Genomic DNA, 71,093 nt, shown 5'->3' with positions numbered 1-71,093 from the left:
GTGACTGAAAGGGCTGAGGATGAGGAGGAAATCAATGCTGAGCTGACAGCCAAGAAGAGAAAACTGGAGGATGAATGTTCAGAGCTGAAGAAAGATATTGATGACCTTGAGCTAACACTGGCCAAGGTGGAGAAGGAAAAGCACGCCACTGAAAACAAGGTATGAGGCAGAAAATCTCACCCACGCTCCAGAAAAGAGCCCCGTGCTCTTCCAGGACTTCTGTATCTACTTCCTCGATTTACACTTGCTCCCTTCTTCCTAAAGGTGAAAAACCTCACAGAGGAGATGGCAGCCCTGGACGAGACCATCGCCAAGCTGACAAAAGAGAAGAAAGCCCTCCAAGAGGCCCATCAGCAGACCCTGGATGACCTGCAGGCAGAGGAGGACAAAGTCAATACACTGACCAAAGCCAAGACCAAGCTGGAGCAGCAAGTGGACGATGTAAGCCCACGGACACACAGCAGGAACAGACAGGTATGGAGTTTGAGCTGGCTGGTGGAGCACTGACGGCCTTGTTCTGTGTAGCTGGAAGGGTCCCTGGAGCAAGAGAAGAAACTGCGCATGGACCTGGAGAGAGCCAAGAGGAAACTGGAAGGAGACCTGAAGCTGGCCCAGGACAGCATCATGGATCTGGAGAATGATAAGCAGCAGCTGGATGAGAAACTGAAGAAGTGAGTGTGGCCCTGGGGCACCTCAGTGCTGGGCTGCAGCTCTTGTCTTCTTCCTTTGAGCTGTAACCCACTTTGCTTTGCCCAAAGGAAAGACTTTGAAATCAGCCAGATCCAGAGCAAAACCGAGGATGAACAAGCCCTGGGCATGCAACTACAGAAGAAGATCAAGGAGCTGCAGGCAAGCGTCTGCCCTTCCCCTGCCTGCCCCAGGCTCGGCTCAGGGAGGAGGAGGGCACGGGTGTGAAGGGTCCCTCGTGTTCTCCAGGCCCGTATTGAGGAACTGGAGGAGGAAATCGAGGCCGAGCGAACCTCTCGCGCTAAAGCAGAGAAGCATCGGGCTGACCTGTCCAGGGAGCTGGAGGAGATCAGCGAGCGCCTGGAAGAAGCAGGAGGGGCGACGGCAGCTCAGGTGGAGATGAACAAGAAGCGGGAGGCAGAATTCCAGAAGATGCGCCGGGACCTCGAAGAGGCCACGCTGCAGCACGAAGCCACGGCTGCCGCCCTGCGCAAGAAGCACGCGGACAGCACAGCTGAGCTGGGGGAGCAGATCGACAACCTGCAGCGCGTCAAGCAGAAGCTGGAGAAGGAGAAGAGCGAGCTCAAGATGGAGATTGATGACTTGGCCAGTAACATGGAGTCTGTCTCCAAAGCCAAGGTATGGAAAAATAGACTGAAAACCACTTGGAAATTAATTCCATTGAAATACGTCTTTTCAAATTATGGCCTGGTTACCATCTAACTCCCTGTCTCTCTATGGAGCTGTGTTTCTTACCTTCTAACACCAAGGAACAGTCCAGAGCTTGCAAGTCTGTTCATGTTTTTCTGCTTAGAGTCCTGCTCTTCCGAAGAAGAAGGCGTCTAGATCCTAATCTTCTTTCATTCTCTGTGACCTCCACAGGCAAACCTGGAGAAGATGTGCCGCACCCTGGAAGACCAGCTGAGTGAGATTAAGACAAAGGAGGAAGAGCATCAGCGCATGATCAATGACCTCAATGCTCAAAGAGCTCGTCTGCAGACAGAGTCAGGTGATAGAGACTCCCCTGTGTGTGGTGGGACTCCTAAAACAGCTTGTTTGAGTCACAAATAACGATCAGAGTGCCTCCTTTTCATGTGCTTTCCCAGGTGAATATTCACGCCAGGTGGAGGAGAAAGATGCTCTGATTTCTCAGCTGTCAAGAGGCAAACAGGCTTTCACCCAACAGATTGAGGAACTCAAGAGACACTTAGAGGAAGAAATTAAGGTAATTTCTGATTTCCTATAGCTGGCCACTGAAAACACTCATAACGTCACACTGCCTAGCGGGGGCAGGATATGCTTAGCACAAGCCATACTGGGGGAATATTTTCATTTCTGCAGCGAGTGTAATTAGTGGATTTAGTCCTCCAGGCTTCCATCTGCCCTTCATTGCAAACACTCTTTGAGCATTCTTGTTTGCAGTGTGAAATTAATTCATCGGAAGAGATTTCCCAGGATATTGCCATTAGGTCCCTCCTCTCTAAAAGGTGCTTCAGATACTTAAATCACTACTGAGCTATCATGATGAGACAGGGGAAAAAAACGTTTAGGTAATTTAGTGCTTCTCTTCTCATGTTAGCTTCTCCCTAGAATTTATCCATTATTCTCTTTGTCAGTCCCAGCTTCTTTCCCCATTGTCATTTTGCACAGAAGAATAATACAGTGTCCAATTAATACTCAGTCCGATTTCCCAGGATATTTCTGGTCCGTGACTCAATACTCTTGTTGCTGCAGGCCAAGAACGCCCTGGCCCACGCCCTGCAGTCCGCTCGCCACGACTGTGACTTGCTCCGGGAACAATATGAGGAGGAGCAGGAAGCCAAGGGGGAGCTGCAGCGCGCCCTGTCCAAGGCCAACAGCGAAGTGGCCCAGTGGAGAACCAAATACGAGACGGACGCGATTCAGCGCACGGAGGAGCTCGAGGAGGCCAAGTACGTGGGGAGTGGGATGAGAAATGACTGCAGAAGACTGAGAGCGGTCAAGGGAAATGGGAGTCTCTGAGTGGGCTGAGACAGGGCTGGGATGAAGGCAGGGATATACTGTCTTTGTGTGCAAAGCAGATAGAGGGTAGGAGGAAAAAAGTGTATATTGGAAGGGAAAGCATAGGCTTTAGGGCTAGAAGTGCTAAGACAGGCCTAATGCACCCAGAAAGGACATAGGATCTGTGAAAAGTGCTCAGCTCAAACCCCCCAAAGTGGCCAACTGCCCTCTCATGGCAGTGCAGAACTGACTCCCTTCTAAGCTCTAAGCTGCCACTGTGCTCATCTCCTCCCAGGAAGAAGCTGGCACAGCGCCTGCAGGATGCAGAGGAACACGTCGAAGCTGTCAATGCCAAATGTGCCTCCCTGGAAAAGACAAAGCAGAGGCTGCAGAATGAAGTGGAGGACCTGATGATTGATGTGGAGCGATCCAATGCTGCCTGCGCTGCTCTGGACAAGAAGCAGAAGAACTTTGACAAGGTCTTTTGGGCTCCAGCCCTGGGACTCCTGGGCAGAGCCTCCCCCCGGGATGGCCACATCCCTACTCACGCCCCGTTTCTCTTCAGATCCTGGCAGAATGGAAGCAGAAGTATGAGGAAACGCAGGCTGAGCTGGAGGCCTCCCAGAAGGAGTCTCGCTCCCTCAGCACGGAGCTGTTTAAGATGAAGAATGCCTATGAGGAGTCCTTGGACCACCTGGAAACAATGAAGCGGGAGAACAAGAACTTGCAGCGTAAGTCCCTGGCCCTCTGCTCCGGGATGGGCTTTCTCACCAGCTGAGCATTGCTGCGGGGTCCGTGCCTGCAGCTCTGCAAAGATGCCTGTCACCCTGGTGGCACAGGGCCCTTCCCATTCTGCTCTGGGCCTGAGCAAGCCTTTTTTCTTTGTTCCCACAGAGGAGATTTCCGACCTCACGGAGCAGATTGCGGAGGGAGGAAAGGCAATTCATGAGCTGGAGAAAGTCAAGAAGCAAGTTGAGCAGGAAAAATCTGAAATCCAGGCTGCTCTGGAGGAAGCTGAGGTACCTGGCCAGAATCGTTGCTGTCTGCACTAAATGTGTGAGCAAGGCAGAAACAATGCTAAAAAGGCCTTGCTTCTGCTCTCTTCTGGCTGCGGAGGGCAGCCAGCTGAGATTTCCTGGAATATTCTCTAATTCCCTAGAAAGCAAGCAGTAGGTTTATCAGTGTTCCCCATGTTTGTGTCCACTTGTCCAGGCCTCTCTGGAACATGAAGAGGGGAAGATCCTGCGCCTGCAGCTGGAGCTCAACCAGGTGAAGTCTGAGATTGACAGGAAGATAGCAGAGAAAGATGAGGAGATTGACCAGCTGAAGAGGAACCACCTCCGAGTCGTGGAGTCCATGCAAAGCACCCTGGATGCTGAGATCAGGAGCAGGAATGAAGCCCTGAGGCTGAAGAAGAAGATGGAGGGAGACCTGAATGAAATGGAGATCCAGCTCAGCCATGCCAACCGTGTGGCTGCAGAGGCACAAAAGAACCTGCGAAACACACAGGCTGTGCTCAAGGTATGTTAAGCTAAGGATGTGCATATAGGAATCTCATAGAATCATTGATTTATCAAATGGTTTGGGTTGAAGGAGACCCACAATGTTCATCTAGTCCAGCCCCTCTGCCGTGGGCAAGAACACCTTGTACTAGATCAGACAGCTCAAAGTCCCATCCAATCTGACCTTGAACACTTCCAGTGGTGGCACATCCACAACATGCTGTCACTGGATATCAGGGAGAAGAGATCAGCACCTCTCTCTGTTCTGCCCCACTTCAGAAAGCTGTAGAGCAATGAGGTCACCTCTCAGCAGCCTTCTTTGCAAACCAGACAACCCTCATGTCCTCAGCCCCTCCTCAGATAACATGCCTTCCAGCGCTTTCTCTTGCTTTGCTGCCTTCCTCTAAATGCATTTATGTCTCATAATATATTTCCTTAATTGCAGGGCCCAGAATTGCCCACAGTACTCAATGGGAGTAACTCAACTTTAAAAAACAGGAATTCAGATCAAACTGTGCCTTGGCTCTTGTAAGCCTGTCCCCACACATCCAGGCAGCATCTCTATAGTCTTCTCAGGATATATGTCCCTGGTTCTACTGCCTATGCTTTTCCTTCTTACACTGGAGTTTGTTCTGGAGCTCCTTGCTCAGCCACTCTGTTCTACTGCCTTCCTTGCCTGACTGCTTCCAAGTGGCAATTTAGAGCTCTTGCACTCTAAGAAAAATGTTCTTAACTCTTTTCTGCTTCTTTATTCTTGAGGGCAGTTTCTCAACAGGGTTCCACCCCATAATTCCTTAAACAACAGAAAGTCCACTCTCCTAAAATTCAGGGTCTTGACCTTACTCTTCAACTGGCCCAGATCCCTCAAAATCATGAATACCACCAGGGGTTGATCACTACAGCCAAGTTTGTCACCAGTTGTGACATCTCTAATTGGTTCATTTGTGTCGGTAAGTAACAGGCCCAGTATCAGTTCTTCAGTGGGGCAGCCTATCCCCTGGATGAAGATATTATCCTTCATACACTCCAGGAATCTCCTGGACTGCTTACAGCTTACCGTGCTGCTTTTCCAGCAGATGTCAAAGTGATTCAAGTCTCCTAGCAGGACTGGGTCATGGAAACACGATGCTTCCAATAGTCGAAGTTATGATAGTTGGTTACAAGTCTCCCCTAGGTCAGGATCCTCATAGTAATCACCAGCCATAAGGTTTCCTTTGTTGGCTTGGCCTCTAATTTTTGCTCATAAGCTATCAACCTGACAAATCACTGTTTTTGAAAGACAGCTAGCTCTGTGCAAACAATCCATAGACACCACCTTCTCACCCCTTCTTCCTTGCCCCTTCCTTGTACCTTCATTGTCCCTTCTGAACATTTTATAGCCATTGATGCAGCACTCCAGCCATGTGATTCGTCCCACCAGGCTCCAGTGACAGCAATTAGATCAGAGTTTTCTAGATGTACAGGGGCTTCTAACTCCTCCTATTTGTTACCCATGCTACATGCATTGGTATAGGGGCACCTCAGTTATCACTTTTTTAGAGGAATGAACCCTAAATCCTTTGGAACATTTCCCTGTTGCTTCCTAATGCATCAACAGGCCCTGGCTCTTCTCCCTAATGCAAAACTCCATTCTCTTCTCCTACTAAGTCTAGTTTAAAGCTCTAGCTAGATTACTGGTGAACACCTTCCTACCCTACTTGCTCAGGTGAATCTCATCAGCTCCCAACAGAGAGAGTTTCTCAAAGGTATACCCATGATCATAGAAGCCAAAACCTTGATTATGGCATCAGCTACACAGCCAGATAAACACCCATTCACCTTTTCAGTCATTCTTCTCCTTCTTAAACCCTTTCCTCTGACTGGAGGAAAGTACTCTGCCACCTGTACTTCGTATCCTTTGCTCTGAGGGCCATCTTTTGATGGTTATAAGTTGCCTTATTGCAGTATCATTAAAGCCTACACGGAATAGTAGGATCCTGTCACTCACGTGCTCTTCGTTTTTCAACCCCGGAGCATAGTATCTGTTACATAGCAGCACTTCAGAGGATGAAGGAAAGTTCTTTCTGCTGCCCCAAGCAGGAACAAAGGTCCAGTTTCCTTTATCTTGGAAGTATTGTCAGTCAGAGTTTGAATTCAAGCTTGCCTTCCCTTTGCACAGCCTAAAATTTAGGCAGGGCTGTCACTCAGCCTGGGACAGAGCACAATACCATGAATCAACTTCCTGCTCACATTCTTCAATACTGTGCATTTACTGACAACAATGCCTCATATAAATATTTAATTATATATATTGTACTACCATAGTAATTACTGGCCTGGTGGCAATTGCAACAGTGCTGTGATGCCTTTTAAATTCTCTTTCCTCTCTTACAGGACACCCAGATCCATTTGGATGACGCTCTCAGGACCCAGGATGACCTGAAGGAGCAGGTGGCCATGGTGGAGCGCAGAGCAAACCTGCTGCAGGCTGAAATTGAGGAGCTACGGGCAGCCCTGGAGCAGACGGAGCGGTCGAGGAAAGTGGCCGAGCAGGAACTGATGGATGCCAGTGAGAGAGTTCAGCTCCTCCACACTCAGGTTAGACCCATGAGATTCAAAAACCCATGAGCCTTTTTTTCCTTTACAGATATTCAGCTGTGCAAATTCTTAAATCAACAGTTGTGATAAAAAAACTTCACCTTAACCAGAATTAGTAAACTTTTATGAAGAAATGGATTATAGGTAAATGAGTAGGATTGCATCAGAAGTCAGAAAGGCTTCTTCAAATTTTAAGAACTCTCTGCTATCTAGCTGTGTATGACCTCACAAGATGCAACAGGAGAATCTTAATATTAAATATGTAGAAGATAACGTTACATTGAAACAATACATTCCTAAAATAAGTGTTCTCTTTTGGAACTAACTGGACAAAATATTTATTGTTCAACAGAACACCAGCTTGATCAACACCAAGAAGAAGCTGGAGACAGACATTTCTCAGATTCAGAGCGAAATGGAGGATACGATCCAGGAGGCCCGCAATGCTGAAGAGAAGGCCAAGAAGGCCATCACAGATGTGAGTCGGGGCTCCTTTCATTGCTGATGGGGGATGTATTCTCCCCAAAATGTCTCCAGCCCCGCAAGGGCTTTGACCTTTTGCTCTGCTCAGGCGGCCATGATGGCAGAAGAGCTGAAGAAGGAGCAGGACACCAGTGCCCACCTGGAGAGGATGAAGAAGAACCTGGACCAGACGGTGAAGGACCTGCAGCTTCGTCTGGAAGAGGCCGAGCAGTTGGCCCTGAAGGGAGGCAAGAAGCAAATCCAGAAGCTGGAGGCCAGGGTGAGTAGGGCTGTGTTGGTGCATGAGTGACCCCGTCCCTTGGAGAGACACCCCCAGGGAAGCTGCAGGGATGGGCTTCTCATTGCAGGTGCGGGAGCTGGAAGGGGAGGTTGATGCTGAGCAGAAGCGCAGCGCTGAAGCCGTGAAGGGTGTGCGCAAGTACGAGAGGAGGGTGAAGGAACTCACCTACCAGGTAAGGCTGGAGGCCTCCTTGGGCTTGGACAGAGTTTTCTCACAGCAAGTCTCATTTTGCACACACCATCCCCAAGGGGATTTCTTAACCCTGTGTGATGCAGGACCAGGAATTCATTCTCCTTCCTCCTTACCATCTCCTCTAGTCTGAGGAAGACAGGAAGAATGTTCTCAGGCTGCAGGATCTGGTGGACAAGCTGCAAATGAAGGTGAAATCCTACAAGAGACAGGCTGAGGAAGCTGTAAGTATTGCTGGAAGAATGGGCAAGGGCCACCTTCCATTGGGGCAGCACAGGCATTGAATGAGGCTGAACACCAGGAAAGGGGCTTGAAAGAAACTCCCAAGACACAACAGCCTTGGCCTCGCTGTTTTGCTGTCATGTCATGAAGCCTTGGTGAGCTCTGGGCACTTTGCAGTCAGGGATGAACTGAGGCAAGTTCTACAGCCTGTTTCATATGGGAGGTCAGAGCAAACAAACCCAGGGGCCACATCCACTCACTGAGAAGTTCCTGAATCTCTGCTAATAGTCAGCAGCAGAACGCTTCAGGATCTTTCTCAGCCTGATAAGTGACACTGATAATCAGGCAGCAGGTAGTGGGAGAACAAGAGCACAAGTGACAAATCCAAGTGACAAAGCTTCTCCTCACGTATGACACAGTCCTGGTGATGCTTTTCCCAGAGGGGTCCTGGGAAGGGGAGGATGAGGAGGTTGGGGTGAGCTGACACGTGAGCAGTGGTGGGAGGGGGACGGAGGTTTGTGCCTCCCCCCAGGGAAGAGCTGCAGCCCCACAAGGCCGAGGTGCAGGAGGAGTGAAATCCCTGCCCTGGGCTCCTCACCACCAACTCCCTCTCCCCACACAGGAGGAGCTCTCCAATGTCAACCTCTCCAAGTTCCGCAAGATCCAGCACGAGCTGGAGGAAGCCGAGGAACGGGCTGACATTGCAGAGTCCCAGGTCAACAAGCTCCGAGCCAAGAGTCGGGAGTTTCATGGGAAGAAGATAGGAGAGGAAGAGTGAGAATGTCATGAGGCAGCAAAGTGACCTGAGGGCTGCACAAAATGTGAACCCTCTGTCATTTCCTTCTGCAAGAAGTGTTTATCACCATGTCAATATGTAGAGAATAAAAAATATATATTCCTTTGCATACACAGCAGAATCAATGCTTTTGATTGTTTCAATTCAATCCTCCAGTTACATAAGTTCGGGGGATTTTCAAATTAAATATTTTGTTTCACTTTAACCTTTGGGTAGCAGCAGAGCTTTACTTATCCCATCTCCAGTATTTCTCCACTGTGTCTTTATACATTACCAAGGAGGGAATAAGACTCATTTAATTTTCATACTGGGAGAGAACCAGGACAAAGGCAGGACAAGTACTTTTTCTGTCTTGGCACAGCAAAAATGTTTTTGCCTCTTTCTGACTGCAGTACTCAGAGGTTCTCATTGCCGGTCCCATTACCACTTGGGCAAGTGGTATTCAGAGGTAAGTTGCCCCATAAGAAAAACATTTGTAGCCCCAGAAGTACCTGGATGTCTCTGAGTCCTTGTGGAGGAACTTAATGCAAAGATTGAGGTGCTGTCCCCTTTGAACAAGGCAGGTGATGGCCAGGAACTCTAGAGAGTGGCTTGTTACTGAGAAGATTTAAAGGTCAGGCAGCCTTGTTAGTAGCTTCATGCAGAAGTTGTTAACAATCAATTCCAAAACAAAACTAATAATGTATTATTTCGGTAAGAGGACATTGCAGTTTCTTACTTTCTCTGTTAGAATAGGCAATATTAATGCAGAATGTTCTTTTGTAAATGAAATTGAGATTATTGAACAGATTGGTAGAAGTGTGAACAAAAGGATAAACCCCAACCAACGTAACATATAGAGCCACCAGAATGAGCTGGGAACTGCTTCAGTACGGTATAATGTTTTCCAGTATTGAAATATATAAGCTTTTGTGCTAAGGAACAATTAAGAGTTACGTATAGATACAAAAAGCTAAAGGAACTGGTTTTGATCATGCAAGTGGGAATAATACTGAGAACATTATCACTTTAAAGATACCACAAAACCTAACACTTTACAGAGGAAAAACCACATAGATAATAATGCCAAACTGTGTCCTACCTGTCTGACTCCTGCAGCAATGGTAAGTGGAATGTAGACACTGACTACATTAGGGCTGGACAGAGAAGAAACAAGTCATCTATACAATGTGTGCTGCTCTGAAGTCTTAAACAAGAGGCTATTTCCTGCAAGGTAAGAAGCAGGACTTAAAACAGGGAACTGCTGTTGTGGCAGCACTGGACCCAGGCATATCACAGAGCTGCCAAGGGCAGGTTCTACATGCAGATATCATTTCCCATTTTACCATTGTACAGAGACTTGGCTCTCTCACACTACAGGGACACTTATGAGTCCCTCAAGGTTCCTGGACAGCTCTACACTGCTACATTTCCAGGGAATACTTCAAGGAGACGTGAAACTGCTGGGGAAGGGAGCTGGAGCTGTTGGAGGGGAGGTGGGAAGGAGACAGAAGGAAGGAAGCCTTTTGCACTGACCACAGTGTTTTTGCAGCAACAGCATTCAGGACTGAGAGGTCCTCCTCCTCCCAGACGCGCTGAGGTATTCACACAAGGAATCCACCAATGTTATAACTAAATATGGAAGCAGTTTGCTGGGCAGCAACTAAATATATTTAGGAAAAGGTGATGCCCTGTGTTGACTCCTGTGTCACTGTAAGTGATGCTCCTCAGATATAGCATCTCTATGTGTGAAGCTGTGAAAACTGTATCCGTGACAGTGAGATCTGGGCACCAAAAAAGGGAAATCACTGCTCTCCTTTTCCCTTCCCACATATGGTCCCAAGAAATAAAAGTGGAATTCTTTCTTTCCAGACAAATCCTTCCTAAGAAGATTTCGTTTGTCCTAAAGCACGTATTTGTTTAAAAAAACAAATCAACAAACAACCAAAAATCTTTATTCAAAAATCAGCATATAGCAACTGTGGCTCAGTGAAAACATGGAGAAGCATTTCCAGCTCCATCATTACCTTTTTAAACCTGCTGACTGATTAGTAAATATCACAACAACTTTGGGAACCATAAGTTGATGCCAAAAATCCCTGCTCCCTTTGGACAATGTTATAATGACCCTCCAAAATGAACAGCCTGGTCTGACTGTGGGAAAATCATGAGGCACTTGGAGCGCTTGAAACTGTTGGGGCTCATCTCTCACCTGATGGCCCGAGGATTTATTCCTAAATGCTCAACTGATGAAAGGTAACATTGCAGGTTCCTTAAATGACAACACCTTGGGCCAATTATCTGCTTCAAACGGCATGTGTGGGAAAGGCTGAGAAGTCCCACACGTTGCACTGGGCTGACCTGGCCTTGCCACCAGCCATCCTGGAAAGCTTGGCTAAGGACTTTTTGGAATCAGAGTGGAATATTAAAGGGAGGGTTAAGGAAAACCAGTTTCTCCTCACTTTGTGATTTGCTGCCTTAGCTGGAGAACAGGAGTCATTTTGCATCAACACACTATTTCTGGAGTCAGACTGCTTGTGCCCTGAAATGTGCTGATGCACAGGTAACTGATCTTGGGAAAAACATGGGCCCATTGCAGGCATAAAGGAACATCTCTAAGAGAAGGTTTAAAACAGATGCAGCTGATGAGCTCCACTAAAGCTGCTGCCTCATGTGGACTATGGAGTTCTCTGACCTTAAACAGCTTGGCCATGAAAGATAGGAGGCATCAGTCTTAGAAGAGGCACTAAAATGTGCCTCTGACCTTAAGAAAGAAGTTCCTTACAATAATCACAGAATATTCTGAGTTGGAAGGGACCTGCAAGGATCATTGAGTCCAACTCTTAAATGAATGGCCCAGACAGGGATCAAACCCACAACTGGGCATTAACCATCACCATGCTCTCACTAACTGAGCTGATAATGCCAGATCCAGCTTTCCAGTTCTCCAGGTACTCGCTGTCCGTGCCCTCAGGCCACAGGAACAGTGCCTTGACCAGAAAGGGCTTTCCTCCCCAGTGACAGAAAAGGAGGGGACCAGAGAGCAAAAGAGGGAAAGGAATAGAGACACAAAGGAGGGAGAGGGAGGAGAGAAGAGGATGAGGGGGGTCAGGAGCAACTGAGAGAAAGAAATTGAGAAAGAGAATGAAATGCAGAAAAAGACAGAGAAAAGAGGGGAAGGGAGGAAGAGATTGAGAAAGATTAAAAAGAAAGCAAGACTGGGAAAGAAAAATTGAGGTGGGGAACAAGGAACTGGATGAAGGAGAGGGGAGAAAGAGTGGAGATGGAAGGAAGGAAAAAAGAAAAAGGGAAAGGAAGAGAGCAATCAATTTAACATCGTTTGGCTGTTGGTACCTGACCCTGGACTTCAACTCTGCTGCTTTTGATCATCTGAGAAAGTGTTTGCAAGTTACAACATCAGCCCTCTTCAAGTATCTGGGTCACAGCGTGAGTAGCTGCTGTTCCCAGGGGCTGAACTGTGGCTGCATTGGCCAGAGGTGTGATAAGAAGAACAAAGGGATGCAGGGAGAGACTGTAGCAGCTGTACCTACAGTCTGCAGAAGGGGAATCCTCCCTGCTCTTGTGAACCCATTGTCCACTCACCCATTTCATGCCCATTGCCCTACAATGGCTGTCTTGATGGGTCACAGAGTGCCTCAAGAAACAGATCTGTTCTCTGAATCTCTGCTTTGTCCTGGCACCGAAGGAGGGGCAGGCAGGTTGTGTCTGGTGCATCCTCACACCCCCAAGTCCTTGTGAGCAGTGGTGTTGAAAGAAACAGCTTAAAACACTGAACTAGGGGCACCTTGGGATAGCAGAAGTGCTGGTGGGGACTGGAAGGGCAGGTAGAGTGTGGGACACTCCTTGGAGACCAAAGAGAGTAAAAGCATAGCAAGCTCTTCATGAGATGTTATTTTACAAGCAGTTAACTCTTTGACATACATCCTGAAGTACAGAGCAGTGAGGTCACAGTCCTTCTCCTTCTCCTCACAGCTCCAACCTGTGCACAGCACTTGCATAAGTGTCCTGCAGAGCAATGACATTATATTCCAACATACAAACGAAAATCTCTGTGGGACCTAACAAAGAATCAAAATTCTTATTTTAATGAAGGAAGATATGATCCTGGACTACATCCATAAGGTATTACTAGCACAGTTAAAGAAGTGATTATCCCACTCTCTCAGCAGTTGTCAGGCCTCTTGTGCATTACTGTGTCCTGTTACGATCTCCGTAGTTCAAGAAAGACATGGACAGAGGAGTGGGTCTAAAGGAGACCACAAAGATTAAGTACTGGAGAACCTGCCTTATGAGGAAAGAATGAAGGAGTTAGTTCTTTTCTCCCTGGAGAAGAAATAGCTCAGGGCATACCCTCATCACAGTTTTCCAGTACTTAAAGGGTGTGTCAATGAGGGCAGAAGCTCTGAGCCACATGGCAAGGACAAAGGGTAGTGGGTGCAAGTTACACTGGGAGAGGTTTATTCTTGATTTATGAAAGAAACTATTACAGTCAGAAAAAACATTCATTGGAACAATCTTCTTAGAGAAATAGATGGCCTAAGGCCAGTCTCCATCACTGGAGGTTTCCATAAGGTGACTGAACAGGTGCTAGATAATCTCACTTAAATTCCCTTTCCCATGAAAGTCTGGGCCAGATGATGTCCCTTGAGGGATGAGGTCCCTTCCAACCTGAGTTGTTCTACAATTCTATGATTTTTTGAGATTTTTCATACAGAAGGTTGTTGCAAAAGTGATGCAATGTCTGTCTAACATCCTTTTATAGCCTCAAAAGAGTCAGGCTTGAAAATTAAGCTAATATACTTCCATCCAAAGATATTTGAATTTCTATTATACATGAATCATACCTCATAATCTGGTTGTCTTCTCTTTCTAATACTAAACTTCGAACACTGATTTCTGTCATTTCTGCTTTGCTTTCCGACATCACAGACATTTCCAGGCATTATTCTTCTTCCCACTGGCTTCTCAGTCTTTCCACCCTACTAATCTTCTATGTCACAGGAGCTCCAGTGTGTGGTGAAAAAAGTATCCTCTATATCACCCTCATCTTTTTTTAAAACAATGCTCAGGTGTTATCCTCTCATGTTTGCTGTTCTGGTAGGAGGAGGATGATTAGACAACTGTGATGCACTTTCCAGAACTGTTTATCCCAACATCCCAGCTCACAGTTTCTACCTTCCTCTGCTCAGTGAAATGACACCTTCCCCTTAACTGCAGATTACCTGTCACTGTAGCTTTTCAGGAAGCCATTTGGAATCCCTGTTGGAAAAGAACAGCATCACCTTTACAAAAACGTAACTTCCAACACTCCATACCAGGAGAGGTAACTGCTTTGATTTCCGTGAATTGAAGCAAGGTCACAACCATAGCAACCACTAAGAACAGAGGGACAGGACTTAAAGAGAGAAAAGCCACACATTCACACAAAAAAACCCTAAAAACCCAAAACAAAACAAAAAGAAAACACATAAACAAATAAAACCCAAAACAAACAAAAAACCCCTGCCCCTCAAATTTCACCAACAGCACTATCCTGGGGCTTGTGTTCTAGGTCCGTGGATTTGGGGTTTTAGCTCACATCTCTCATAGCCCATGCAATGAACATCCTGAGCTGCTTTTCATCCCAGAGGATGCATTCAAGGCCCTCATTAATGATTATTAGTAACTTTCTTCCAGATTTCAGTTCCTGTTTCCCACTACTTCTTTTTCCTGGGCCAGCATAGATTTCTCCATTAGGCATGTCTAATAGATCTCCAAAACACATTCCTTTGCCAGGCAACACATGTCAACCACAGTATGACACACAAACAGCCTGCAAGAAATACACTTTACTTCAGTCTGATCTGATTCTTATTGATTTTTATAAGCAAAGTATGTCCTTACCATTGCCATGGTCGAGTACCCAGCTATGTCTTAACAGAAGGGTAAGGACGAGAAGTTTTGCTCTAGCAGATTAGAACATCAGCATTTCTTTTCAGCATGTGCTAACACTCCTGGGAGCTCTCGTTTTACACAGAGGGCAGCAGAAATGCTGCTGCCACAGAGCCTGAATATTCCACGTCAGGCAGTTAATTGGAGTTCACAGGGTGCACTGATGCCTCCAGCATGCCCTGCTCATGCTGAGAGTGTGGCTGAGAGGAACTGAGAGGAAGATACTGAGAGGAACAACAACACTGCCAAGCTGCAAATCCCAGGGGGAATGTTTTTTAACAAAATATCTGATGTATCAGACAATTCAAAGAACTACAAAACTCAAATGGAAATATTGCTATGTTTGCGCTGCCTGTGAACTCTTTGATGCAGCTTGTTGCACAGCAGATACATTATCTGCTCGTTTGAGTGTTCAGCACAAATATTTCTGACAGCTTCAATATTAACCTTGAAAATGACAAAAAATATCACTGAAGAGTGATCCTATTAGCTGCCTCATTGGAATTAATCTGTTGCAGTGTGAGAAAAGGTTCTAAAAGATGTCTTGTCTCAAGCACCGATATATGTCTGTATATATGTCTATATATATGTCTATATACTACTGGAACCAGTTGCCCAAGGTGGCTGTGGATGCCCCCACCTTGTCAGTGTTCAAGGCCAGCTTGGGTAAGGCCTTGAGCAACCTGATCTAGTGAAAAGTGTCGCTGCCCATGGCAGCATGGATTTGGGACTAGATGATCTTTAAAACCCTTTAAGATCCTTAAGACCCTTAACATTCTATGATTCTGTAATTCTGTGATTTATATGTCCGTTATAAGCATTCTGTGAGCAGAAGGCCTGTGTGAGAGAAACACTAACAACTGAAGTATGAAAATAGCACTAGAGGAAAATAAGCAGAAATTCTAAATAATTTGTGCTGGTTTCTACTTCAGAAGGGAGGAAGTTTCCAGAAAGAACATCTATTAATAGAGAAAAATGCATGGAACTCTCCTAACTTAAGTTCTTCACTGGATACTTCAGATTGTAGGAGAAAATATTGAACAGTAACACATCTGTCGCATCAAATTTTATATACAGAGAAACATGATTTTTTTTTTTTTTTAATTTTTATAGAAGTGACCTGTTATTTAAATCATGTTTAGTAGCAACAAAATAAAATGTTGTACCTGTGTTACTGAACTTCTGAAACTCTTCTGATTGTGGGGAAGTAGATCCATCTGTCTGATGTCTGTGTAAGACAAACTGGTAGAAACCAGAATAAGACCAGAATTTGAAAGTGAAAGCCATGTCTCACAACGCATTTGACTACAAAAGAACGCACAGGGACATGGAAAAGAATGGCCCAGTCAATACAGTATGATGAGATTTTGGAAAGCATACAGATGCTTCTTCATAGCATGGATAAAAGTTGCCAGTTGACTGGAAAGAAATATTTACCTTTTAAATGAAAAGACATGACGTGAATTATGGAAATAAATGCCTAGATGAGGTGAGAAACCACTAGCAGAATCCCACAGACATTTGGGTTAGGACCTGTGTAGTTCAACATACCTGGGAAAAAAGGACTTAAGAAAATGACAAAATCATGGCAAGACTTGCATGTGACACAAAAATTGCAAGGAATGTCATGATACAGAATAATTGGATGATTGTCTAACAGGTCAGCTGAAATTTAGGCTAGTGGTATTTAAGATTTATAAGTTAATAATTTCTCTACATCCCAAAACTGTTGTTTTTCCATGAAGAAGATCTCCGTATATTTATAAAGGTTTTCTGAATTGACAGTTCAAAAAGCAGATTGACAATACAGATGGAAATACAGGATTTTTATGGAAATCACTGATGAAATATCAGAATATGTGATGGTATAATTCCTTCATGTGCCCAAAGCTTGAACAATGAATTTAGTTTTGTTAATCAGACTACTAAAGGGTGCAGAGAAAGGTCTCAAGTAATATCAGAAACAGAGAACTGCCCTCACACAAGTACCTCTTCAGATGGAAGAAGAGATGACTGAGGGAGGGTGTGATAGACATCTATAAAATCAACAGCTGTGCAGAGAAGGAAAAGATAAATAGGTTGTGTCACATAGATAGAAAGCAACCAGCAGCCAATAAACTTCTTACAATGTTAGTAACACCATCATGCTTTTCTGCATTTCTTTGACAGCTGCTACACCAGGGAACAGCACATAAATTTTCCCGTGCCATGTGTTACATATAAAACTGCTCCCTGTGTGACAGTTCAGAGTGTTTAACTGCAGTGCCTCTGGGAGACAAAACGGGATGTCTGTGCCAGCCTGTGGCCCAACTCTGCACCCAGGAGACTCTCCTGCCAAGAACCTCTGCAGCCTCTGCAATTGCCAAGGGCCACGGTGTGTGTGGTGACAGCACACATCCCCTCCTTCCCAGAGTCACATGGAGTTACCAAAACTGGCATCACCCTTTCAGCAAGACAGGACAGGCCAAGGTTGCACATTCCTTTTGTGAGAAGGTCCTAGTGAGTTCTTACCAACCCTGCTGGCTTGTGGCACTTAGGTCATCAGGTGAGGTACTGAAGAAAGATATTAAACAGTGGGACATGATACTCCAGGTATGGTTTGACACTTGTACTGTTTGACACTTCCTACCCCTTCTACTAATGGTCTTGACTCCAAGGATGGGAGACAATTGATAATGCAGAGTATGCAAATACATGGCTCAGGCAAGAACAAACCTTAGACTACAAAGAACAGTGCACTGGAGGTGTGCTACTGAGAAGTGCTTACCCTGCCCAGGGTATCCTTAAACATTCTTCTTCCTTCAGGACACATCCACATTAAACACCTTAACGTTTCCACCAGGCAAGATATCAGCTCCTAACTCATACATGCATGCATGGTTCCTTCTCTAGCAAGACAAAGCATCTGCTTCCCATCAAAACAGAACATTACTGCCCACCAAATCCTGACAACCTTTAAGATTAATCACATTCTACTCTGTGGAGTTTTCTCTGGGCTGGGAGTTACATTTAGGAAGTCCAAGGCTCAGGTACATGTAGTGAAAACCCTCTATCAAAAATATAAGTAAACTTTCATGACAACAAAGGCAATTTCTTTCTATAGTAGTGTCTACTTGTAGGCAAAAGAGTCAAAGTTTCCCTACATCCCCTATTCTGCCTGAACCACATTCTTGTTCAAATGTGGACTGACTAAATGATCCAGAATGGCAAGAAATTCTCAGTGAGGCTGGAGAAGATTCTCACACCATCACTGAAGTCATTCCAGCCTTCGATGCCTCTGTGAATCCCAAGATTTCAGTGCGCTGCCTATTGAAAACTCCCTTTCCTGGAGTGTCTCTGATGCAGTGCTCCTGTTGTGGCCATTACAGTGACCAGGCCAGAGTTCAACATTCGGTGGGGCCAAATGACAAGCTGGGGAGAACTTCTGTTCTAGTAGGACCATACTTTGAGGTGATACTTGCTCAGTCCCCCTTCAGGAACGATTTAAAGAGTTGCCTTCATACACCACAAGCGCATATCATGTATGGACTGGAGGAAGACCTGGGAATGGCAAAGTCTGGGGAAGGAATGACTGTCCAGAGGGTTGGGAAACACACCGTGACATTCAGCAAGAGCTAACACTGCAACAGAATCCACACTATAAGGAAAAGTGAATGAAAGGCAGTTTGTCAAAGGCAGGCCAAAATATCTTTTTCAGATAAGACTGTCCAGGCAAAGGAGCTGTGGCATTCCTGATCTAGCTGAACCAGAACAGCCAGGATCTGGAACAAATCCAGCAGAGAAACGGCTGTTAAGGTGGAAAACAGTCAGGTATTGAGCACTGGGAGGTGGGGAAAGAAGTGCTTCCCACCCAACAGCCAGCCAGCCTGCCAGCTCAAAATATTCTGGCAGTGTCTGGACAACAAGTGAGTGACAAGCACATTTGGCAAGTTCCTCTGGCTGACCTGGCTGGGAAGGCACCACATCCCTATTTCTTTCCCATATGAGCCATATGTGCTACTTACTCAGTGCTGACAGGGTGGAAGCTTGATGAAAAGCAAATAGGTCAAAATAAAAGAGAGAGAAACAAACCAGAACAGTGGGTTTGTAATCAAAGTGTCCAGCCCAATATGTCATCAGAAGACTATTGGCACAGGGGAGACAGATTTGTTCATTTGCAACATTTCTCGGGTCCAGATGAAGAGAACAGGTAGTCAAAGTGAAAACCACTGTAAAGTGTACTTTTCTGAGTGAAATTAAGATGTGTTTGCACACACTGTCAGGTGTCAGTGCAGGTAGCAGAAGAGATGGGAGGGCATTTGGTTCAAGGCAGTAGCTGGTGTAGAAGGTGTGTGCAGGCACTGCTATACATTGACACAGGGCCTGGAGCCCAGGGGCTCCTGCTCTAGAGCCAGGACACCCTTTGTTTGCACTGGCAGCAGCCGAGCACAGGCAGTGCCAGTCCCAGCCACTGCTTGTGGCTCTGGGCAGAGGGCACACCTGGCAGGCAAAGTATTCTGTGCATTCATGGAGTGGTTGGAAAGCCACTGGAGCCAGGGCTGGCTGGGGCCTCTCCTTGTCTGGGCAAAGCAGCACAGGTTGGGCTCGGTGATACTGGTTCCAGGTAATGCTGGCGCCAGGTAATGCTGGCTCCAGCTGAGAGTTGCTTCAGACTGACATTGGTTTTGAATTTGGCAAGTGATCCATGTGATGTGCCTGAGACAGAGCCTGGGGAGGCAACACTCCATTGGATGGATTTGCAGGGGTCTGTTCCACCTAAAAGCAAGTGTGTGGCTCACCAGTGTCCCTTGGGTGCTGGCCAAGGCCAGAAGCGAGGAGCAGATCTGGAGGAAGTACATTAGGCTGGCACATCATGGAGAGGGGAGATGAATGGCTGGGACTGATGGCAGGCCTGAAACACGTTCCACTGCCTTTGGGGGTTCTGAGGGGCCAGCAAAGCATCCTATCAGAGGCAGGAGCAAGCAGGGTGGCACAAATGTGTGGCAGACATAGTGACTCTCAGGTCTGAAGTAGAGCAGAGGTTTGGCGAGCAGCTCCTATATCAGGTCACTTGAGGCCGAAGAATGTCTTGTCCCTCCAGTAGATTTGGCTGAGATCGTACAGAGTATTTCTGAGGAGGTGTCATCAGGGTCTTATACTGTGCCAGTACCATGTCAGCTCATGCACTCAGCATCATCTTGCCTCTTGGTGAAGGTTACAGCACTCCTGTGACTTCCTCTGATGCCCTGAACTCTCTCTCTCAGACCTTGCTGCTAACGAGTTCTTATCTTACTTCAGAATTTATATAGGAGAGTAGTATTTACTCATCACACAGGTCATATGGATCAAGTCATCATCTCCACTCTCATTTTAGCCTTCAGTAGACACGTATTTCAGGAAAATCAGAATTTTGCTTCTAGGAAGTGATTTGTGCCTTATTTATGCCAGAATGCTCTTCAGGCATGGTGATTGCAACGTCTCAGTTCCTCAAAATAGAAAAAAATGCCTACTTTCTTACCCAGAGATTGCAGTCAAATTAACACCAAATTAACACACAGTTTTTACATGTCCTCATTTCAAGATGGAGAAAATATGCCCCCACCTGGGAGGTTCCATTTCTTAACATTAACTTGTTCCAGCTTTTTTTGCAAATACATTCTCAGTATTGAATTCTCTGAATCTATCATGATTATATTTATGACCAATCCCATGCATTTTTGCCCTAACATAATTACTACTTTTCATCTCATCTGTAATCTTATTCTTTATGTTTTCTTTCTGTCATTAAGAGTAGGAAGCTTAGTTGTGGCTCTCCAACAGTAACACCTGCCCTCTTTTTTTCTTCTTTATTTTTCTTTTTTTTTATTTGAGACATGTCTGTAGACTTCAGACTTGCAGAAATAACTTTGTGAACTGGGTTTAAGCAAGTGTAGAGACAATTCCATTACATGACTTCTGAGGTACTATTGATCAGACCTCCAGTTCCAGGGGTGGCTGAAGACCTTGTGTGCATTGCCCCATCATTGTCCCTGTAGAGGCAGAGCCTTTTTAAAGTGTCAAGAACCACTGGCTCTTCTGGGAGATTTAGAAAAATAAAGACACTACGTATAGCCCTATGTCTACATCTCAGTCAAATCTCCATGTCCTTTACTGTTTTCTATTTTTAACCAGGTCACAAAACAGAACTTTTGCTATGGAATATAGTAGGTTTTGCACCAAAGTGATGTACATGTTCCTCTGGTATACAACTATCCAGTGCTAGGAAATCGACAAATTCATAGTATAAAAATTGGGTTTAGACGTAAAAATAGAGATACTGTCACAGACTCAGAAAATCTCTTAGCAACACATCAGAGAGGCTGTGGGAATGTTCTCAGCAAGATCTCTACATACTTATTTTCACATATTCTAACTGAGAATCTCTTCTTGGCAAGTGTTAGGGACAAGATTCTAGGCTAGGAAGATCTTGATACAGCTATTCTTACGTTTCTTCACTGGGGAAACTTCCCTGTCCAACCCTCCAGGAGCTCCTCTGTCAGTCACACTCTACCACCTGAGCTGGGTCCAAGGCCCCTGTGCAGCTGCTCCCCCCCCACGCACAGAGTCAGACCTCACCGGCTCCACCCCAGATTTCCCAGAGCAGAATCTCACACATCCTGATCCTCAATTTAATCATGGTGCAATAACAAAATAACAGCTTGAGCTGCTGCCTCTGAGGAGGGACCCCAAACAAAGAAACCCCTGGGTTTTTATGCCCTCACAGTCTAAGCATGGGAAAGTCTGGGGGTTGTTGACTCCTGCTGTGCCTCTGAGGGTCCCTCACCTGGCTGGGCCACAGCTCCCTGGCCCTTTAGTCAGCAGTTTGTTGGCAGTTCACATCCTCTTGATTCAGGCTCCTTCTCCCCAGAGCCGAACCTGCAATTCCACTGCAGCTGCATGCTGAGAAACCTGCACCAAATGTATTCCTCATCACACTCCTATAGTATGAACAACCACTAGGACTCCAGTGTGCCAAGGGGAATGTCAAGGGATCAGAGACAAGCACTCTTGAGACATTTCCACTTCCTTGCACAATTCAATCTGCACTAAAATATGGCCTCTTACTCTCAGGCTCTTTTCAATAATCACAGAACATGGGTGAGAAGCAGTTGGATTACAAGCTGTGGGAGAAGGTGAAGCAGCTGCCTGATCTGGCTCCGGGTGTCAACTAGCTCTAGGTGGCCCTGCTCATGGAGAGGGCTTGGATCAGGTTCTGTCATTCTGCGATCTTCTCATGAAGGACCTGTTTTCAGGATACCTGAGTTCCCTTTCCCCCACGGGGAATATCAGCACTCCAGTGCTTTGCCCAAGCTGCATTTCTGAGCATAACAGTCTGTTTCCATGCATGTCTTTCATTTTACCTCTTCTCTTTCAGTTGGGCTGTGTTTTTCTTCCAGCCCTATAGAGATATATGGAAACAGGAATGGCAGAAAAATAAAGAGGAGGAAGGTCTGGGAATGGTAAAGTCTGCCATTTGACAGGAACCAGTTATTTTTCTTTTCGCTTCGAAGTTTGTGTTATTAGATATTTTTCATAAGAAAGGACTGACACACTCTTTAAGCACCTTTTTCCCAGGTGCATTTTATAAACATGGTAATTCAGTGCTGCCCCAATAGTATTCCACTGTACACAACTCAATTATGCAAGTGTGGAAACATGAAAAAACAGTGGTAGCTACATTTCTGTGTATAACAGTGCAGATCCTCCCAAACATTTCACAGAATTTAACTCCACTTAACAGAACTGCAAGATGAAAGGAAACATTGCTCAAATTAACGAATCAGTTTCAAGTGATAAATGTTACGCCTTTCTTCTTTTTCAGCAGGTTTAGGAAAAAATCCTAAATGCTTGCTGTGTCAGTGTCACAAATTAACCTGATTTGACCTTTCAACCTCTCTGACTCCAGCTGAACCCAAAGAAACACTTCCTCAAGATGAGGCATGCCAAAATGGCAAATTGTATCTGCGTACAGTGGGACACCTCACTTCTCTCCAACTCCTCCCTTTTCAGGACTGAATGAAAATGAAGAGCAGGGGGAAAAATAGGGAGAACAAAATCTCCTTTTTTCATCAGACATAACCTGTTGCACTTTCTCAGTAGATTGTCACAGTTATCTTACTAATACCTAAGTTTATCCAATGGGGAGTGTGCTGGTTTTCGTGGGGATTAATTTTCCTCGCAGTGGATGAAATGAGGCTGTGTTTTGGGTTTATGCTGAACACAGGGTCGATAATACAGGGATATTTTTGTTATCACTGAGCAGAACTTACACAGAGCCAAGGTCTTTTCTGCTTTTTGTACTGCCACGCTGGAGAGGGGCTGAGGGTGCGTGGGAGACTGAGACGGGACACAACCAGGACACGTGACTCCAACTGACCAAAGGGATATTCCAGACCATATGACATCATACTCAGAATATAAAGCTGGGAAAAAAAGAGGGGAACATTTGGAGTGATGGCATTTGTCCTCCAGAGTAATTGTTACATGTGATAGGGCCCTGCACTCCTGGAAATGACTGAATGTCTGCTGCCCATGGGAAGCAGTGAATTAATTATTTGGTTTGCTTTGTTTGCATGCACAGCTTTTTCTTTCCCTATTAAACCGTCTTTATATGCACAATTTTTCTACCTTTTTCCCTTCCCCGATCCCACTGGGGGTGAGTGTGTGAGCAGCTGCGCAGGGTTTGGTTGATGGTTGGGGTTAAACCATGACAGGGACATAAACAGTGACTGACAGGGACAGACAGCAGCTATGGCAGCTCTATGCTCATCAATCTGACTGAATCTTCCCAGGAAAAGATGAGAAAGCCACAGTCACTTTTTCAAGCACAACTAACAGAAGTCCTTCACATATGAGGCCTTTGGGATTCCTGAACTTCTGCAAAATGCCAGAGAAAAGACAGGAACCTGACCTGGCATAGCATGTAGTACCAGGGAAGAATGAAATGAAATACTAGAGTTACACTTTATGAAGAAATGATATGTTTCAGGTACAGAGAATTCCTTGGGCTTGACACTGCAAGACAAAGCAGAAAAATGGGTTATGGGGCTCATCTAACCAAAATGGTGTCAACCATAATATTCTGAGGGGGGAAAAGAGGTTGTAAAGCAGGAAAGCTTAAGGCAAAACTATTCCTATGTAGAGTGAATAAATGATCAGGGTGTGATACAGGGGGTAAATGCTGATGGCAGCATATACCATTGGTAGGTGAAAGGGTGCATTCAACATGCAGCAGAAGGCCCTCGGTGAGATGATTACTCCCCTGGAAATATTTCTACTTTCTCCGTAGCTTTCAAGGCGACACCTAAAGGATTTCCCTTTGCTTGGAAAGCAGCAATTCCAGACAGCTCGAACTTCAGAACACTAGTGATAGTAACCCATCTTATCCATACTGCTTCATAGAATCCTGAAGTTTGGAAAAGATCTTCAAGATGACCAAGTGCAACCGTCAACCCAGCACCATCACCATGTTTTTACTAAACTGTGACCTCAAAGTGCCATATTCACATTTTCTGAACACCTCCAGGTGACTTCACCACTTCCCTGGGCAACCTCTTCCAGGGCTTGACAACCCCTTCCACAACAAAATTTCTCCTAATATCCAATTTAAACCTCCCCTGGTTCAACTTGAGGCTGTTTCCTCCTGACCTGTCACTTGTTACCTGGGAGAGGAGACCAAATCCCTCTCGTAGTTGTAGAGAGGGAGAGCCTCCTTTTCTCCAGGTTGAGCCCCCCCCGCTCACTCAGCTGCTCCTGGTGTTCCAGACCCTTCCTCAGCTCTGTTCTCTTCTCTGGACATGCTCCAGCCCTTCAATGCCTTGCTTGTCACGAGAGGCCCAAAACTGACCCCAGGATTGCAGGTGCCTCAACAATGCCCAGCAAAGGGATGGTCACTGCTCTGATCCAGTTGGCCACACTATGGCTGGTACAAGCCAGGATGCTGTTGGTTTTCATGCCCACCTGGGCACCCACTGGCTCATGTCAACCAACACCTCCAGGTCCTTTCCCACCAGCAGCTTTCCAGCCCCAGAGTTTACTGAAGTCTAGGTGATGACATCCACAGTCTTTCCCTCAGCCAGGAAGAGGGTCACCACTTCCATTCAGCTTATTTCAGCTTGCAAGACACCATCTGCCAAAACTATTGAAGCACCTGGTCTCTCTGCCTCTCAGTCTTTCCAAAGCCTCCAGGTCTTTTGTGCAAAACATGAGGCAAAGGAAGCTATTGATCCATATATCCCTCATTAACAAGAGCTAGCTTCTTTTCCCTATTTTCTGACCCTGAAAGGATAGATGTTTGTTGTGCCTAGATGGTAGGAGATGCATATTTATGTTACTTTACAACCATGTAGTTCATGCTGAGGAACAAAAATGGCATTGACTCCCTTCAGTTATGCATGATGCTCATGGGTAAAACAGCCAGGTGCTGCAAGATGTGAAAAACACTGAAGTTCTTGTTCATTTAGATCAGATTCTGAGCCAAAGGGATCTGCAAAACAGCACTTATTCTTTGTAGCTAATAATTGAGTGATGCCTGTGTTGCCTGTGTATTTTGGTGCTGAAAAAAATCTCCGGAGCAGTTAATTAGGGGTGAGATAAGAAAGGGTTTATTTGCCAAGGCTAAGATGTTACAGGACGCACGCGGTGACTGAGAGGTTACATTTTATAATACCATCTATCCAATCCCAGATGTGGCCACCCTGTGGCCCTTCCTCTGGTCCGCCCCGGGTCCACCCCCTGAGAAATGGGTCTGGGGGCTTTTACTTCATCATCTTCACCATCTTCAGAGCACAAAGGGTACATAGTTACCTAATTTTTGACCGTATTCTGTGGTTTAGGCCCTGATATGCTGTTCTGTCAACTGTCTAGGCCTTGCCTTGACAAAAGACTATAAACACTTTTGCTGTATTCAGAAGCAGGATTGATATGGGGAGCATAGAATGGGGTAAGAGGGTTAGGGAATGTATAAACAAGGGAAAGGAACAAGGGACAAGGGGGGGGGGGAAGGTTGCTGCTTTTAAAACTTACTTATAAAACTTACAATTCTTACAAATATTAGAAAATAAAATAAAAAAAAACATTAGGGGCTTAAGGTATCACCTGGAACAATGTCAGTGAACAAGTAATAGAGAATGTCCAAGTACATAAAATAAGAAACAGCTCCAACTGGTGGACTGTACAAGCACCATTCCAATGGCGTAAGACGTGACTGGCTAAACTGCTCCGCAGTCAAGACAGACACCACCAGGCATTGTTCCATGGATAGGAGTTCTGTCTAATGTCAAAGGAAATAGCAAATGGAATAGTAGAGACTGAAACTTAAGCAGACCAGCTGCACTGGTATAATTACTTTTCCTCTATCAGGACACCACTAAGCAAAATGGTATTGGATGCCCTGGAAAACACATCCTGAGTACAGCAGGATCTACAGTCTCTTGGAGGGCACTTTTATCTGACAGATCTGTACTTGATCTGGTACCTGATTTTTCCAAACTGAGCAGTCATGGAAGGCCACTGAGGGCCACTCCTTTCAGCTATCTGTCATGCAAATCAACTATTATTTTTTATTTATGGGTATCTTGAATACCTCTGTCTTGAGAAAAATTTGTTATTTCACTATTTACTCCATAACCTCTCCAGACAATCTATTCCAGTGCTTAGTCATCCTTACAGTGAAAGAGTGTTTCCTAATGTTCTGATGGATTCTCCTGTGTGTCAGTGTCCATTGCCTCTTGTCCCTGTCACTGGGCACCACTGAAAAGAGCCTGATTCCATCTTCTTTACACCCCGCCTCCAGTCATTACTATACATGATGAGACCCCTCTGATCCTTCTCTTCTCCGCGTTCTCTCAGTTTCAGTTCTCTCAGCCTTTCCCCAAAGTAGAGATGACCCAGTCCCTTAATGATCTTCATAGTTCTCTATTGGAGTCTCTGAATTATGTCCCTGTCTCTCCTGTACTGTGGAGCCCAGAACTGAACAAGCACACCAGGTGTGGCCTCACCAGTCCCGAAAGACCACTTCCCACGACCTGCTGGCAACACTCCTCCTAATGCAGCCCAGGACACCATTAGCCTTCTTTGCAGCAAAGTTACTTTGCTGGCTCATATTTAGCTTGGTGTCCACCAGGATCTCCAGGTCCTTTTCTGCACAGCTGCTTTCCAACTGGGTCATAGAATCATAGAATCATAGAATCGATTGGGTTGGAAAAGACCTCCGAGATCATCGAGTCCAACCCTTGGTCCAAATCCAGTCCATTTACTAGATCATGGCACTCAGTGCCACGTCCAATCTGCGTATAAAAATCTCCAGGGATGGTGAATCCACCACCTCTCTGGGCAGCCCATTCCAATGCCTGATTACTCTCTCTGTAAAGAATTTTCTCCTGATATCCAACTTAAATTTCCCCTGGCGGAGCTTCAGCCCGTGCCCCCTTGTCCTATTGCTGAGTGCCTGAGAGAAGAGACCAACCCCCACCTGGCTAGAACTTCCCTTCAGGTAGTTATAGACGGTGATGAGGTCACCTCTGAGCCTCCTCTTCTCCAGGCTAAACAACCCCAGCTCCCTCAGCCTCTCCCCATAGCACTTATGCTCCAGTCCCTTCACCAGCCTTGTTGCTCTTCTCTGGACCCGCTCCAGCACCTCAATATCCTTTCTGAACTGAAGGGCCCAGAACTGAACACAATACTCAAGGGTCAAGCTGGAAAATCTTGGTGCCTGGAATTGTTCCTCCTCTCCAGGTGCAGGCTCCTTGTTGAACTAGGTGAAGTTCCTCTCAGCCCATTTCTCCAGCTTGTCAAGGTCCTCTCTGGATGGCAGCACGATCAGCATTATCAGCCTCTCCTCCCAGCTTTATGCCATCAGTGAACTTGTTGAGGGTGCATTTTGCCCCATCATCCAGATTACTAAAAATGTTAAACAGGACTGGACCCATATTGACCTCTAGGGTACACCACCACCTATTGGTCTCCAACTAGGCTTTGTGCCACTCAGCACCATCCCTGAGCCTGGTCAGTTTTCAATCCTCCTCACTGTCTGTTCATCCAGCCCACACTTCAACAGCTTCTCTACAAAGACCTTATGGGAGACACTGTCAAAAGCCTTCCCAAAGTCAAGGTCAACAATGTCCACTCTCATCTACCAAGCCAGTCACTTCATCATAGAAGGTGATAGGGTTGATCAAGCATGACTTCCCCTTGATGAAGCCATGCTGACTACTCCTGATTTTCTTGTCCTCAAGGTACTGCGAAATGGTTTCTAGGATCAGTTGCTCTAACACCTTCCCAATCGATTCAGGTGAGGCTGACTGGCATGTAGTTCCCTGAACCCTCTCTCTTGCCCTCCTTGATGGCAGGAGTGCCATCTGCCTTCCTTCAGCCTTCAGGCACTTCTGTTAATCACCATGATAGATCAAAGATTATCAAGAGTCACCTCATAGTGACATCAGCCATCTCTCTCAGAACATGTGAGTGTGTTTCTTCAGGGCCCATGGATTTTGTGTGCCCAGTTTGCTTAAGTATTTCCTGACCTGATCCTCTTCCATCAAGGCCATGTCTGCTTTCTCCCTGCTCTCTGTGCCATAGGTTTCACAAAGGTCTTACTACCAGGATTCAGTACCTCAGACTTTTCCATGTCATAAGCCACCAAGGCTCTGGCCCCATTCAGCAATGGCCCCACATTTTCCCTAGTCTTTCTCTTGTCACCTAAGTACTTATGTAAACCCTGTTTTTCACGTCTTTTGCATCTTTGGCCAGATAAGGGTTGGCTGAACCACCCTAGAGCTGGGATTGATTAGCATGGAGAAGGTTCTGGGGAGACCTCACTGCAGCCTTCCAGTACTTAAAGGGACCGTATAGAAAAGAGGGAGAGCAACTTTTTCCATGGGCAGATAGTGATAGAACAAGGGGGAACAGTTTTAAGCTAAAAGAGGACAGTCTTAGGTTAGCTATTAGGAAGAAATTCTTCACTCAGAGGATGGTGAGGCCCTGGCACAGGTTGTCCAGAGAAGCTGTGAATGTCCCAGCTGTGAGGGCCCTGAGCAATCTCATCTAGTGGGTGGCATCCCTGCCTATGGCATAAGGGTTGGAACCAGATGGTCCTTAAGGTTCCTTACAACCAAAACCATTCTATGACTATATGATTCAATCCCATTTGGGCTTTGACTTTCCTAAGCTCATCCCTGCATGCTCGGACAGCATCTCTCAGGTTCCTCCCAGGTTACCTATCCTTGCTTCCACATCCATATGCTGCCTTTTTGTGTCTGGAGTTTTGCCAGGACCTCCTTATTGATCCTCCTGAAATCTCCTTTACCTGAATTACTACTCCATCCTGATCATATGCCTCAATAAAGGCAAACGGTAAAACTAACCATCATTACCCATAGTTTCACATATTTGAGTCTTACATGTTAGAGCTCTGTCAGCTAAGGATTAAATACTTCTGGCCTTGGAAAAAACATGTGTCATAGGTTTTCTTGTTCTAAAAAACCAAGTAGGGAATTTTTCTTTCCCCTGTCTCACTGTAAAAGAAAGATGTTGAATGGGGGAGGTGGCTCGCCTTGGGTGATTGATCCACACAAAAAACTAACTGGTAGAACTGCATTCCAAGCTGATGGCCCTCCTAAGGCTGTGGGGAAGGGTGATGAGTTTTTTTTCCTTCCCTCCTGGGAAAACAGCGGCACTTCAGTTTTGCCTTAACTCAGGCAAGGTGTGTGTTGGAAAGGCTCCGAGGTTGTTTTGTTCTCGTCCTGGGCATCTGCCTGTTTTATGGCCCCGGTTTACCTGCACCCTGTTCTGCCCCCAGCCCAGATCTACTCGGATTTCATCGGAGAGGTTTGACCCATCTGCAAAGGAACCTTTTTGGGGAGGAGGTCGCCCTTTCCCTCCTCCACTCCCTTGTTTGGCAGCGGTTTGTGCCCATCGACAAAAGGGGGGAAATGCTGACCACAGCCAGCCGCAGACAGTGTGAGTTTCGTGGGAAGAATCCCTCTTTTCCCCCTTTTCCCCCTCCCCTTCTCGGGGAAAATCTTCATTTCCGGCTCCAACAGCGCCCCCTGCTGGCCAACACTGAGCACTGCAGGCTCTGCTCCTCCAGGATCCATCGCGCCCCCTGCTGGTCGTGCACCAAAGGGCAGAAAGTACTGAACTGTTTCCTTTTGGAGGGGATTTTTGGGTACAGGATTATTTTTTGGCTGGTTTTGTGTTGTCTTGTTCTTCTGCCAATACACATATATCCTTTAATAAAGGGCTGTTATTTTTTCTTTATCCATACTTCCTCAACTGGAGCCTCTTAATTTTAGATTTACAAATGCTTAGAGGGAGGAGTTTGGTCTTCCTCATAACTCATCCTCCTTAGCAAAACACCTCAGTCTCATTAAACTGAGACAGCACGTCTACATATCTCAAGAATATCCTTGATGACAAAAAACTATTCTTGGTGGGAAAAAGTAAATTTAGAATAGCTGTGAGAGAAGTCTGTGATACTTACGCTGGAGAAAAAAATACCCATGAGTGCAAAGTTATCTATATAGGAAAAGCAGCCCTAACTATCAAATAGAGTATGGACAGTGTTCAGATTCATGGTAGTGCAGTATTAACATTGCATGTTGTCAGATCATGGGAGAAAGAATGTAAAACTAGAAATTATAGAGGATAATGTCAGAGATAATGAGAACTAAATAGTGATTTCTGTACAAGGAGATTTAAGATAGATTAGTACTATTTGCCTTGTTATGTGAAGAGGTATTGTTGATTCTTTTTCTAGTGTGGGACGAATTAAGTATTGACAGGGAAATAAGCACCACTACAGTAAAGATTTTTCAATCAAATTATTTTATCTATAAATAGCATTGTCAGAGAGATCTTTGAATGCCAAAAAGCAAAACTGGTCTTAAATTGATTAAATCAAAGGAAAAACAATCTAGCAAAGACTCTTGAACACAGTCATGGGTCCTGCTATGAATCTCTGAACTCTGGATTTCCAGAATATTGGAAGATACACAGATGAATGTTAGTTTATATTTATATCCAAAGATGGAATACAATGTAAAGAGCACTTAGAATACTTCAAGGTAGTTCTTCTCTCTGACATACTGTGCTATATTATGTTACAACTGAACGAAGTGAAACAGAGTAGTATTTAATAATCTAATTGAGTTCAGCAGTGCAGATAACAGTGAAATCCACATATCATATCCCAGATCTGTAAGTAGAGAGCTCTGTGAAAGGATAACTGTCATCAGACTTAGATTGGCCTCAGAAAAAGTTAAGGTATGCACCCAAATGTCACTGTGCTTGCCCAGTGAATGGTTGTCCCTGCTCCCTTAGCTCAGATTCATGGAGCATCTATGGCTTACAGTTACTAGGGGTTACCCTCATTCCTCTGGTCATCATTAGCTGCATGTCCTGTCTTAGGAACCTTCTCATATTATTTATAGGAGATTTTTTCACAGAGCTAGTCAGAGACCAAAATTTTCTAATTATATCCAGTAACATCACTTTCCAGTTTTCAGTTCATTCAGTTTGCCAGACAATGCTTTGCCAAAGACAAGGTTTGCCAAAAATGCTTTGCCCAAAGACAGAGGAGGCATCTGCAGCATGCACTGCCCAGACTCTATAAAAGTGTTCTTGAAATTGTGCTCTCCTGTCTCCAGAGAAAACTTTATGGTAAGTGCATGTCTGTGGCTGGCAGAAAGGGACAGCTTCCCTGCAGTCGATGTCCCGCTTCAGCCCTTCTGTCCTGTATCTGTACCTGCAAGGATTTGATATCTATAAGATAAAGCATGTTGGCATTTCCACTTTGAGACCTGTCTGTGGAATTCTGTGCAGCAGTAATGAGGAATCTGCCATTTTTGCTTTACAGCACTGATCATCTTCCAGCCTGCAAGGCTCTTCTCCTAGCATAGGAGGTAAGAATCTAATTTACTCAGATTTAAGGAACAGAGGAAAAGGTGGAAGATTTCTGTAAACAGATTTCTTCATGGTAACAAATTTCTATAAAATTTTGTAGGCAATTGCTGTATGTCCATATGTTCCTAGCCACTGCTCCTTTATGGCAAAGGAAACATGCTGATAGCTGGGGAGGCTGCTCATGGCAAACAAGGTTTCCATAGTGGCTGTGCTTGAAGCCACTAGCTCCTGACAACATGCCAGGAAATGCTTCTTGGGGATTCCTCATGTTTAATTATGGAACAGTGAGGTAAATGATCTGTTCTGGCATGAAGTCCAGACAGATAGAGCCAGTCAACAGAACAGACTACATCAAAATCTTACAGACTTTTAATAAATTATATGTATTACTGTATATGAAACTGGCCAAAAAATATAAATGAAAATACTTCTCAGATGATACTGCAGGGTTATAATCTGCATGTGGGCCTCCTAGTAGGAAAATTGGTAAAAATGCAAAAGTAACTAACCAACTAATCAAACACATGAAAAAGAAGGGGGATGTACTTCTCCTATTCCTATGAAACAAAATAGAGAAAAGCGGAGGTTCTGCACGTTACTAGGACTTCTGCAAATGTTTGTTAACATTTTGGTTATTTAGGTAACTAAAAGTTATGACATGACATCTAATAAACCTCTCTGTCTAACTTCCTAGGATTTCAGATACTTTCTACTTCTGGACATGTGGTATTCCTTTAGAAATTCAGTATTGCATTTAGATATCCAGCTTTGACTTATAAATTCTTAAACTAAGATTTCTAGATTTGCCTGTAGTTATTTTCACAAACAATTAACATACAAAGAAATAACTGCTCATGCAGTATTTTAATCTAATGTATTATCTGTCCTTATACTTGCTCACACACTGCTTCCCAGGGTTAAGTCACTTGCAACACATTTGTACCTTTGCCAAGGAAATATCAGTGAATTGAGTTAAGGTGAGTGCCACAGTAAAATTTAAGCATGAAATCAAATAGGAAGTAAACTATAATTTAAACAATAACATTTTGGACAATGGAACATGAAGGGGATGGGTGGAAGTCTTTTTTTGTTCACACAGAACAAAACTCTAAAATTTCCAGTATGACTTTCATAGATCTTTGAAACAGTTCTGTTGTCCACAGACAGGATTATTTCTAATTTGGACCTGGGTGTATCTCTCCATTTAAACCCAAAAACAAATTTATGTGTATCTCTAAGAATACACATCTAAAGGACATAAATTGATAGCAAATGGGGTCCAGCTAGCACAGACTAGAACAGCAAACAGCACAGCCAACATTCACAGATAGTTTCAGCAGTAGGAAAGTGATTTTACACATCTACCCACACTTTATAATCACAACCTATTCTAAAAAATTAGGAGGATGGAATATAAGCTTCTTTTAGCCTCAGGGGTTTAGATCTGCCCCCAGACATGCTTTAGATTGCCCTTACCACAAGGTTGGATGACAATTCTTCATCACAGGACCGACCTTTCTGCTGGAGGAGGTCTGCCAGTGTGAAACCAAGAAGGCAACATCCATCAGTATGGCTAGAGGACAGGCAGGACGGCAGTTTCTAGAAGGATGTAGTTGTTTAGCTTCCACACTTACTGTTTCTGTCCCTAAAACTCCCTGTTGACTGACACAGAGAGAAAAGGTGCAAAGCTTATTTCAAAGACTGATGTTACAATGACGAGCAGTTTAAATGTTTTTGTACGAGAAGCAAACAACTCTAGCAAATGATTCAGAGCATCAGCAAAAGCCATTATGCACTGGATAGTCCTCAGAACACCTTCTGGACTCATCTATCTCTTTTGTATATATGCAAGCAAAGCTTTTAATATCTTTATGGTTTAGTGGTGTGAATGTTCTCTTCCTGTGCATGGGGCCTCACTGATGCTTCAGTTCTGATTTGGAGCCCAGCACTTAATATTCACTTGCAGAAGGACACAAAACATTCACAGCATTATTTAAAGCTTTGAGCTTTAAAAATTGCAATTGCTCTATTGCTATTGCATTTAATCCCAGCAGCATTCCTCCACAAATGCTTTCATTTAAAATTTTCCTGGTGAAATCTCCAATCTTCTGGGGCCCATCAATCTAATTGAAAAGAGGTATTTTTGAGGAGGAATTGGGGGTCCTAGAATTTAGAAGTTGCCCTGCTCACCTTGACAGGGTGTAAGTGACTTAGCCATTTCCCAAAGTTATGTAGATGTCTGGAAAGGTAAAAAGAAATACAAATCTTTCCTTTGTTACCTTCCAAAATTTGAATTACATTATAGAGTACATCAGTACTAGAAAGATTTCAGTGCTGGAGCTTGATATCTATCATCACCACTAGCAGCTCAAATGATGTGTGAAATGCATCCTCAGGAAGTGGGTAGATGACATCAAACAGAGGGTGTGGGGTGCACATGTCCTTATATAATAAGGAATAAACACACTCCCTGTGAGGTGGTGAACAAAAAGAGTTTATTCCAAAATCAGCGCTGGTTTTATCCCTTAAACCCATGTGACTTCTTTGACCAATAAGGTTGTCTATGTCGGCGCATGGTCCCTTGGGCACTCTTGCCCTGTACCTTAAACACGCCCCCTACAAGAGGGACTTGTGAATATGCTACAAAGCAATGTTATCCTGGAGAAGGTCCCCAAAAGACTTCATCCTGGAGCCAACAAGAACTTCATAAATTTTAGAAAAGGCAGTGTAAAGTCCCATATGTAAGAAAGAATAGCCCCATAAACAGGATACCTTGGCTTTCATTTGTCTGGAAAACAACTTTGCAGAAGAGGTTCTTGTATCCTGGTGCATGTGTCAGAGTGTGCCTTTGGAGGAATGATGGTCAACAGCACATGGTCAGACACTCAGAACAGCATAGCCATCAGGTAAATAGGAGCAATTCTTTCCCTGCTTTCAGCTCCCAGATCTGGGGCACTGTGTTCAGTTTGCTGTTTCCTGGTGTCAAGAAAGACAGTGACATTCTGGAGTGAGCCTAGTGGAGAACTTCCAACATTGGTAGGAGAAAACTATGTATGAGGAGAGGATGAGGTTTGTCTAAGCTGGGGATGAAATTAAAAAGTATTTATCTTACTCTTATCTTGTCATTGTAACAAAAAGGAGGTGGGTATATCGTAGAAAGAGCCAGAGTCTTCTCAGATAGGCAGAGTGAAAGGCTGAGGGATAATAAGACATGGGTTTCAGCCACAGGTATTTTGATTAGGTAATAAATAGGGGGGGAAAGTCACCAACTTGGTCATCAGACATTACACTGGGATGCAGAGGGACTGATATTGAGAAATATCAATTCTTGGACATAATAAAAACTTCACTGGAAAAGGCTCTTGGAACATGGATCCAACATTTGTCCTGATTGCACAGGAAGGTGAACCAACAACTGCCTGAGAGTCTTCCTAAATCACACATTCTATTTCAGTTCAGGTCTATCAATAAACTGTGTGGCAACAAAAAACATTGACTGATTTGAGTAACATATCTGCTCTTCCACAGTGTTCTCTGCTGGCAAGCTCCACCAAACAGTGCAGCCATGTCGTCAGACGCCGAGATGGCCATTTTTGGAGCGGCAGCTCCTTACCTCCGGAAGTCAGAGAAGGAGAGAATCGAGGCCCAGAACAAGCCTTTTGATGCCAAGACATCCGTCTTTGTGGTACACGCAAAGGAATCCTTTGTGAAAGGGACAATTCAGAGCAGGGAATCAGGGAAAGTCACTGTCAAGACTGAAAAGGGAGAGGTGAGTGAAAAACAAGCTTGAAGGGCAACATTTGATTCATATTCTGAGTTTTCAGTTGACATATGTGGATCTTTTGTTTCCTTGGCAGACCCTAACTGTGAAGGAAGATCAAATCTTCTCCATGAACCCTCCCAAGTACGACAAAATTGAGGACATGGCCATGATGACCCACCTCCACGAACCCGCTGTGCTGTACAACCTCAAAGAGCGTTACGCAGCCTGGATGATCTACGTAAGTGGCAGCAGCAGCTTCCTTTGGGCAGCGGGAGGAACTGCTCTGCCAGGCCCAGGGGAAGCCAACGTGCTGTGTCCCTTCCTCGCAGACCTACTCGGGTCTCTTCTGCGTCACTGTCAACCCCTACAAGTGGCTGCCCGTGTACAACCCGGAGGTGGTGTTGGCCTACCGAGGCAAGAAGCGCCAGGAGGCCCCTCCACACATCTTCTCCATCTCTGACAACGCCTATCAGTTCATGCTGACTGGTGAGTGGCTCTCAGGGTGATTTCATCAAAAAGACATTTTAAAAGTGTTCACAGAGTTTCCCTGAGAAGGTCAGTTGCTAACACAGCTCTCATTTTGCCTCTTCCCCAGATCGGGAGAACCAGTCCATCCTGATCACGTACGTACACCCCCTGCTCGGGTCCCTGAGGGGTTGCCCAGGGCCAGGGCCCCTCCTGCCTGACCACACGCTCTCTGCTTCTCTCCTTGCTCTGACAGCGGAGAATCCGGTGCCGGGAAGACTGTGAACACAAAGCGTGTCATCCAGTACTTTGCAACAATTGCAGCCAGCGGGGACAAGAAGAAGGAGGAGCAGACATCAGGCAAAATGCAGGTGAGGTCCCTGCAGGAGTAGGAACCTGAAACTATCAAATTTATTTAGGAGCTAAATCATGACAAGAAGATTTCCATTTCAGGGGACACTTGAGGATCAAATCATCAGCGCCAACCCACTGCTGGAGGCCTTTGGAAACGCCAAGACCGTGAGGAACGACAACTCCTCGCGCTTTGTGAGTTTCTGATGAGAAAACTCGTCATTTATGAGGGAAAAAGAATGTCAGAACAGATACTGTCACTTCTGAAGTGTCACAGTCAGATGACTGTATTCATTGAACTAATATTTTCCTCATATTTTTGACAACTAGAAATTAACTAGACTCTTAAATTAAAAATACATCTTTGGAAGTACAATACAGCACACAAAGGGGGATAATTGAAATATGTTTAAATATCTATAATATCTATCCCCACAACTCAGAAAGTAACAACTCACTTCTGTTTTCCACAAGACCAAAAAAATCTCATTAACATTTAGACCACCAAAATCCACCTTCACAGCATGCTCTCTGATTAAAAAATGGCCTTCACTAGATTCATCTGTTTGAATTGCAACATAAATGACCCAATAAAAGGTTTTCTTTGTGGTTTTCTTATTCCCGTGTATTCACAGTTATTCATTAAATAATAGTTGGTAACAAAGCTCCAATCTTTACCCTAGTATTGCCAGTATAGAGAGTTTCCTGGAATTGTTTTTGTCCTGTTTTGCTTTTTTAAAGAAGAAATAAAATCCAAACAACTACTATGTTTGAAGCCTGTCGTCTGTGAAGAACATCTTGGTGAAATTTAAAAATGCCTTTTTTTCTTTCCTCTCTAAAGGGCAAATTCATTCGAATCCACTTTGGGGCCACAGGCAAACTGGCTTCTGCTGACATTGAAACTTGTAAGAGACCTCCTGATCTGGTCCCATTCCTTCCTCCCTTTCTACCTCAGTGTTCCTTGTCAGGCCTAACTCTGTCCTGCCATCCTTGCCAGATCTGCTGGAGAAGTCCAGAGTCACTTTCCAGCTCAAGGCAGAAAGAAGCTACCACATCTTTTATCAGATCATGTCCAATAAGAAGCCAGAGCTAATTGGTAGGAAGTATTATAAAGTGTTTGATAAAATCTGAATATATTCAACACTTATCTTCATTCTCACACCCAGATATGTCCTATTCCTCTTTACAGACATGCTCCTCATCACCACCAACCCATATGACTATCAGTTTGTGAGTCAAGGTGAGATCACTGTTCCCAGCATTAATGACCAGGAAGAGCTGATGGCTACAGACGTGAGTGTCACAGAGCACATTGGTGTGGTGAAAGTTCCTTTTAATGGCCTAGAGGTTTATTTGTCTGATTCTGTTGCCAGAGTGCCATCGACATCCTGGGTTTCACTGCTGATGAGAGAACAGCCATCTACAAGCTGACAGGGGCCGTCATGCACTACGGGAACCTGAAGTTCAAGCAGAAGCAGCGTGAGGAGCAGGCAGAGCCTGATGGCACAGAAGGTATCAGCAAAATCTAGAATTCTCAATAACAGAACCAGTTACATAGCTGGCAGTTGGCATTCAGGTATTTTGCTATAATTTACTTTCACAAAGACATAAATCTCAGCTTCCAAAATATTCTAAATTTCCATTTAAGATGTCAAAAAAATTTCACTGCTGAATCCTACAGTGACATCTTACAGGAGATCCACTTTCAATTATCACTTCTCCTCTGTCACTGTCTCCCTTTCTCTGTGTTCAGTTGCTGACAAGGCTGCCTACCTGATGGGTCTGAACTCAGCAGACCTGCTCAAGGCCCTCTGCTACCCCCGAGTCAAGGTGGGGAATGAATACGTGACCAAGGGCCAAACGGTGCAGCAGGTAACAACCAGCCTGGGAAGCTCTATCTTAATTTACTCTCTTACTGTGTGTACTGTTTTCCTTCTGCTCTATTCTTCTTTATTTTAGGTGTACAATTCAGTGGGTGCCCTGGCAAAGGCTGTCTATGAGAAGATGTTCCTGTGGATGGTTGTTCGCATCAACCAACAGCTGGACACGAAGCAGCCCAGGCAGTACTTCATTGGTGTGCTGGACATTGCTGGTTTCGAGATCTTTGATGTAAGGAACACAGAAATCACAGGATAATCTTGAAAAGGCAGTTAGGTATCAAGTGAAGCTGGAGACTTATTGTAGGGTTTTTTTTTCAAACATTCCATTCACTTGCAATTTCAAATTAGTATTGCATAACTTGGAAAATTTGTTATTTTCTGGAAATGTTTTCCTTCCTTTTATATGTCAGTGCTTTTTCTCCAGAGCAATCTGTGAGCTTCAATGGATCTTCGTTTAATACCTTTATGTGATACACAAGGAAGAAGCATCTGCCTTTTATATAATTAGCACTAATCTTGCAGTTTTTCAATAATTTGAACTTATTATTAAAAAAATCCACTGACAAATAATGCATAAATATCCAAGATACAATATTACAGAGTGTAAGAAGAGAAAGGTAGACTTGGGTCTCACACCACAGTTTGCCAAGGCTTCGGAAAAAGAGAGCGATATATATCCTTTGCTTCTTAAGAGTCAAAGGGTGATTCCATCAGGAAGAGTGCATCAGCTGTTTTAAATGAAACTGAGAAGTTCTATAGACATTTGTGAAATGCATCTGAATCCAAGCCAGGAATGGCAAACACTGGCAATGTCTAACTTTTTTTGTTAGGGTAACGGGAAAAAGCACATAATATGAGAAAAAATAGCGATGTAAATTGTGCCTTGATAGGGATAAGACTGCCTAATAATTTGGGAATTTGATTTAAAAATAAATAATATATTTAAACATCATCCAAGTAGCAAAGAAAAAAACAAAGCAAAAAAACCCCCACCAACCAAATAAAAAACCTTCAAAAATAGTTAATTGGATGTTTTAACATTAAAAAAATATTTGTGTTAATTGGGCATCCCTGCATGGATTTCTGAGATGGGATTCTGAGTGCGAAGAAGAAAACTATACAGGGAGCCCTTCATCTGGAGAATAAGTAAATCTTGTCTTTGCATTGTCTTTGGGCAGTTCAACAGCCTGGAGCAGCTGTGCATCAACTTCACCAATGAGAAACTGCAACAGTTCTTCAACCACCACATGTTTGTGCTGGAGCAGGAGGAGTACAAGAAGGAGGGAATTGAGTGGGAGTTCATTGACTTTGGGATGGACCTGGCTGCCTGCATTGAGCTCATTGAGAAGGTGTGGTGATTACATTTAAGATTTAGTTACCTTCTTTTGTGACAGAATTTCAGGATTTTTCTTTAGCCTTACTTTTTCTTGCTCTAATGCTTCACAAACCTATCTATTGTTATCCATTTATGTTTCTGGCTCTTTCTATTTGAAGTGCCTTTTTATTTCAAATATTGCATGTATTCTGAAAGTAAGTTCTAAGCACCTTTGTGATTAGGCTACAAATGAAGTACCTTTAGGTTATCCATTAACTGCACTGCTATGCATTTTAAAAAAGCTAACTGTTATTTTTCTTGTATGGCAATAGAAGAATTAATGTAATCACACATAATTGGATGACAAGGATTCTCCGTAGGTTTGTTTTCTAGACTACAAAGATGAAAGATCTCTTTTGAGGAATCTAGACACAATTTCAATATTATGATTTCCATATTAATACTATGATTTCTGAAACATAATTTCTAAGAAAAATAATAGATGCATATAGAAAAAAAGTACTGATAGAACAGGGATCAATAAAAACATCACTATAAGCAGACACTGTTTTTGAGCAACATCCTCTTGTATAGGAACAGAAAGACAGATATTTTCAGAAAAACAAGAGTAGGACGTAGCTGAAAGACCTGTTAACCTGTGGCAATAAGGTCAATTTTAGTAAGACACCTTTGACTATACAAATCACTTTGTGAAAACGTTAATGTAAAAAAAAAAATCATCTTTCAATTCATCAGTTTCAAAATTACTCAGAAAATGTTTGATTATTGTGACACTACCAGTCACGAAATGGATTAGTCAGACACAAATTCACATTTTGTCTGGAACCAAGAGTGCAAAAGTTGACAAAGATTTGACCCATTTTTTATCCGAAAATTCCATTAATTTCTCAGTTTCCTGTGTCTCCCTGCAGTCTCCTTCTGAGGGCAGATCTGTATTTTATCGTTGTTATTTTTTGTTGCTTCCCCCAGCCCATGGGCATCTTCTCCATCCTGGAAGAGGAGTGCATGTTCCCCAAGGCAACTGACACCTCTTTCAAGAACAAGCTCTATGACCAGCACCTGGGCAAGTCCAACAACTTCCAGAAGCCCAAGCCTGGCAAAGGCAAGGCTGAGGCCCACTTCTCCCTGGTGCACTACGCTGGCACAGTGGACTACAACATCACTGGGTGGCTGGAGAAGAACAAGGACCCCCTGAATGAAACTGTCATTGGGCTGTACCAGAAATCATCTGTCAAGACCCTGGCCTTACTATTCGCCTCTGCTGGGGGAGAGGCAGGTCAGTTCTCTGAAATGTCATCTCTTTGATGCACAGCAACTGATTCCCAAAGCAACAGATTTTATCTTCATTATCTTCATTTTATCAGAGGCCAGTAGTGGTGGTGGTGGCGGTGGCAAGAAAGGTGCCAAGAAGAAGGGTTCTTCTTTCCAGACTGTCTCAGCTCTTTTCAGGGTATGGAAAAAATTCTTTTCATTTATGCAAAGAATTATTCTGCCTTTTTAACTGGTTCAGACACAGTAAAAAGCAAAAAACCACAACCAATCGACCAATCAAAAGAGATTCCAAATACATATGACTTCTCTTTAGACCATCATTAAAAATAAAAATAAAAATATTATGGAATTAAAAATGGTTGTGTAAAGACCTAAACTTGCGCTCACTGTAAACATAAATTTTCTCATAAAAAGTGCCCACTTTCTATCCTTCATTGGATTGATACTTATCCTACAAGATGATGTTTAATGTTCAGAATCAGAGGAGACTGAGCTATTGATTGAGGTATTCTCAGCCGACAACTTTCAGCCTCTCCATTGATGGGTCTTTCGTGTTAAGTTCAAACAAGAAGAAGGGTCATTTCTTCCACATTTCTTACACATACTCACTAAGTGATGAACCCACAGGAGAACCTGAACAAGCTGATGACCAATCTGCGGAGCACTCACCCCCATTTTGTGCGCTGTATCATCCCCAATGAGACCAAAACACCCGGTAAGATGCTCAAGTAGGAAGAGGGTTTGCTCTGACATCCATTCCCCTCCACACTGGAATCTGTGCCACTCCTTTGTGCTCTGCTCTGCCTTGCTCAGGTGCCATGGAGCACGAGCTGGTGCTGCACCAGCTGCGCTGTAACGGCGTGTTGGAAGGGATCAGGATTTGCAGGAAAGGGTTCCCCAGCAGAGTCCTCTATGCTGACTTCAAACAGAGGTAAGAACTATCAAATTAAGTGTGTCAGGTGTCCTCACCGACCACTGTCCATCAAGCAACTGAGCTTTGCCAGGGTCTCTGAGTACGGAAGCACAGTAGAGCGACACAAGTCACTGATTACAAGATTAAAACCAGCAGGTTGGGATGTGGTTTCAATATGTTCTCAGGTAAAAATTAGAAACACTCTCAGAGTTCTTTGGTCTTTGTATCAGCTGCAAGTTTCAGGGGACAAGGCTTTCCGCCTATACACATAGTGACAATGTTCCTCTGCAGCAATTTTCTACAGCATAGTTTAAGTAAAAAAGATATGGATGGAAGTGACTGGAGATCGGCGTCCTCTTTTCATCTGTGACCGGAAAAGTTTCCTTGATTTTGTTACCCTCATGATAAGAGTGTCTCTAAACAAGGGAAGAAATTCCAATTTCCTCAGCCTGATTCTGCTGCAACACTGATGTTGGTTTCAATAAACATTATAACCTTATGACTTGACATTGCCTTCTTTCACATTTCCTCTAATTCCACAGATACAAGGTGCTTAATGCCAGTGCCATCCCAGAGGGACAGTTCATCGACAGCAAGAAGGCTTCCGAGAAGCTCCTTGGCTCAATTGATGTGGACCACACCCAGTACAAATTTGGACACACCAAGGTACAAACCCCCCATTCCCTCACTCACTCTGTGCCTGTGCTTTGCCCAGCCCGACAGTGATGTGCTGCAACATTCCCTCTCTAAGGTGTTCTTCAAAGCTGGGCTGCTGGGGCTCCTGGAGGAGATGAGGGATGAGAAGCTGGCACAGCTCATCACCCGCACACAGGCCTTGTGCAGAGGCTTCCTGATGAGGGTGGAGTACCAGAGAATGGTGGAGAGAAGGTACGCATTCCTCGTCTTCAGTTAAACTCACTGTGGTTGGGGGAAAGTGTTGACACTTTTCAAACTGAAAATATTCATTGTACATGTGAATTGTGCTCCAGAGAGTCCATCTTCTGCATCCAGTACAACATTCGTTCATTCATGAACGTCAAACACTGGCCTTGGATGAAGCTGTTCTTCAAGATCAAGCCCTTGCTGAAGAGTGCAGAGTCTGAGAAGGAGATGGCCAACATGAAGGGAGAGTTTGAGAAAACCAAGGAAGAGCTTGCAAAGTCTGAGGCAAAGCGGAAGGAGCTGGAGGAGAAAATGGTTTCTTTACTGAAGGAGAAAAATGACCTGCAGCTCCAAGTGCAGGCTGTGAGTATCATCACCATTTATTTTCCACTCGAAAAAAGGCTTATCTTTCACAGATAGGTGGTCAGACAGGTCTTTTATGAACAGATGTTCATCATCATCGTGGCTAGGCTTCGCGAATGAAGATTTGGGAAGGGCTCTACCCACATTTGTTACAAGCACGCTGGTGGCTAAAAAGGCCAATACAAGATAGACAGGTCTGGTTGCAAAAGGCACAGCAGAAGGACTCCTTAGGTGGTAAATTCTGCAAGAAACAGTTCTTTCTACATTGTCTTTTCTCCTCAAGGGTGATCCTGCATGCATTCTCAAAGGAAGCAGCAGCGTTATAGACGGTGTGTCTCCAGACCTCCCGACTGGAGGCCAGAGTAGATCAGTTATGTTGATCAATATGGTCAAGGCTGAGATGTTGTTTCAGGGAGTCCTTGTATCTCCTCTTCAGGGCTTCTCTCTTGCAGCAGCCAGTGGCAAGCGGGGGGCTGGGGGGGTCTCGGTCGGGCTGGGGCCTTGGGAGATACCTGAGCCCCGGGTGGGTGTGGGAGCTGGAACAGTTTGGTTTTGGTTTTGGCTCACCTGCAGCTACTGCCCAGGTTCAGTATGTTTTGGATATATTTATTACATCCTGAAAGGGTGGTCAGGACAAAGGGATGTTCCTGGGTATTTCCCTGGGATTGAGTATAGATGGGTGGCAGAAAAGAAGGGAGTGAAAGGTTTGTCCTAACTGTTTTAATGAACAGATGTTAGTTATTTGTTAAATTATGGATCATATTGAACATAAAGCTGGAGAAACTAGTGTCTTACAATAGCATGGTGAACTCAGCCAGTAAAAGAAACAAGGAGCTACAAGTGGGAGTAGGGCTCCTGCTTTCTGGGATAGACACCATCTATAAATAGCCAAGATTAAATACTCAGGACAAGATTGTACCTGAACCCCCCAGCTCCATTTGAGCAGGTGAGTTCTGCAGGTAGTAGCTCTATCTCACCAGGGCGAATTGACTTTGGACAGTAAGTCCTAGAATTCAAATTGGTGGTTGTAAATTCAGCCACTTAATAACAAATAGATAATTGTTCACCCAGGATATGGGAAATATGGCTTGACATTTCTCCTCAGTCTAAAAAGGAATTAAGCCAGAGCTCCTGCTTCGGAACTATAGTCTCACGTCCCAGCTTGTGCTGTTCAAGGTATTGGACTGTGTTTCCCTTGGAAACTGAAAAGAAACAGGCAGATACACCCTGCTGAAGGCCGACATTGAACCTTTCTCGGCTGTCTGAGTCCTATCCATCATGCTTTAATCCATAACCCTTTCATGTAAAACCTGTATATAAAATTTGGAGAACATATGTATTTATAATAATATTAACCCATCATCTCTGGGTAGGCAATTCATAACTCTGTATTATTCAGACATAATTTAGTACAATGCAGAATAACAAAGTAAATGAGTAATCGAGCAAAATATTTAATTTCTGAGTACTGCAATGATTTGCACCTGCAAGCTGGATTTTTTACATATGCCATAGGTGGTAGATTTATTATTAACAATACCTCATGTACCCTGCAGGCGCATATAAAAAGAATTAAAAACACCTTCCAGAAAGGAAAGTCACTGATTGGTATGTATGAAGCAAAAAGCTTGCAACTCCATTTCATTGGAAAATTAGTGACAGAGACGATCACTTTTGTGATGCCTTGAAGTGCATGAGATATTCTCACAATTGTAAATCATGACAAATAATTTTGAAAGAAAAAACAGAAAAAAATTGAAGGCTTCCAAAGAGAGAATTTGCAGATCCATTTCCCAGACAGAAAACCTGAAAACATTAAGCTGTTTGATTGGAAAGGCAATTTCAGACATGGCTTTTATATCTGACAATTTAGTAAGATAAAAAATATAGAAGAGGAACTGCAAAACATGATAAACATATACAATCTGTGTCTCCCCACCAGGAAGCAGATAGCCTGGCTGATGCTGAGGAAAGGTGTGACCAACTCATCAAAACCAAAATCCAGCTGGAAGCCAAAATTAAGGAAGTGACTGAAAGGGCTGAGGATGAGGAGGAAATCAATGCTGAGCTGACAGCCAAGAAGAGAAAACTGGAGGATGAATGTTCAGAGCTGAAGAAAGATATTGATGACCTTGAGCTAACACTGGCCAAGGTGGAGAAGGAAAAGCACGCCACTGAAAACAAGGTATGAGGCAGAAAATCTCACCCACGCTCCAGAAAAGAGCCCCGTGCTCTTCCAGGACTTCTGTATCTACTTCCTCGATTTACACTTGCTCCCTTCTTCCTAAAGGTGAAAAACCTCACAGAGGAGATGGCAGCCCTGGACGAGACCATCGCCAAGCTGACAAAAGAGAAGAAAGCCCTCCAAGAGGCCCATCAGCAGACCCTGGATGACCTGCAGGCAGAGGAGGACAAAGTCAATACACTGACCAAAGCCAAGACCAAGCTGGAGCAGCAAGTGGACGATGTAAGCCCACGGACACACAGCAGGAACAGAGAGGTATGGAGTTTGAGCTGGCTGGTGGAGCACTGACGGCCTTGTTCTGTGTAGCTGGAAGGGTCCCTGGAGCAAGAGAAGAAACTGCGCATGGACCTGGAGAGAGCCAAGAGGAAACTGGAAGGAGACCTGAAGCTGGCCCAGGACAGCATCATGGATCTGGAGAATGATAAGCAGCAGCTGGATGAGAAACTGAAGAAGTGAGTGTGGCCCTGGGGCACCTCAGTGCTGGGCTGCAGCTCTTGTCTTCTTCCTTTGAGCTGTAACCCACTTTGCTTTGCCCAAAGGAAAGACTTTGAAATCAGCCAGATCCAGAGCAAAATCGAGGATGAACAAGCCCTGGGCATGCAACTACAGAAGAAGATCAAGGAGCTGCAGGCAAGCGTCTGCCCTTCCCCTGCCTGCCCCAGGCTCGGCTCAGGGAGGAGGAGGGCACGGGTGTGAAGGGTCCCTCGTGTTCTCCAGGCCCGTATTGAGGAACTGGAGGAGGAAATCGAGGCCGAGCGAACCTCTCGCGCTAAAGCAGAGAAGCATCGGGCTGACCTGTCCAGGGAGCTGGAGGAGATCAGCGAGCGCCTGGAAGAAGCAGGAGGGGCGACGGCAGCTCAGGTGGAGATGAACAAGAAGCGGGAGGCAGAATTCCAGAAGATGCGCCGGGACCTCGAAGAGGCCACGCTGCAGCACGAAGCCACGGCTGCCGCCCTGCGCAAGAAGCACGCGGACAGCACAGCTGAGCTGGGGGAGCAGATCGACAACCTGCAGCGCGTCAAGCAGAAGCTGGAGAAGGAGAAGAGCGAGCTCAAGATGGAGATTGATGACTTGGCCAGTAACATGGAGTCTGTCTCCAAAGCCAAGGTATGGAAAAATAGACTGAAAACCACTTGGAAATTAATTCCATTGAAATACGTCTTTTCAAATTATGGCCTGGTTACCATCTAACTCCCTGTCTCTCTATGGAGCTGTGTTTCTTACCTTCTAACACCAAGGAACAGTCCAGAGCTTGCAAGTCTGTTCATGTTTTTCTGCTTAGAGTCCTGCTCTTCCGAAGAAGAAGGCGTCTAGATCCTAATCTTCTTTCATTCTCTGTGACCTCCACAGGCAAACCTGGAGAAGATGTGCCGCACCCTGGAAGACCAGCTGAGTGAGATTAAGACAAAGGAGGAAGAGCATCAGCGCATGATCAATGACCTCAATGCTCAAAGAGCTCGTCTGCAGACAGAGTCAGGTGATAGAGACTCCCCTGTGTGTGGTGGGACTCCTAAAACAGCTTGTTTGAGTCACAAATAAAGATCAGAGTGCCTCCTTTTCATGTGCTTTCCCAGGTGAATATTCACGCCAGGTGGAGGAGAAAGATGCTCTGATTTCTCAGCTGTCAAGAGGCAAACAGGCTTTCACCCAACAGATTGAGGAACTCAAGAGACACTTAGAGGAAGAAATTAAGGTAATTTCTGATTTCCTATAGCTGGCCACTGAAAACACTCATAACGTCACACTGCCTAGCGGGGGCAGGATATGCTTAGCACAAGCCATACTGGGGGAATATTTTCATTTCTGCAGCGAGTGTAATTAGTGGATTTAGTCCTCCAGGCTTCCATCTGCCCTTCATTGCAAACACTCTTTGAGCATTCTTGTTTGCAGTGTGAAATTAATTCATCGGAAGAGATTTCCCAGGATATTGCCATTAGGTCCCTCCTCTCTAAAAGGTGCTTCAGATACTTAAATGACTACTGAGCTATCATGATGAGACAGGGGAAAAAAACGTTTAGGTAATTTAGTGCTTCTCTTCTCATGTTAGCTTCTCCCTAGAATTTATCCATTATTCTCTTTGTCAGTCCCAGCTTCTTTCCCCATTGTCATTTTGCACAGAAGAATAATACAGTGTCCAATTAATACTCAGTCCGATTTCCCAGGATATTTCTGGTCCGTGACTCAATACTCTTGTTGCTGCAGGCCAAGAACGCCCTGGCCCACGCCCTGCAGTCCGCTCGCCACGACTGTGACTTGCTCCGGGAACAATATGAGGAGGAGCAGGAAGCCAAGGGGGAGCTGCAGCGCGCCCTGTCCAAGGCCAACAGCGAAGTGGCCCAGTGGAGAACCAAATACGAGACGGACGCGATTCAGCGCACGGAGGAGCTCGAGGAGGCCAAGTACGTGGGGAGTGGGATGAGAAATGACTGCAGAAGACTGAGAGCGGTCAAGGGAAATGGGAGTCTCTGAGTGGGCTGAGACAGGGCTGGGATGAAGGCAGGGATATACTGTCTTTGTGTGCAAAGCAGATAGAGGGTAGGAGGAAAAAAGTGTATATTGGAAGGGAAAGCATAGGCTTTAGGGCTAGAAGTGCAAAGACAGGCCTAATGCACCCAGAAAGGACATAGGATCTGTGAAAAGTGCTCAGCTCAAACCCCCCAAAGTGGCCAACTGCCCTCTCATGGCAGTGCAGAACTGACTCCCTTCTAAGCTCTAAGCTGCCACTGTGCTCATCTCCTCCCAGGAAGAAGCTGGCACAGCGCCTGCAGGATGCAGAGGAACACGTCGAAGCTGTCAATGCCAAATGTGCCTCCCTGGAAAAGACAAAGCAGAGGCTGCAGAATGAAGTGGAGGACCTGATGATTGATGTGGAGCGATCCAATGCTGCCTGCGCTGCTCTGGACAAGAAGCAGAAGAACTTTGACAAGGTCTTTTGGGCTCCAGCCCTGGGACTCCTGGGCAGAGCCTCCCCCCGGGATGGCCACATCCCTACTCACGCCCCGTTTCTCTTCAGATCCTGGCAGAATGGAAGCAGAAGTATGAGGAAACGCAGGCTGAGCTGGAGGCCTCCCAGAAGGAGTCTCGCTCCCTCAGCACGGAGCTGTTTAAGATGAAGAATGCCTATGAGGAGTCCTTGGACCACCTGGAAACAATGAAGCGGGAGAACAAGAACTTGCAGCGTAAGTCCCTGGCCCTCTGCTCCGGGATGGGCTTTCTCACCAGCTGAGCATTGCTGCGGGGTCCGTGCCTGCAGCTCTGCAAAGATGCCTGTCACCCTGGTGGCACAGGGCCCTTCCCATTCTGCTCTGGGCCTGAGCAAGCCTTTTTTCTTTGTTCCCACAGAGGAGATTTCCGACCTCACGGAGCAGATTGCGGAGGGAGGAAAGGCAATTCATGAGCTGGAGAAAGTCAAGAAGCAAGTTGAGCAGGAGAAATCTGAACTGCAAGCGTCCCTGGAGGAAGCTGAGGTACATACACTACTAAAAATTATTGTAAATGTTTTGGAGATGTGGCAGAAAAGGAAGCCTAGGTTTCATTAAGACCCCAGTTAAAGATTGCTTAGAAAGTAAGTGGTTGTCTATGTCACTGTTCCTGATGCATATCCAGGCCTCTCTGGAACATGAAGAGGGGAAGATCCTGCGCCTGCAGCTGGAGCTCAACCAGGTGAAGTCTGAGATTGACAGGAAGATAGCAGAGAAAGATGAGGAGATTGACCAGCTGAAGAGGAACCACCTCCGAGTCGTGGAGTCCATGCAAAGCACCCTGGACGCTGAGATCAGGAGCAGGAATGAAGCCCTGAGGCTGAAGAAGAAGATGGAGGGAGACCTGAATGAAATGGAGATCCAGCTCAGCCATGCCAACCGCCAGGCTGCTGAGGCACAAAAGAACCTGAGAAACACACAGGCTGTGCTCAAGGTACAGCACAACAAACCAGGTTCTCACTGGTTTCTGACAGAGCTGAATATCAACGATGAAGGAATGGGACTGCACAAACACATCATTCGGTTTTCAGGATTCTCCACAGACCTCTGTGGTCCCCTTTTATTAACCTCTTTGGGTAAACAGCACCAGGTGTTGCCATTCAGTTAACAATAACTCCAAGACTTTGGTGACCTGATGTTTTGATTTCACACATTCACACACTATCATTCTGTGATTGTATAAACCATGCACATTATCATGCAGACCATTAAGTGGTTTTCCGATTTTGGAACACAGCACTCTCTTTGTCAAAACATGATCAAGGCCAAAACACTTTTTTGATTCTGATTAACTGAATCCACAGGTGCAGGCTGGTTCAACTTGTTCCCACAGCTAAAAATTTTCCTTTTTTTAGAATTCTGTCATTTCTATATTGATGTTAAAATGGAAAATAAAAGAATAGGAAAAATATGCCTCCCAATCTGTCTTTGTTTTTTTTACAAGGACACCCAGATCCATTTGGACGATGCTCTCAGGACCCAGGATGACCTGAAGGAGCAGGTGGCCATGGTGGAGCGCAGAGCAAACCTGCTGCAGGCTGAAGTTGAGGAGCTACGGGCAGCCCTGGAGCAGACGGAGCGGTTGAGGAAAGTGGCTGAGCAGGAGCTTCTGGATGCCACTGAACGTGTGCAGCTCCTCCACACCCAGGTCAGGGCAGGGAGCAAAGGCAACCGTGTTGACACTTAACAAACCCAGAGAGCTGGAATATACCAGGGGACAGGCAGTACTAGAATGGCCTCTCTACTGCTGTCCACCAGGAAAGGCATGTTCAGTGTCCATCACCCGAGCCCACCACTGGCATTACGTAAACAACCACTGTACAAAGAATTCCACATTCACAATTGCCGATGGAACGGGAAAGACTTGGCTCAGGCAGTAGGTTTGTTATTGCAGACCTTAGAATAAAAATCTTGCCATGTCCTTCCTGTTGCACAGAACACCAGCTTGATCAATACCAAGAAGAAGCTGGAGACAGACATTTCTCAGATTCAGAGCGAAATGGAGGATACGATCCAGGAGGCCCGCAATGCTGAAGAGAAGGCCAAGAAGGCCATCACAGATGTGAGTCGGGGCTCCTTTCATTGCTGATGGGGGATGTATTCTTCCCAAAATGTCTCCAGCCCCGCAAGGGCTTTGACCTTTTGCTCTGCTCAGGCGGCCATGATGGCAGAAGAGCTGAAGAAGGAGCAGGACACCAGTGCCCACCTGGAGAGGATGAAGAAGAACCTGGACCAGACGGTGAAGGACCTGCAGCTTCGTCTGGAAGAGGCCGAGCAGTTGGCCCTGAAGGGAGGCAAGAAGCAAATCCAGAAGCTGGAGGCCAGGGTGAGTAGGGCTGTGTTGGTGCATGAGTGACCCCGTCCCTTGGAGAGACACCCCCAGGGAAGCTGCAGGGACGGGCTTCTCATTGCAGGTGCGGGAGCTGGAAGGGGAGGTTGATGCTGAGCAGAAGCGCAGTGCTGAAGCCGTGAAGGGTGTGCGCAAGTACGAGAGGAGGGTGAAGGAACTCACCTACCAGGTAAGGCTGGAGGCCTCCTTGCATTGATGCACCCTCATTCCAGGAAACAAAAGCTTTTCACCTGGACTCCATGGGTAAATGTTATGCTCTGGTGTGCAGAAAGCAATAATTCACTCTTTCCTGTTTATCAACCACTCTAGTCTGAGGAAGACAGGAAGAATATTCTCAGGCTGCAGGATCTGGTGGACAAGCTGCAAATGAAGGTGAAATCCTACAAGAGACAGGCTGAGGAAGCTGTAAGTATTGCTTGGAGAAATAGTAAGTGTTGCTTTCTGTGGGTGTCACACAGGTGTTGAGGAGATGAATATCAGAATTTGGAAAATGCCAGGGACCACCAGTTGTACCATTTAGGGTCTTTGTCATTCAGATACACCCCACTAACATATGAGCACCAAAGAAGTGGCAGAATAAGTACACGAGTGACAAATCCAAGTGACAAAGCTGTTCCTCACGTATGACACAGTCCTGGTGATGCTTTTCCCAGAGGGGTCCTGGGAAGGGGAGGATGAGGAGGTTGGGGTGAGCTGACATGTGAGCAGTGGTGGGAGGGGGACGGAGGTTTGTGTCTCCTCCCAGGGAAGAGCTGCAGCCCCACAAGGCCGAGGTGCAGGAGGAGTGAAATCCCTGCCCTGGGCTCCTCACCACCAACTGCCTCTCCCCACACAGGAGGAGCTCTCCAATGTCAACCTCTCCAAGTTCCGCAAGATCCAGCACGAGCTGGAGGAAGCCGAGGAACGGGCTGACATTGCAGAGTCCCAGGTCAACAAGCTCCGAGTGAAGAGTCGGGAGTTTCACAGCAAGAAAATAGGAGAGGAAGAGTGAGGATGCCACGAGGCAGCAAAGTGACCTGAGGGCCGCAAAAATATGAACCCTTTGTCACTTCCTTCTGCTATGAGTCTTTATAACCATGTCATATGTAGAGAATAAAGGCCACAGATTCTTTTGCATGCACATCCAAGCACCGCTTTCAGTAGTTACAATTTAATTCTAAAGTTATTTAAGTATTGATTGTTTTCAAACAATTAATTTTCAGGAATAAGCCCCTGAATTTTCTGGAGTAAGATTCAGAAGGTCCAGTACTGCTACTATGGTAACAGTTATCAACACGAGAGCAAACAAAATTTTTTGCACTGCATTAGTGTTTCCTAGCAATGGAATTGTGATTTGAAGCTAGAATAAATAAATACTAAATAAATAAAGTTCTATAAGAAGAGTAATTGTAAACCTATGCTTTACAAGTTTACAAGGATATATATCAAGAGGAACTTGTTTTTACTTTTCTAAAACTGGAATTGAGAACAACTCTTGTAACATGAAACCATAAAGAAATCTCCAAGTCTGACACCCTGAGAATACAGGGAATCACTAAACCTGATGGCTCTGCACTGCCAACCAGTGCTTCCTACCTGCCTTTCGCATCAACAGAGGAAATTTGCTGCATAAGTGAACTGATGCTGGGTGGAAAGAAGTAGCTGACAGTCACTGGCTTTTTATTCATCCCATATAGAGTAACATTGCAGAATGTAATGTATGAACAAGACAAAAATGAGGAAAAGCTGACCAAGAGGAAGAGCCTCAAGGCAACAACGATGTCTCCCAGCCCCGACTGTTCTCGTCAGTGCCCTGAGGTGCTGTGCAGCTTGAGGAAGTCTGGGGAACACCAGTGCCTCCACACAGAAGCAAAGAGATTGCAGCCACTGGGACATCACAATGACACTCACATTAGAGCTTCATTTATCTAGAATAGGTGTATGTGCACAGCATATACAGAGAAGCCATTCATAGACCTGGCACATCTCAGAGCTGCTGAGGGCAGATTCTACAAGCAGATACAAGAAATGGTAAATGAGACTTGGCTCTTACTACAGGAACACATACAGGTCCCTCAAGGTTCCTGGTCAGCTCTGCGCCACAGCATTTTCAGGGAGTACTTTAAGGAGCTGTAAACTAACTTGGCAAGGGAGCTGGAAATGTCAGACGACCTTTTGCACTGACACAGTTGTTTTGCAGCAACAGCATTCAGGACTGGGAGGTCCTCCTCCTCCTAAACACGCTGAGGTTTACACACAGGGAATCCTTCCATGTTATAACTAAATATGGAAGCAGTTTGCTGGGCAGCAACTAAATATATTTAGGAAAAGATGATGCCCTGTGTTGACTCCTGTGTCACCATGATGCTCCTCAGATATAGCATCTCTATGTGTGAAGCTGTGAAAACTGTATCCGTGACAGTGAGATCTGGGCACCAAAGAAGGAAAACCTTGGACACCTTTTTAAACCTGCTGACTGATTAGCAAATATCACAACAACTTTGGGAACCATAAGTTGATGCCAAAAATCCCTGCTCCCTTTGGACAATGTTATAATGACCCTCCAAAATGAACAGCCTGGTCTGACTGTGGGAAAATCATGAGGCACTTGGAGCGCTTGAAACTGTTGGGGCTCATCTCTCACCTGATGGCCCGAGGATTTATTCCTAAATGCTCAACTGATGAAAGGTAACATTGCAGGTTCCTTAAATGACAACACCTTGGGCCAATTATCTGCTTCAAACGGCATGTGTGGGAAAGGCTGAGAAGTCCCACACGTTGCACTGGGCTGACCTGGCCTTGCCACCAGCCATCCTGGAAAGCTTGGCTAAGGACTTTTTGGAATCAGAGTGGAATATTAAAGGGAGGGTTAAGGAAAACCAGTTTCTCCTCACTTTGTGAATTGCTGCCTTAGCTGGAGAACAGGAGTCATTTTGCATCAACACACTATTTCTGGAGTCAGACTGCTTGTGCCCTGAAATGTGCTGATGCACAGGTAACTGATCTTGGGAAAAACATGGGCCCATTGCAGGCATAAAGGAACATCCCTAAGAGAAGGTTTAAAACAGATGCAGCTGATGAGCTCCACTAAAGCTGCTGCCTCATGTGGACTATGGAGCTCTCTGACCTTAAACAGCTTGGCCATGAAAGATAGGAGGCATCAGTCTTAGAAGAGGCACTAAAATGTGCCTCTGACCTTAAGAAAGAAGTTCCTTACAATAATCACAGAATATTCTGAGTTGGAAGGGACCTGCAAGGATCATTGAGTCCAACTCTTAAATGAATGGCCCAGACAGGGATCAAACCCACAACTGGGCATTAACCATCACCATGCTCTCACTAACTGAGCTGATAATGCCAGATCCAGCTTTCCAGTTCTCCAGGTACTCGCTGTCCGTGCCCTCAGGCCACAGGAACAGTGCCTTGACCAGAAAGGGCTTTCCTCCCCAGTGACAGAAAAGGAGGGGACCAGAGAGCAAAAGAGGGAAAGGAATAGAGACACAAAGGAGGGAGAGGGAGGAGAGAAGAGGATGAGGGGGGTCAGGAGCAACTGAGAGAAAGAAATTGAGAAAGAGAATGAAATGCAGAAAAAGACAGAGAAAAGAGGGGAAGGGAGGAAGAGATTGAGAAAGATTAAAAAGAAAGCAAGACTGGGAAAGAAAAATTGAGGTGGGGAACAAGGAACTGGATGAAGGAGAGGGGAGAAAGAGTGGAGATGGAAGGAAGGAAAAAAGAAAAAGGGAAAGGAAGAGAGCAATCAATTTAACATCGTTTGGCTGTTGGTACCTGACCCTGGACTTCAACTCTGCTGCTTTTGATCATCTGAGAAAGTGTTTGCAAGTTACAACATCAGCCCTCTTCAAGTATCTGGGTCACAGCGTGAGTAGCTGCTGTTCCCAGGGGCTGAACTGTGGCTGCATTGGCCAGAGGTGTGATAAGAAGAACAAAGGGATGCAGGGAGAGACTGTAGCAGCTGTACCTACAGTCTGCAGAAGGGGAATCCTCCCTGCTCTTGTGAACCCATTGTCCACTCACCCATTTCATGCCCATTGCCCTACAATGGCTGTCTTGATGGGTCACAGAGTGCCTCAAGAAACAGATCTGTTCTCTGAATCTCTGCTTTGTCCTGGCACCGAAGGAGGGGCAGGCAGGTTGTGTCTGGTGCATCCTCACACCCCCAAGTCCTTGTGAGCAGTGGTGTTGAAAGAAACAGCTTAAAACACTGAACTAGGGGCACCTTGGGATAGCAGAAGTGCTGGTGGGGACCGGAAGGGCAGGTAGAGTGTAGAGATAGAATGTGGAACAGGTAGAGTGTGGTATAGGTAGAGTCTTTGGAGAGCAGAAAATGGGTTCACACTTTGGGCCTTCCATTGACATTTGACTACTTTGTAAGCTGGTAATGCTTTTAGGTAGAGTCTAAATGTGATGGTCTTCATGGCAGACGCATAAGTCAGTGCACAGAGTATTAGAATTTAAGCTAGGCAGGAAGTTTTCCCATCCTTAAGTGCTCTTGGAAATGTTCAGAATTTCCTCCTCTCTTGGTATTCCAAAACACCTTTTAGTCTTTGTCCCATCCTGAAAGACACCTGCTTTTGGTAGCCAAAAATCTGGCCTTAATGAAGGATGGACTATGTCCCTGCCTCTACATTGCAATACAGAACCACTGAAATCAATCAAGAAGACACAGGATTAACACAGAGAAAAACCTCTTTTTCCTAGGAGCGATTTGAGACTGTGGGTGCATAAGTGAGGGGGAAGCGGGCATGAAAAGCATAATACAAGATAATGCATAATAGTTCTGCTTGTAACTGCCTGCACCTTACTCTTCAGTCAGGAGGTATTCTATATGTTAATACAGAACACAAAAGCAAACAGGTTTTGGATCATAAGTAATATGTGACAATTCCTAAGAGGAGTTCAGCCACATCTCAAACAAGGATGATATGCATGTTCCTTCCATTTATGGCATTCAAAAGCAAGGTATCAAAACTAGATTAGTTGGCTGCCTTTCCGCCACTTGTTATCTTTCAGTGATTTCAAATGCTCAGCACTATTCTCAGACATTTGCTGTTGGGATTAGTTGCTTTCTCAAAAACCTTGATTTCCTTTCCATCCAAATCATTCTCCATCTTCAACTCCTTCTACCACTTGTTGTCTCTCTTTTTGACTATCCTACCCAGACACCACGCAGCCTTCTCAACCCACTCACCAGTTCTGTAACAGGAGCTCTTCAGCTGCTTTGGTGAGTGACAGAAAGGACATCCAGGTCATGTCCTCATCCAGGCTGTGTCCTCATCCAGGACCCCCTCTCCAGTTCTCTTCCATGGGTGCTTCCTGGAAAGATAGGAGGAGCCTAAGTAACTGTGCAACTTTGATATTCACTAAGCCCCTGCCCAGGTATTATTTTTTACCTTCTTCTTCATTTCACAGTTAAGTGATGCTGAGATATCCTTGGAGTCCCAGTTGCTCTCTTCCTTCTCTCTTTTCTGAAAGACAGAAGTGTGAAACATCAAACATAATCATGTGACAGACTATGCTATACCATTAAGCTATACCATAAATGCATTGAAAAAAATAGCCTTGAAGCAGCCTCAAGAGTACAATCAGGAGAAAGAAAGAACTCCAGAGTCCCTCCACGCTTTGATGCATGGCACCGGGCAGTCTTCCCAAATAAGTTCTAGCCCCAGGAATGCTAGCTTACCTTTGCCATGGCCAAAATTGCCCAGTACATATTCTGTATGTCTCCCCCTGAATATTTTAAAGTATCTGGTGGTTCTGTTCATCAATCTGTTTTCCTCAAAAATCAATTAATACCTCCAATCTTATGCAGAAATTTTGAACTATGTAGCACTGTGACACCACTTTGGACTAGACCCTTCCTGCAGGGAAGCATGCATTTCATCAAATCCATGCATCTTATTAGTCAACAGGAGAAAGGGAGGTTTGGTTAAGGAAAGTCTGTCCTGCCATCTCCAGAGTCCAGTGCCCAGCTGCATCTTAATGTTGGGAAGTGTTGGGATGAAAAGTCATGCTCTGAACGACCGGTGTTTGAGCAATTCTGTTTCTTCGGTGTTAACATTCCTGGCAGCTCTCCTTTTACACAGAGGGCAGCAGAAATGCTGCTGCAGCAGGGGCTGAGCACTCCCTGTCAGAGGGCTCACCAGAGGTCCACAGAGCTCACACTGAGAGCATGGCTGACAACAGCACTGGCAAGCTGCAAATCCCATGGGGAATGTTCCTCAAATGAAGTGTCGCACTGAATAATCCATAGATTATTTAAGATCTGACCACGATTTTTTTTTCTTTTTTTCTGCAGAAGGAAAAAAAACACACTGCATAAGTACCAGCACAGCTTTTAGAGAATAAAAATAAAGTGTGTGCCAAAAAGTGTCCTCATCAATGCTGGGCACTGCAGTGCTCACACTGAGCAGGGAAATTCAGTTAAGGTTACTGCCCAGTGCAGAACCGTGCTTGATCAGATCTAAAGAAAATATCTAGAAGGTTATCAAGGAAAACAGAATTGCCCACTGATAGTAACTCATTTTTCTATTTAAATGAGAAAGATTTGTCCACACCACTGTTACTTTCATTCCAGGCCTAAGATCTTTCCTTGTACAATAGGATTCAACGTAGGCAGCTCATTTGTAAAGAAAATTCAAAGTGGAAGAGACTGTGAGAAACTACGAGGCTCCCTCTTTTTGGCAAAGTTATTTTGAACTTTGTCTGTTGCTTTAGTCAGTTCAGGTGCAGTATCAGAAAGAGCTCTTTCTCTATGCAGAGAAGCTTGAGATAAGAATTTGTTTAACCAATATTGTTACCAAAGCCTCTCACAGCCATTATCAGAATTAATTAAAGTAAGGGGTGTGGATCAGCTTCAGATATCTTCAAATTAATGTTACTAATATTATCAGGGATTTCTATCCTGATAAGCACCTGGGAACAATTGGCAGGAATGGGTTTTCAGCAGAAAAACCTCAGAAAGGACATAGGGATAAGTAGCCCAACAAGAAACTGAAAAACAAAAACAAAAACAAAACAAACAAACAAAAAACCAACCAAACAAAACAAACAAACAAACAAACAAAACAAACAGAGTCCCACACTATGGGGTACAGTAAGAAATCAAAATGAACTGCACCTTAGGAAAGAATTTCAAATAGAAAACATATAAATAAAACAAAAATAGTGAATTAGATTCTCTATGAAATGAAATGTAACAGAAATTAAAGGTACAATCTCTGGGCTGAAGAGCAACATAGGCCTGCACTGCCAAGTGATTTTCTGACACCAAGAAAAATTTTGTTTAGCACAGTGCAGCCACAGCACAAATTTGCTATGCAATTTCTGCAACCAGACGACATTGTCACAGAAGACTTCGGAAAGAAAATCCAGTAGGATACCTTTAGATACATGGCCAAAGGCTCTGATTTCTAACTCACAGATATGGGAATGGAACAGGGACAAAGTGGTCAATTCTTTTCCTGAACTGAGGAAATGAGCAATGTCATAGTATTTTTGGTATCAGGCACAAGTCAGATGTCAATACATATCAAGAACCAACCATCTCCAAATGGCAGAAATGGGACCTTCATCAGGAAAGCACCGAAGTCAAGTCCAGCATAAGGGAAGGAATATGCAATCCCAATTCATTTCTCCTTTTAGTTCTTGCTGAAAAATGTGGGAGAGTTTTATCCACGTGAATGACAGCAACTGACCCATCAGGCAGTACAGTTAAGCAGTAGCACACCTGTCTTCCCCTCTAGAAAGGCAAGCCCAGAACAATGACAAATCTGGTGACAACTGCAAAAAACTTACTGTCCTCAAAGAACTGGAGCTGCTGGAGCCCAGACATACAAAACACTTCTGGAAAAATCACAGGCTGCAGATTTCTACATGTTTTAACAAGGTGTAACTCAGAGGAGCTGGGGAAGCTAGTATTTTGCACAAAAAAAACAACCAACCAACCAACCAACCAACCAATCAAAATGGTTGCTAACAGTAAAAGAAAATATTGAACCACACCCTAAAAATTATATAAATGATATTCATAAACAATGCAGCAAAATGTTGCTTTGTACAGTGGCAGTAGGTGGTCAAACAGCAGGAAGGGGCTCCCATTCCTTCAACCATCTAACACCTCTCCAGTCCCTTTGCAGGAAGGATTCCCAGAGTTGCCTTTGTACAAGTCACGAGGAACACATCATGTGGCCTGGGGAGACTGGGATCCAGGGACAGCTACTGGGCACACAGAATGTCTGTGCCCAGGAACTGGTAGGTTCCCCTTGTACGGATGAGCATCTACATAGACGCTACTGGGCTCTCACCCTGAACCGCCCTGAAGGGAACAAGTGCCATTTGTGCCATTGGTATTGCTGTGAGTGCTGAGTGTGTTCACCTGTGCTGATGTGTGTATATATGTTTTGTATATGTACATATGCATATGAGTTGCATATGTGTTCTCTCTTTGCATGTGCCTTCTGGGAATTCTTGCTCAGCCTCACTACTTGGTTGGACCTGGATTTGGAACTGTGGCAGACTTGTCTCAGTCACATTGCCAGACTCAGCCCTGTTATCTGTCAGGAAAGCCTGTGGAACAAATCCAGCAAGGAAACTGCTATTAAGGTGGAAAACAGTCAGGTGCTGAGCACTGGGAAGTGGGGAAAGTCAAGTATTGAGCACTGGACAACCAGCCTGACAGCTGATCCCCTCCAGCTAGCAGGGCTGCAGGGGCTTTTGCTGCTCAAAATATTCTGGCAGTGTGTGAGACAACAAGTGAATGACAAGCATATTTGGCAAGTTCCCCTGGATGACTTGGCTGGGAAGGCACCAACCTCCCTATTTTCTGTATTAGTCACAGATGTTACTTGCTCAGCACTGACAGGGAGGAAGCTTGATGAAAAGCACATAGATCAAAATAAAAGAGAAACCAACCAGAAGGGTGGGTTTGTGATCAAAGTGTCCAACCCACTATGCCCCCAGAGAACTATTAGTAAAACCCTTTTGTCATAGGCCAACTAGGCTTGTTCATCTGGGATATTTCCCAGCAGAAGAGATGGCACAGCATTTGGGTCCAGGCAATAGAAAATGCAGGTGCATGTGAGAACCCTGTTCATTGGCACAGGGACACACACACTCTCTCACACACATATACACACTCCTGCACAGTTATATAGCCTAATAATTTGACCATCACAATTCGGGAAGCACCTTTCCAGCATTTTCTCCTGTGAGTCTTGAGGTCAAACCACTAATTTCCCTTTTCCACTCTCAGAAGACAAAGCTGGGCTAGTGTCAGCACCCAGCCTGTACCATGTCCTGGCTCTGAACTCTGTGCATACCTCCCTGCTACCACACCGCACAGCTGGCCTGTGCTAGAAGCAGCCTGAATGCTTTGCATAATGTGGAAGCCAAACTCTAACATGCCAGAATTCCTTGTTATGCGGATAATCCACTGTGTAATAGATGCCATGCCACAGCCTGTTCCCAAACAATCCAAGTGGCCATTGAATATGTGGATTGTTTCCTCGGCATGTTAACTGCCCTCTGCCACTGGCAGGAAGTGCTGCATGGACATCTCAGCTGAGGACAATGGAACTGCTGCTCTGGCAAGAGTGAACTTCTGGAAGCCCTGCACCTTCCTTGGAGCTAAATGCAAGACACTGCCAACTACAGTCCAGTCTTCTCCAGTCTCTGCAATACATTGTCAACAGCTCCCTTTTCTGCAATGTTTCTGTGACCAGGGAGCACATGCCATTTTCTCTGACACTGATGGATCATTCCTGGCTGAACAGGAGGAATTTGAGCATGAAGGAAGTTGTTAAATGAAATCTTCCACAACATTCAGATATGCGGTATAAAATTTTATCCCATATTTTTTCTGAGTCAGTGCCTCTGAAGACCCCTGATATTGAAGACTCAGAGAACATACTGTAAACACTTCTCATGAGCCAAACACATGATGATCCTGGTTCCCTGTAGAAATGTGATGCCACATAGGAGACCTTCCTCCTGTTGTATTACACAGAAAACAGTAGAAGTTAGTCCAACAGGATGCAATGACTCTTTTTCAGCAGTTTCACAGCCAAACTTCTGCTGCCAAAGGAGGAAATAATTTCATCCCCAATGCAAAACAGTGCAACAGTGTAGAAATCGCTCTCTGTGGACCAATTTGATCACCTAAGGAGAGGAAAACATGTACTCTCTGGTCACAGGAGCCTCTTTCCTCATCAGAGAGACCTATGAATGTGGTTTCAAATACTTATGTGACAACTGGGAGGATGAAACATTAAAAAAAACAATGAACGTGGCCAGAATCAACAGCGTTCATAGTTCTCTGATGAAAAATTAGTCCATCTATACAGTCACATAGATATTCACTCCCCAGAAGGCTTAGACTCTGTACAGCAATGGCAAAGCAAATACCGAGCACAAACACTAGAATACCATGAATGGTGTGGGACAGGCATATGCGGGTATGGTTATGAAGAGAACTATCACTTTAAATGAACTTCTAACATCTAAAACAAATGTATAAATCCCTGAGTTCTTATATTTGGCTCAGATCATATTCCCTTTGCAGCTGGTGGAGCCAAATGCTTCAGAGACCTCTAACCTCCCCCTCAAATTTTACAATGTCAGCGAAAAATTAGATTCTTTCTTCTGAAATTTGACCTCTGAGAGCAGTGATATCAATAGTCATAAAAATAGGCCCTTCAGCTGGGGTCATCAGAGATGTGTTTGTACTGGAATTGCTAAGCCAAGAGATTTTCGCACCAAGTCAGGCTCCACTGGGTTACCCCAGCATAGGCAAGTTCATTTTGAGAACATCATAGATTTTATGTACGCTGGAGAGACAGACAACTTTTTCAATTCTTCAACACAAACATGAATCACAATGCGAGATATTTTCAAGCACCCCACACTGTCCCTCCCTCTGGAAAGAGCATTTAGTGTCAGCTGACACAGGCAACTGAAATGTCAGCACCTGAAAATGCACGGTCAGCCTTGGGCCCTTTAAGCTGGAGAGGAGGCAGCCAGCAGATGTAAGATAAGGTCTGTAAAATCTAGATAGGACAACAAGAGGGAGTGAATGGATGACCCCGTACAAGAAGTAGGGGCATCAGGTGAAGTTCGCTGGTGGCCAAACACAGAAGGATAGGACACTTCAAACCACTCGTAGTTATCTGCACAGCTTCTCACCACCAACAGTGGCTCCTGAATGTTTCCATTCATTCAAAAAGCTGCCACACAAATCCATGGGAGGAGAACCAGGTCCAGACTCCTGATCCCATGCACAAGAAAGACATCGGGATTGGGATGTGCCAGCCAGGAGCACCTGGGGTATGGGGCAGAGTTCAGGGAAAGCCTCAGCACATCTTCCTGCCTCATTCCTGTACTTTGCCAGCCTCAGACACCACCAAGGCCCACAGTCACTGCCAGGGGACACTGCGCTGGGCTGGCCTTTGGGTCAACACAGAGCAACTGCCATGTCCTGACATGTCTGTCACAACAAGCCAAAGGGCAGCAGCAAGGCAGGGAGATCCCCCCTGCAAAGAGGACCTGGAGAGCCTGGAGCCCACGGGCTGCTGCTCTGGAGCCAGGACACCCCTTTGTTTGCACAGGCAGTGCCAGAGGCACTTGGGAGGTGAAACGCTCCATGCACCCATCCCAGGGGCTGAGCCACAGCTCACTGGGTTCAGATGCCAACGTGTGATCACAGCACAGCTGGCCTGCTCACAGCTGAGCAAATCCCACTTGGGCTGCTATGGGCAGTGGGACACACCAGCAGCGCTATAAGCAAAACTGCTGGAGTTCATCATAGATCCTGAGTTTCTTCTCCAGTGCCTGGCCCATAACCTCAGAGTTATTTGACCTCAAAGCTATTTGACGAGATACAAGCTAACTTGGGTGTGCCATGCTGTTATTGCATGTCTGTCCTGCAGCCTGCAATGTCATACAGCAATGCCTAAACCAAATGGATGTTGCTTATTGCTGTGCTTCTTAGCCTGCTCTCTAGCTGGGATCATAAAATCATTCAGAATAGCTGAGATTGCAAGGATATCCAGAGGTCTTCTAGTCCAACACCCTACTCAGAGTAGGTCTAATTACTTCAGATTGCTCAGGGATTTGTCCAGTCACATCTTGCACACCTCTACAGATGGGGCCTCTCTGAACCTGTTCCTGACTTGGATCACCATGATGGTAAAAATAATTTTCCTTATATCTAATCTGAATTTCCCACATTCCAGCTTGTGTCCACTCTTTCTCACCATATCAGATAGCTGTAGACATCGGTAAGATCTCCCTTTAGCCTCCTTTTATCAGATTGAATAAACCCATCTCTTTTAGCTTCTCCTTATACGTCATGTGCTCCAGTCCCCTGATCTTCTTGGTTCCCCAAAGACTACAAAAGAGTCTTTAGAAACCAAATTCTCACCTAGACTTATTTGTGACCATGTTATATTCTTGGCAGTATTACAGTGCTTTTGTTAGCCGTTCCTTAGACCAAAACACTCTTTGCTTCCACTGGAAAAAGTGCTCCTCATATATCCTTTTTCCCTGAAAGTTTTGGTTTTGACTATCCTACACAGACCAAGCTCTTTTTTGCTACTTCTCAGGTCAGTTGTTAGTTTCTAGATCACCTTTCTCCCTGCATCAGTTCCAGCCTAAGTAAGTCTCTTTTTTTGTGTAGAAATGGCAAATGTCACATTCGGTATTTCGAAGGGGCTCACATAACAGCCTGAACATTTCCTCAGCTGTACCAGAACTATTTCAAACTCCTGATCATATTAGGGTCATACTGCTGACTTACAATTCTGCTCTAACTTCCTAGGACAGTGGGCAGTGGTCCATCTTCATTATATCATGTCTATAGAAGTGACATCATTATCCTCCCAGACACTCTGTACTGAGATTTGTTCCCATCTCCATAAATTTTCATGTCTCTGTGTATCACAGAGGAAAAAAAAACACTGGCCACAACTCTTACATGTTCATCTCCTTGCCATACGACTTCTGCCACTTACAGTTCAGACAACACCAGCATAATTGAGCCAGGAACCATCAGTGGGTAGGGCTGCCCACACAAGTATCTCTGGCAGAACAAGGCAGGACTTACAGAGTATCCGTTGGTTCTTTAATGTCAGAGACAAAGTAAAACTAACTTTGTTGGCCTCTGGGCCAAAGAAGAGCTTGTGCCACAGTTTTAGTTTAATAATGCAGACAAAGACTGGGCTTTTATCAAGAATCTACACTCTTTGGGGGCCCTTACATCACCTATTCTAACATGATGTCCCCAAAGAAGAAAGTCGGTTGCTCCTGTAGGTTCCCAAGCAACGCATTCTATAAGACTCTAATGAGCCTGCAATAATGTTTCCTGCAGTAGAACTACAGGAAACATACTGCTGGGAGAAGGGAATAATGAAAAATCTGAGTTATAGCTTATAATACAGCATCTAACTACGCCCTCTTTCAGAAAGCTTGTGAGATGAAAGATCAGAGCTGAGCAGACTGCTCGCTATTTCCACTGTCAGAAACTAGTTCAAACCCAACTACAGGCTGTGTTTTAACTCCAAAGCTGGTTCCTTGTGAAAGACCCAGAAAGCTTTGAGAAAGTATGCACATGTGCAAGTCTAAAATCTGGCAAAGTCTCACAGAAAAGCTGTGTGAGTGGGTGATGCTGAAGAGTACCCGAGGTAGAACAGCATTTCAGGAAAGGGCAGAGGAAACTTAGAGAGTCTCACAGCATCCCCACCTTGGCCACATCCACCAGCCCATTAGTGCAGCTGCTCGGCCAGGCTCTTACCCGTTTGCCCTGATAGTCCTTATACAACTCTCTCAGCAGCATGGGAAGGTCATTCCTTCCCAGCACACGGCGCCACTCAGCCACGGTGAGTATGTAGAAATGGGTAACAGGGATCACATTTGATTTGTGATCCTCCTCTCTATCGCAATTTCTCTGTTATGTTTGTACTGTGATTCCATCACACTGCTGTATCACTCTGCTGAATCAAAATCACCTGCAACATCAAACATCTTCAAATAAGGAAATTTGATATTAAATATTAAACACCCTCCACATGTGGAATATCTAAAAGCACCAAAGCTGGTCTCTGACATAATCTCACAGGAGATACCTATGGCTCTGTTGTGGGAGGCTGGCGAGAGTATGTTGCTTCCTACAGTAGAAAGAGAGGAAGGAGACTGGTATGACTTATCCTAAGTAATATTAGTTACTTAGGGACACTGTTGAATCTGTATGGGAGGCAAATCCCTCTGGGAACTAATGTCAGCAGAGAAGAATGAGAAAGAACTAACAAGAACTTAATGAAAGCCAAGTTGGAAATTTACTTGCTTTTAGAATTCCAAATTCTGAGGACCGCCATGACAAACACTGGTCACATTGTTTATTTTATCTGAGTTTATCTTCCAGAGACCATAAAGCAGCTGGGAAAAAGTCACAGCCCCTTTTTTATCTGCACTTGGATCGGTAAATCTAAATCATTTTGTCCTGCTCCCACTTCCTAATATACCACCTCGCTTGCACCAGAAGGAGGGTAGGCAGTTAAGTAAATTGTCCTAGCACACCTAGTTAGATAGTTATTTTTGTCTCTGAGAAAGAACATGCTCTTTCTAATTAGCCCCCAAAGAATAACTTTCACAGTAACTCAAGATGAAATCATGGCCTGAGGTGAGAAGGTGTGAACAAGCCGCAGATTTGCAGGAGGATGGGGGGGCAGGCAGGAGGGAGTAGACAATGCAGGTTTCTTTCTGGATCTCAATAAGAAAGGTCCAACAAAAAGTGGCTTAATAAAATAGCCCAGTTGGATAAGATAGAGTCATGGTTTATGAATGGTATTCTGCAGTCTAGTGCTCCCACTACAACTACGTGCTCCCCCTGCCCTCCCCTGTGCTGCTCTGGGGAGGGGAATTGGAGGTACAATACTGGACAGCTCCCTCGGCCATGTCAGCTCAGCTGGAAAGAAGCCCTTCTTCCTGGAAGAGAGTCCCTTACCTGTCACAGGATAGAAATTGTGTGAACAATTTCCCTTGCATTTCTGTGTGTATTGCCTTGGCATGGCTGGGTGCAGACAGTAAAAAAATACTACGCCATTAAGATGGCTACAGGACCTGAAGTTAGAACAAAGGTGGATTCATGCCAGATGCCAAGGAGGAGTTTTGGCAGGTGAATAAAGTTTTCTCATCTCCTATGACCACCTGTTGTGATCCAATTAGCAGTGGACAGCAGAGTATGTTTTCCTTATGTAACCAATGTAGTGTGAACAAGAACTAAGCGTCATAACCGCTATATATTTTGTCTTTCTTCTAATAAAGCCGACATTTTGCCGACCCTAAGGGTCTGTGAGGATCTGTCCATGTCCTTCCATCAATACTTACCCCTGCCCCTGGAAACGATGTTAGGTGGTACAGAATAACCTCTAGGTCCTGGTCATGTCTCCTCATGGCTACTGCAAAAATTAACCCTGTCTTGGCCAGAAACAGCACAGGCAGACTAAAAAATGAACACAGATGCTGAGTAAATCCCTTCAGATGCTGAGAACCCTAGCTCCAAATGGACCCAGGATGGATTTTCCCACAGTGCATGGCACAGAGCCAATCTGTGGAGAGGTTCCTTGTTTTCAGGTCATTCATGCTACTACAATTATCTTTAAAAGCACAATTCTATTCATAAAGGATGTCCACATGAGAGCTTCTCAGACAAGACTGTGCAGGTGGTGCAATAACCAGTATGGAGAGGGAGCTGCCTGCAGGGTCCTCCCTTGGGATGACCTGACTGAGTGTGCCCTGCAACCAAGAGATTTGTGACTCACAGCACAGCCCTAAGGCTTGTGCTGGATGGGCAGCAGAGCTCAGCATGGGCCTGGGCACACTCAGGTTAACCGTGATGTGGTCACTGGCTTCTCCACTTACAGTGGTCTCCTGGTCAGGATCAAGACATTCCACCCCTTGATACAGACACAGTTTACCTATCTCATAGATATTTTAAGTTAAAGCTTATGTTAATAACATGGGATTCTGAAGTCCTCAGTACAAGGACCAACTGACTCCTTAGGGTATATTTGTCTTACACAAAGACAAATGGCCTCTACTAAGATTTATATTTCAACCCATGACCCCAAATCAAATCTCTGGCACAACTCTGAGTTTTCACTCATAAGTAATTGTAACTGAGGTAACTGTGACTTAAAGGATGGCTAATAGCATGGGTTTTAATCCCCAAGGGATCAATTAAAATCCATCTCAGTCTTAACCACAGTTAGTATGAAAATCTGTAGACTCCAAACCCCGGTACACACAGAGTTACCCTTACTCTTTTCAGTGACAAGACACTGTATAAAATGTATACGGTCCATGACTGCACAACAGTCACATAAATAAATCCATGTCATAAAATCACTTAACTAGTGGCCATAGATTTGCAAATGCATTCACCTGTGGTGTGCTTTTGGAGGATATCATTTACGTCCTCATAATTCAGGACTAAATTCCTAATTGCTCGAGTGTTACAGAGCCTGAAGGGAACTGGACAAGAGGAACAGGAGCACAAAGAGGTGGCCTTCCAGGGCTGTAAGAGGAAAACCAAAATAAACAAACAAACAAACAAAAGCTATTACCTCACCACTTTAAAGATTTCCTTTTTCATTTAACTGATAGTCTTCCACTTGCCTGGTTACATATACAAACACACCCCTCCTCACTCCCAGGATTGTCAACTTCCCTTGGATTGTACCTACCCGACACCACCTGTGCCCATTATTTGCATTTCCCTTTGTTCAGTATTATGACATACCTCTCTTCCAATTGCTTCAGCCTGTCAAGGTCCTTCTGAATAGACACATAAAATACCATGACAGCTATTCAATAATACCATTTCAAGCAACAGTCTGTGTAAGTGGTAGCAAACCCCCAGAAAGAGGAAGGCTCAGAGATAGTCAGAAAGGATGATGTGCTCAAGAAGCTCAGAACAGAACACAGGAAGCGATGGCAGCTATCTTAAAGGGAGCTGAACTTAACCTTAAGGGAACCTTTGCTTTGGATAAATGGTTGTACCAATGGAGTGGCACAACTGGTTCTTCCCTAAAAGAACCAGTAGAAAGTATAATCCTCCCAAGTCAGACCAGGCAGGGTGGAAGAAAAAGGGGGTGTGGGGTATGTGTGTGTATAAGGCTCAGGCCATAGGGTATAAAAATCAAACAATTTTGTTTAAATAGGCTTGTGTTGGCTTCAATCCACATAATTCTTCCTAGTGACTGGGGATGCTCAGCATCTAGAGACTGGTAACAATAGAATCACAGAATGTTAAGGGTTGGAAGGGACCTTAAAGATCATCTAGTCCCAACCTCCCCTGTCATGGGCAGGGACACCGCCCACTAGACCAAGTTGTTCAAGGCCTTATCCAACCTGGCAGGGATGGAGCATCAACAACCTCCCTGGGCAACCTGTTCCAGTATCTGACCCCTCTCATAGTAAAGAATTTCTTCCTAATATCTATCTCCTCTTTCAATTTGTACCCATTACTCCCTGTCCTTTCACTACAGTTCCTGACAACAAGTCTCTGGTCTCCCAGTAGGCCCTTTCAGATACTGGAAGGTGTTCCACACAAGCTTCTCCCGGCTGAACAGTCCCCGCTTTCTCAGCCTGTCTTTGTATGTCTTCCAGTCATCTTATCAAATTCGTGGCCTCGTCTGGACTTGCTGCAGCAGTTCCATGTTCTTCTTATGTTGGGGCCACACTGTTCCAGTTGGAGTCTCACAAGGGCAGAGTAGAGGGGGAGAATTGCCTCCTTTGCCCTGCTGGCCCTGCTTCTTTGGACACAGCCCAGGATTCCATTGGTTTCTGGGCTGTGAGTTCTCACTGCCAGCTCATGTTCAGTTTTTCATCACCCCCACGTCTTTCTCCACAGGGCTGCTCTCAATCACTTCTCTGCCCCACCTGTTGGTGTGTCTGGGATTGCCCTGACCCAGGTGTAAGACCCTGCACTTCACTTTGTTGAACTCCATGAGCACAGACCCAGCCTGTCCAAGTCCCCCTGGATCCATCCCTTCCCTGCAGCGTGTGACTGCACTATCCAGCTCAGTGTTGTCACTGAATGTGCTGAGGGTGTCCCACTGTCCTTTTCCCCACGAAGCTGTTCAACAGGATATGTCCCAGGACTGACCCCTGAGGGACCCCAATGGTCACTCCACGTGGACAGTGAACCATTACCCACAAATCTCTGTGTGCAGCATCCAATCCACCAATGCTGCAGCCCCTACATGGACGGTCACCAAATCTGTCAGGCAAATGGAAATCATCTTTGTATCATGATTCAACTGTATATTGTAATTGCTACATTGTGTTTGTCCTGTGATTTCCATATTCTGCTATATCACTCTGCTAAACGTGCGTAATTACTCTGTAATTTCAAATATCTTCAAAAAGCTAAAACTGACATTAAAACTTTAAACCTTTTGTATGTAATATCCAAAAGAACCTGGACAGAGAGTATTGGACCCTGGCAGTCTGGAAACTTCCCTTTAAAAGACTAAAACAACTGTTTCTGAATACCGGCTGTGAGAGTAGCACCGGTAAAACAGTAAAATAAACTGCAGAAAATATCAGAAAAGGGAACAGAGATTAGAGAAAAAAACAAGTGTAGCAGGATGCTCTGCCTGGAGTGGGGGTAAAACATCTCAAACAACATCTCAAACAACATCCCATTTGCAAAGCTATCAGCGGGGAATGGAGAAGGGAGGTTGTGCTACTTTTGGTGTTGAATAAAGCTGAAACCAGTCTGAGTCATCAGTCTCAGAGTTAAGCATCCTGATAGGGAGGTGAAGATGTGGCAGATCTGGTAAAGTACCTGAAAAAGGAACCAACAGATTACAATTTACCTAAACCTGCTGAGCTCGCATAGCTGGTCCAGAGACACTTGACTGACAGTCCAGCCCTTTACATTGTAAAACCCAGTCCCACAATTCAGTGGGAGGGTTTTCTAACACAGTCCTTCTCAGAGTGTGTGTGGACATTCCTCCCTCAAGTGGGGATGCCCCTCAAGGTCACTCCTCGAGGCTCAGTGAAAGAGGTTGGGCCATTGTTGTTGGTCTGGGTGAGTAACATCAATCTCAATAATTGTTTTTGCTAGCTTCTATATAGTTACTTTAATATTACTTCAATATTGCTTCAAAAATACTGCACTATATTGAACTAGTAGTTACAGCTTCTATACTGTGTAGTAAATAATTCTGATTGAGATCTTTTAGTCTAAAACTATGATAATAAATTATTTATGTAATTATATCTATTTTGCCGTTCTTAGTCCTGTGGGAGAAAGTTGCACAGATTGCTGAGATAGGTAAAATGTGGTATCAACATGCAACACTGTAACCTGTAGTTGCCAGTTAGAAACTTTTTGATAATTTCAGTTATGCCTTGTCTATTTAATCATTTTATTACTGCAAGATGAAAAATCACTTAATCACTTAAATCATAGAATCATAGAATCATAGAATCAGCTGGGTTGGAAGGGACCTCCCAGATCATCAAGTCCAACCCTGCCGTGGTTCCCAGCCCATGGCACTGATGCCTCATTCAGTCTCATCTTAAAAACCTCCAGGGATGGAGAATCCACCCCCTCCCTGGGCAGCCCATTCCAATGCCTGATTAACCTTTCTGTAAAGAATTTCTTCCTAATATCTAACCTAAACCTCTCCTGGCACAGCTTAAGACCATGCCCTCTTGTCTTACTGATCTCTGCCTGGGAGAAGAGACCAACCCCCACCTGGCTCCCCCCTCCTGTCAGGGAGTTGTAGAGAGTGAGGAGGTCTCCCCTGAGCCTCCTCTTCTCCAGGTTCAACAACCCCAGCTCCCTCAGCCTCTCCTCATAGGACTTGTGTTCCAGTCCCTTCCCCAGCCTCATTGTTCTTCTCTGGACCTGCTCCAGCCCCTCCATGTCCTTCCTGAGCTGAGGGCCCAGAGCTGGACACAGCACTCCAGGGGTGGCCTCACCAGCGCTGAGTACAGGGGAAGAATCACTTCCCTGGTCCTGCTGTCACACTCTTCCTGGTCCAGGTCAGGATCCATTGGCCCTCTTGGCCACCTGGGCACACTGCTGGCTCATGTTCAGCTTCCTGTCAATCCACACTCCCAGCTCCCTTTCTGCCTGGCTGCTCTCCAGCCACTCTGTCCCCAGCCCATGGGGCTGCAGGGGGTTGCTGTGGCCAAAGTGCAGGACCCGGCACTTGGCCTTGTTGAACCTCATCCCCTTGGAATCAGCCCAACTCTCCAGCCTGTCCAGGTCCCTCTGCAGAGCCCTCCTGCCTTCCAACTGGTCAACATGCCCCCCCCAACTTAGTGTCATCTGCAAATTTGCGGATGGTGGACTCAATCCCCTCACCTAAATCATCAATAAAGATATTAAATACAACTGGGTCCAACACTGATCCCTGAGGACACCACTGGTGACCGGATCCTGACTGGATGCAGCTCCATTCCCACCACTCTGTGGGCCCTCCAGCCAATTCCTAACCCAGCACAGACGTGCCCCTGTCCAAGCTATGGGTTACCAGCTTTTTCAGGAGTATGCTGTGGGAGACGGTGTCAAAGGCTTTGCTGAAGTCCAGGTAGACACATCCACAGCCTTCCCCTCATCCAGATTTTTATAAATGATAAACCAAAAAATAACCATAAAATGTGATGAACCATGTAGTTGTTCCCATCTGTGAATTTCACTCCTCTAGATCCAAGG

At 45.0% G+C, this 71,093-nt stretch overlaps 2 protein-coding genes across 2 annotated transcripts in view; both read left to right on the top strand.

The window, feature by feature from the left end:
• LOC114002582 (myosin heavy chain, skeletal muscle, adult-like) overlaps positions 1-8,705 on the top strand; it is a 17,295-nt gene extending 8,590 nt beyond the window's left edge. The window contains exons 21-38 of the mRNA XM_027748629.2: positions 1-159; positions 265-441; positions 526-671; positions 759-849; positions 937-1,326; positions 1,570-1,696; positions 1,794-1,912; positions 2,422-2,618; positions 2,963-3,146; positions 3,233-3,398; positions 3,562-3,686; positions 3,880-4,188; positions 6,543-6,746; positions 7,099-7,224; positions 7,318-7,488; positions 7,577-7,681; positions 7,827-7,922; positions 8,543-8,705. The exon at positions 1-159 is cut by the window's left edge and continues 84 nt beyond it. Of these exons, the coding sequence (XP_027604430.1) occupies positions 1-159; positions 265-441; positions 526-671; positions 759-849; positions 937-1,326; positions 1,570-1,696; positions 1,794-1,912; positions 2,422-2,618; positions 2,963-3,146; positions 3,233-3,398; positions 3,562-3,686; positions 3,880-4,188; positions 6,543-6,746; positions 7,099-7,224; positions 7,318-7,488; positions 7,577-7,681; positions 7,827-7,922; positions 8,543-8,698 (3,048 nt within the window). The 3' untranslated portion in view covers positions 8,699-8,705. The remainder of the gene's footprint in view (positions 160-264; positions 442-525; positions 672-758; positions 850-936; positions 1,327-1,569; positions 1,697-1,793; positions 1,913-2,421; positions 2,619-2,962; positions 3,147-3,232; positions 3,399-3,561; positions 3,687-3,879; positions 4,189-6,542; positions 6,747-7,098; positions 7,225-7,317; positions 7,489-7,576; positions 7,682-7,826; positions 7,923-8,542) is intronic.
• A 26,427-nt stretch (positions 8,706-35,132) lies between these two features.
• On the top strand, positions 35,133-51,490 carry LOC114002585 (myosin heavy chain, skeletal muscle, adult-like). The gene is made up of 38 exons (XM_027748632.2): positions 35,133-35,336; positions 35,425-35,568; positions 35,660-35,816; positions 35,926-35,953; positions 36,052-36,166; positions 36,249-36,341; positions 36,988-37,051; positions 37,144-37,242; positions 37,336-37,439; positions 37,520-37,658; positions 37,900-38,018; positions 38,106-38,255; positions 39,205-39,375; positions 40,332-40,638; positions 40,727-40,812; positions 41,262-41,349; positions 41,448-41,565; positions 42,090-42,213; positions 42,299-42,435; positions 42,537-42,792; positions 44,735-44,977; positions 45,083-45,259; positions 45,344-45,489; positions 45,577-45,667; positions 45,755-46,144; positions 46,388-46,514; positions 46,612-46,730; positions 47,240-47,436; positions 47,781-47,964; positions 48,051-48,216; positions 48,380-48,504; positions 48,644-48,952; positions 49,463-49,666; positions 49,955-50,080; positions 50,174-50,344; positions 50,433-50,537; positions 50,678-50,773; positions 51,204-51,490. Exons 1-38 carry the CDS (start codon positions 35,133-35,135, stop codon positions 51,357-51,359), a joined length of 5,835 nt encoding a protein of 1,944 aa, XP_027604433.2. The 3' UTR covers positions 51,360-51,490.
• Positions 51,491-71,093: the final 19,603 nt, after the last annotated feature.

The sequence above is a fragment of the Pipra filicauda genome, unplaced genomic scaffold (genome assembly GCF_003945595.2).
Source record: "Pipra filicauda isolate LSUMZ 115617 unplaced genomic scaffold, ASM394559v2 scaffold401_size638136_pilon, whole genome shotgun sequence".
In the NCBI taxonomy this organism is placed as follows: Eukaryota; Metazoa; Chordata; class Aves; order Passeriformes; family Pipridae; genus Pipra; species Pipra filicauda.
Note: the sequence above shows the minus strand (reverse complement) of the source record. Positions and strands in the feature narration are given on the sequence as shown.

Bases quoted from the DNA above. Each gene is read 5' to 3' on its own strand.
- LOC114002585 (XM_027748632.2), top strand. From the start codon at position 35,133: ATGTCGTCAGACGCCGAGATGGCCATTTTTGGAGCGGCAGCTCCTTAC. The intron at 35,337-35,424 runs GTGAGTGAAAAA...TTTCCTTGGCAG, and splicing joins TCAAGACTGAAAAGGGAGAG to ACCCTAACTGTGAAGGAAGA. The intron at 45,260-45,343 runs GTAAGCCCACGG...TGTTCTGTGTAG, and splicing joins TGGAGCAGCAAGTGGACGAT to CTGGAAGGGTCCCTGGAGCA.